This window comes from Theropithecus gelada, chromosome 6 (assembly GCF_003255815.1).
Source record: "Theropithecus gelada isolate Dixy chromosome 6, Tgel_1.0, whole genome shotgun sequence".
NCBI lineage: Eukaryota > Metazoa > Chordata > Mammalia > Primates > Cercopithecidae > Theropithecus > Theropithecus gelada.
In genome coordinates this window covers 29371489-29443577 of record NC_037673.1, presented here as the reverse complement: position 1 = coordinate 29443577, position 72089 = coordinate 29371489, and positions in this window count along the sequence as shown.

Here is a 72089-nt window from a genome sequence, read left to right as displayed (position 1 = left end):
GTTTTAATAGGGACAAATCTCTGCAGTTCTACCAAGAATAATATATTTGAGGGGTGTGAGTTGTGTGTGTGATGGTGATGGTGGTGTTTGTTTTGATTTGTTTTTATCTTTGTTATAGTGAACAGACTGTTGGGGTTTCCCCTTAATTGTTCTTCCAAAACATTAATACATTCCAAAATGAAATATATATATATATAAAATATGTGTTTAAATTTTATAAAATCCTAAGAAATTAAAATGAGGGTATATGTAGTTTACTTTGAAGCATAGATCAAAACTGTATTTCTTAACAACTTCCATAATTTTTCATACTTACTTGTAGGTTAAAAAAAAAGTCTTTTGTTCATGAGAATTTATAATAGCTTAGATTCAGGTCTACTATTTCCTGAAAGTATTAGTATTTTTTTGTTTTTGTTTTTTTCCATATCCAGTGATGTTGATAATGCCAAGATTCCATTGGTGATGACTAAGAAAAATAATATCGGTATATATTTGTAGTATAATATGATTGTGTGTTTTTTCTTCAGGAATGTCAAAACTATAATTTTCTCAATTGACTTTGGGTGCTTTGATTTACATAGGTCTTGGAGTTGGCTTAGGAGTCACAGAAGTATTATGGTGGCTCAAGATACGTTTTGTAAACCTGAAGATTTGAGATCACATAAGCCAAATCGAAACTTAATTGGCATTCATAACTTTTGGTTCCAGAGACTTCATGATCAACTATGAGTGACCAAACATTTCCCATGTAGACTATTTTGACCATGCTGACTCTGCTGACTCTTTGGTTACTGTATTCACTTTACCTCTAGAAATTAATTCTTACTAATGGATGTCTGCCACTGTAAGATCCTTCTATCCTCTGAAATAGGGAGAACATTTTAACTTCAGCAGTTTAAACTAGTGTCATAAACTATAGCATTCAAAATGAGATAGGATATGCTAAAGTAATATACAAACCAAAAATCCCAGTGACTAACCAAAAAAGTTTTTCTTACTCATTTTACATATCCAGTATAAGTCAGTAATAGAACCAGAGACACCCAGAGACCAAGGATGAATTTATCTGTCTGCACACATAGTTCGCAATGCCTGAGTGAGTTATGCTTTGGCCTTTAAACTTCCACTCATATTTAATTGAATAAGGATTTTGCTCAAGTGCCATTTGATGATGAGTTTCATGACCATGATCAACTTTAAGAGAACTTGGAAGTACAATCCTCTAGAGTTTCTGGAAATAGCAGAACTATAATATTTGAGAAAAATATTTTTTAATGTATAAAAAATTGGCAGGGTAGGCTAGCAAGCAAGAGATCTAGAAAAAGTTGATTTGCAGTCTCAAGACTAAAGGCAATCTGCAGGCAGAATTATTTCCTTCAGGGATCTCACTCTTTTAATATAATCAGCTGACTGGATGAGCCCTACCATATTTTGGAAAATAATCTGCTTTACTCAAAAATTACTGATTTTCATGTTAATCTCATCTAAAAAAATACTTTCAGAGCAATATTTAGACTGGTATTTGAATATATATCTCGGATGGCCTAGCCAAGTTGACACATTAAATTAAGCTTTGTAATACCATTTTAAATTTTTTTATACAATTTCAACATTTATTTCAGATTCAGGGGGTATGTGTGAATGCTGGTCACATAAGTATATCACATGATGCTGAGGTTTGGGATACAAATGATCCTGTCACCCAGATAGTGAACATGATACACAGCGGTTTATTTTTAAACCATTGCCTTCCTATTTTTCGACCCTTTCTGTTAGTCCCAAGTGTCTGTTGTTTTGCTATCCTTATTTCCATTCGTACCCAATGTTTATTCCCCACTTATAAGTGAGAACATTTGATATTCGGCTTTCTGTTCCTGTGTTAATTTGCTTAGGATCTTGGTCTCCAGCTGCATCCCTATTGCTGCACAGGACATTATTTTGTTATTTTTAATGGCTACATAGTATTTCACAGCATATAGGTACCACATTTTTTATTCAGTCCACCACTGATGCGTATGTAAGTTGATTCCATGTCCCTTCTATTGTGAATAGTGCTGGAATGAACATAAGAATGATGAGTGTATGTGACATTTTGGTGGAAAAACAATTATTTTGGTGGGCATATACCTAGTAATGGGATTGTCAGGTCAAATGGTAGTTCTGTTTTAACTTATCTGAGGAATCTCCAAACTGCTTTCCACAATGTCTGAACTAATTTACATTCTCATCAACAGTGTGTTTAGTATTTCCTTTTCTCTGCAGCCTTGACATCATCTACTGTTTTTTAAAAATTTTAAATGATAGCCATTCCGACTGGAGAGACATAATATTTGCATTTATCTGATGATTAGCAATAAAGAGCATTATTTCATGTATGTTGGCTGCTTGTATGTCTTCTTTTGAGAAGTGTGTGTTCATGTCTTCTGTCCATTTTTTAATGCAGTTATTTGTTTTTTGCTTGTGGAATTGTTGAAATTCTTTGTACATTCTGGATATTATACCTTTGTCAGATGTATAGTTTGCAAATATTTCCTTTTATTCTGTAGATTGTTTACTCTGTTGACGGTTTATTTTGCTGTGCAGTAGCTCTTTAGTTTAATTAGGTCACAATTGTGGTTTTTTTTCCAATTGCTTTAGAAGACATTGTCATATTTTTTTTTCCCAAGGCTACTGTCCAGAAACGTGTTTCCTGGGTTTTCTTCTAGGATTCTTACAGTTTGGGGTCTTACAAATTAAATTTTTAATCCATCTTGAGTTATATTCACATATGATAAAGAATAGGAATCCAGTTTCATTCTTCTGCATATGACTAGCCAGCTATCCCATCACCATTTATTGACTAGGGGGCTCTTTCTCCATTGCTTAATTTTGTTGTCTTGGCTGAAAATTAGATGGCTGTAGGTGTGCAGCTTTCGACAATAATATGCTGTCATGCTCTACATCTTTTATGGCTACTTCAACTTACAACATGTCGTAAATACATATATAATATTTACTTTAAGGGAAGTCAACAGTTTAGACAAATAGCATTGTAAAGGACTACAGAAGGGTAGAGAGTTTTCATATTTGTTTTATTCCATTATATGTTGTCAGTTTTTACCTCCTTTTGGTTCAGAATTCTTTAAAAGTATCTAATTAGCATAGGTATTTTCATTAGAAGTAAAAAAAAATGCCAACAGAATTAGGAGATGTAATTAATCTAACTTCAGAGCAACAGGGAACATAATGCAATTTGAATTCACTTTAATATATGCTACTCTTTTCTCCAATTTCTTACTCCTGGAAAACAATTCTGGTGTATGTGTTGGTGTTTGTGTGAGTGTGTGTGTGTTTAACATACCCTTTTGTTAATCATGTAATTAATTGTCTTTTAGATTACATTTTATTAACACATGCTGAAAGCACAACAGCAATGTCAAATAGAGTTATCTTTTCTTCTTTGTAATTTTGTTAAATTCTGCAATATTGATGCTAGATTTTAACATGGTTTGTGACTTATCACTTACCATAAATTAAGACGTGTTAAGCAATAAAAAATAAGCACACAGTGTTTTCCTTTACAAACTGCTAGCTTTTTCTGAATAGAGAAAAACATTTAAGCAATATATGACTAAAATTTAAAATACAATGAATTATTTTACTACTGTTACATATTTTTGAGGCTAAGCCTATTCTCAATAAATACATTTCTTCTTAATGTTATACCTTCAACTTACTGAATTCAAAAAAAAGGAAGAGTTTACATATTTAAGAGAAGTGAGAAACTCTGAAAATTATGAATAATTAAGTAAAACTACAGTAAAGTCTTATAATTATGTAGGTGTGCTATTTGAGCTTTTAGGATTAGCTTTATTTTCATAAGAAATATAAACTTTTCTCTGATGGCCAGTGATGATGAGCATTTTTTCATGTGTCTGTTGGCTGTATGAATGTCTTCTTTTGAAAAATGTCTGTTCATATCCTTTGCCCACTTTTTGATGGGGTTGTTTGTTTTTTTCTTGTAAATTTGTTTGTGTTCTTTGTAGGTTCTGGATATTAGCCCTTTGTCAGATGAGTAGATTGCAAAAATTTTCTCCCATTCTGTAGGTTGTCTGTTCACTCTGATGGTAGTTTCTTTTGCTGTGCAGAAGCTCTTTAGTTTAATGAGATCCCATTTGTCAATTTTGGCTTTTGCTGCCGTTGCTTTTGGTGTTTTAGACATGAAGTCTTTGCCCATGCCTATGTCCTGAATGGTACTACCTAGATACCATCTCACACCAGTTAGAATGGTAATCATTAAAAAGTCAGGAAACAACAGGTGCTGGAGAGGATGTGGAGAAATAGGAACACTTTTACACTGTTGGTGGGATTGTAAACTAGTTCAACCATTATGGAAAACAGTATGGCGATTCCTCAAGGATCTAGAACTAGATGTACCATATGACCCAGCCATCCCATTACTGGGTATATACCCAAAGGATTATAAATCATGCTGCCATAAAGACACATGCACACGTATGTTTATTGCAGCACTATTCACAATAGCAAAGACTTGGAATCAACCCAAATGTCCATCAGTGACAGACTGGATTAAGAAAATGTGGCACATATACACCATGGAATGCTATGCAGCCATAAAAAAGGATGAGTTTGTGTCCTTTGTAGGGACATGGATGCAGCTGGAAACCATCATTCTTAGCAAACTATCACAAGAACAGAAAACCAAACACCGCATGTTCTCACTCATAGGTGGGAACTGAACAATGAGATCACTTGGACTCGGGAAGGGGAACATCACATACCAGGACCTATCATGGGGAGGGGGGAGGGGGAAGGGATTGCATTGGGAGTTATACCTGATGTAAATGACGAGTTGATGGGTGCTGACGAGTTGATGGGTGCAGCACAGCAACATGGCACAAGTATACATATGTAACAAACCTGCACGTTATGCACATGTACCCTAGAACTTAAAGTATAATAATAAAAAATAATTTTAAAAAAATATATAAACTTTTCAGAATCATTGAATATTATTTTATTTATCTGTTTAAACCAATTTAAAAACGATATTTTGCTCTATGTAATATTATGATTAAATAATTCTTATGTAGACTTTCCTTCTGGGGAAATGGTGCTCTGGAAGAACCACTCTATCTCTCTTGTCGTATCTCTGCCTTGACTCTTGGAGCCCAAGCTAAAGCTGCACACACTCTCCAGAGAAGTGGTGCCTTGAAAGAGTTACTCCATATTCCCTTCCCAGTCACTGCTACGCTTTGCCCCTAGGGAGCTGAACTGAACTTGGATATGGCATCCTGATATGAGGCCTTTGCAGAACTGCTCCAAAACCTTCTCCCCATCATGCTGTACCCTGCCCAACTGTGCTGGAACTGAAATAACACCAGGCATCCCAGGAGAATGGTGCCTTAGAGGTGTTGTGCTTATGGCAGTCTGTGCCTGAGCAAAAGTGATACCCTGTCTCCCGGGAAAACAGTACCTAGGATGCTCAGAACAGTCATGCCTCACTGATGCCTAAGTTGAACCACTTCTCTGCCTCCCAGGAAAAGGTGTGTTGGCTGCCCAGAGCAGCCATGGACCCCAGAACCTAAGATAAAGTAGAGCCTTGCATATCAGGGAAATGCTGGTTGGGCCACCCAGAGAACAGTCACATCTTCTGGGCATGAGTCAAAAAGAAACATTGCCCACGAAGCAAATGGTGCCTTGCTAAGCTAAGTAGCTACACATCCCAGGACTGAGCTGACATAGTACCCTATATTTCAGAAAAACAGAGCAGTGGCTGAGCTGAGATACTCTGTCTGACAGCCCAAACTACTCTAGTACCATGCTTCTGTAAAGTGGGAATAGCCATCTAGAATCTGAGCTGAGTCACCCCTCTCTGTGGGGAGTGGAGTCATCACTGTACTGTTTCTTATCCCTCCCCTGCCCCCAGTGTCCAGACAGAAGCTGTGCTCCATTATTCTGGGATACTTTCTTCCAACGAATCTGACTTCACAGAGTCTGGGATACAACTCAACCCCACCATCCCAGGGTCTAGAGTCACCACTCTATGTGCCTTAACTCCTGGAACCTGAATTGCCACTGAGTCCATTGGCTCTGGTTCCTGAGTTGCATTCATACCCTGCACTACAGGCCCAAACCTCCAGAGCACCTCTTCTTTCCTGGAGTCAGACTAGTCCTGTGCCCTACACTCAAGGATCACAGCGACAACTCAGCCTCCCTGGGCCTGAGCTGCAAGAAGATTTCTCAGAGTCACAGATTCTGGCTCTGTGTGCAATGTACATCCACTCTACCACAGAAAGAAAACCTGCCCAAGAACCAAGTGACACAATAGGTTTGTGAGACTCTGAACCTAGGATCCTGATTCCACAGCTGCTCCAAGCACCTGTACATGGAACGACTGCAGCTACTTTTAGGTCATGTCAGACCTGACACCAAGAGGAATCTTTTCAGCTAAATCTCCCAATTGTGTAAAAAATTGTATAGGTTTCAAAAGTTCTTGCAATTTAAGACAATAGCAGCTTAGGTCCACTGCTGCAAACTTCTGCAACCTAGGCCACTTACATACCCACAGCTATTGCTGACACTTCACACAGCTGAAGAAACTTCATGGAGATTATGTCCCTGCATCTATCCAGAAGCAGTCACCACACCCATCCTAACGAGCCTCCTAAGATTCAAAAGCAGATGAAAGTAATTCTCTATAAAAGTCACCATAGAAAGTTTGGAAAAGGCAATTGTTTCACCAGAGGAACAGACATCAATGCAGAAATACAACAAACATTAAAAAATTAAAAAACAAAACACTACAAAAGCAACACAAGAACTCTATAGTTACATACCACAATGAAAAGGAAATATGAGTTGCCAATAACAAAACCCAAAGTAGACCAGGTGTGATGGCTCACACCTGTAATCTCAGCATTTTGGGAGGCTGAGATGGGAGGATCACTTGAGTCTAGGAGTTCAAAACCAGCCGAGGAAGAATAGAGAGACCCATTCTCTACAAAAATTTTTTTTAAATAGCTGCATGTGGTGGTTCACATTTGTTTTCCAAACTACTCAAGAATCTCAGGGAGGAGGATTGCTTGGGCCCAGGAGGTTGAGACTTCAGTGAGCTATGGTCACCCCACTTCACTGCAGCCTGTGTGAAAGAGAAAGACCCCATCTCAAAAAATAAAGAGTAATTCAAAATAATAATCTTATAGGAACTAAACAAAATGCAAGGAAATACGGACACTTAGTTCATCATAATCAGAAAACTAATTCACAACATGAATAAGAAATTTAACGAGGAAATAGATATTGTAAAAAACAAACAGGAAAATGGCAGCTAGAGAAGTCAAATAATAAAATGAAAAGAGAAGGAAAGCTTCAACAGCTGACTTGATGAAGCAAAAGGATTTCTGAACATTCAGATACAGGAAGCTCAAAAGTTCTTAAATAGATTAAATCCAAAAAATTCTTCTACAAGGAATACTATAGTTGAATTGTCAAAAGTCAAAGTCAAAGATGGATTTTTTAAAATCAAGATAAAAGCATCAAGTCACATATAGTAATTCCCATTAGGCTAACATCAGAATTATCAATATAAGTTTTTCAAGTCAGGCAAAAATGAGAAGCTATATTCAAAGCACTGAAGGAAAAAAAAAAATACTAGCCATGAATACTATACCGAGGACATCTATACTTCAGAAATGAAGGAGAATAAAGTCTTTCTCAGAGAAGCAAAAACAGGTAATTTATCCCCACTAGACCAGTCTTAGAAGAAATGCTCAAAGAAGTCTTAAATCTGGATGTGAGAAAATAAAAATCACCATCATAAAAACATACAAAACTATAAAACTCACTGGTAAAGCAGATACACAAAAAGAAAGAGAAAAGAATCAAACCTTATCAACATCTATACGTCAGATATGAGGGAGAATAAAATCTTTCTCAGACAAAAAAGAGGTAATTTATCCCCACTAGACCAGCCTTACAAGAAATGCTCAAAGAAGTCCTACATCTGGATGTGAGAAAATAAAAATCACCATCACAAAAAAACATAAAACTATGAAACTCATGGTAAAGCAGGTACACAAAGAGAAAGAGAAAAGAATCAAACCTTATCAATACAGAAAGCCACCAAGCCACAAAGAAAAATAAGACAGAAAGGGCCAAAGATATACAAGACAATAAGAAGATAATTAACAAAAGGACAAAAATAAATCCTAACTTATCAATAATAATCTTAAATGTAATTAAATTAAATATCCCACTTAAAATATACAGACTAGATAAACAGATAAATAAATAAAATGACCCAACTACATCAGTCTATGTAGTGCACATATATAGATTGAGTGAAATTACAGAAAAATTATTCCACAAAACAGAATCCAAGAATGAGCAGAATTAGTTAAACTTATCTAAGATAAAATAGACTTTAAGTAAAAGACAGTAAGAAGGGACAATGAAGGTCTTTATATAATCAAAAAGGGATTAATGCCTCAAGATGATATAACAATTATAAATATATATGCGCCTAAGAGCAGAACACCTAGGTACATAATCCAAATATTATTAAATATAAAGGGAGAGAGACTCCAATACAATAACAGTGGGAGACTTCAACCAACTTCGCACTCTCAGCATCGGACACATCATCCAGACAAAATTAACAAACATTAGACTTAAACTGCACTTTAGAACAAATGAACCTAAGAGCCAGTCATGAAACTTTTCATCCAACAGTTGCAGAATACATATTATTTTCATAAATACATGAAACATTTTCCACATGTTCAGCCATAAAACTAATTTTAACTGAGAAATGAAATTATACCGTGGCTTTTCTGATCACTATTGAATAAAGCCAGAAATAAATAACAAGAGAAACTTTTAAAAGTGTGTGAATTCATGAAAATTAAACATCACACTCCTGAATGATCAACAGCTCAAAGAAGAAATTAAAAAGAGAAGTTGAAAATTTCTTCAAACAAATAAAAATATAAAGTCAACATATCAAAAACCATGAGATACAGTAAAAGCAGCATTAATAGGGAAGTTTATAGCAATCTATGCCTACATCAAAAAAAGTCGAAAGATTTCAAATAAGCAAGCTAATGATATATCTCAATAAACTAGAAAAGCAAGAACAAACCAGCTGAAAAAAGTAGTAGAAGAAATAAATCATAAAAATTGGATCAAAAATTAAAGAAATGGAGACTGAAAACACAATACACATTATCAATTAAACAAAATGTTGTTTTTAAAAGATAAAGAAAATTAAGAAACCATTACCTAAACTAAATAAGAAAAAAAATATACCCTAATAAGCAATCAGAAACAAAAAGAGATGTTACAACTTATTTCATAGAGATAGGAAGACTTATTAGTCTATTATGACTAACTGTATACAAGCAAATTGGAAAATCTAGTAGAAATGAATACATTTCTAAGCACATACTATCCACTGAATTTCAACTAAGAAGAAATATGAAACCATAACATATCTATTATAAGTAACAAGATTGAATCAGTAATGCAAATGTTCCTATCAAGGAAAAACCCAGGACCCAACAGCTCAGCTCCTGAATTTTACCCAGCATCGAAAGAAGAACGCATATCAATTCTTCTCAAATTCTTCCAGAAAACTGAGAAGAAGGGAATTTTTCCAAACTTCTTCTACAAACCCAACCATGCTCGAACACTAAAACCAGATAAGGACTCAAATGCGCATATGCACACACAATCCATAACACAACTATCAGTCAATTTCTCAAATAAATATAAATGCAAAAATATTCAACAAAATATTAGCAAACAAGATCCAGCATCACAATAAAATTTACCACAATCAAGTGGGATTTATTCCATGGATACAAGAATGTTTATAAATACACAAATGAATAAAAGTATTGTGATTGGATATATCACATCAATGAAATGAGGGATAAATACCATATGATCATCTCAAAAGATTTAGAAAAATCATTGGATACAATTCAACATTTATTTGTGATAAACTCTCAAAATATAGATATAGAAGGTATATGCCTCAATACAATAAAAGTCATATAGGGCAAATACATAGCTAACTTTATGCAGAATGGGTAAAAGCTGAAAGCTTTTTCTCTAAGAACTGAAAAAAGACAAGTATGCCCACTCACACCAATCACTAAACAGTACTAGAAGTTCCAGTCAAAGCAATTAGGCAAGTTAAAGAAATAAAAGTAATTCAATTTGAAAAGGAGGAAGCTTATTTTTTTTTCTGTTTGTAAATGACATAATATTATATATAGAAAACCCTAAAAGGTCCACTGAAAAAACTTTTAAACTTACAAATTCAGTAAAGTTAAGAGACACAAAATCAGCATACAAAAATTATTAGGGCTGGGCGTGGTGGTTCACACCTGTAATCCCAGCACTTTGGGAGGCTGAGGTGGGCAGATCACAAGGTTAGAAATTCGAGACCAGTCTGGCCAACATAGTGAAACCTCATCTCTACTAAAAAATACAAAAATTAGTCAGGCATGGTGGTACGTGCCTGTAGACCCAGCTACTCGGGAGGCTGAGGCAGAAGTATGACTGGAAGCCAGGAGGTGGAGGCTGTAGTGAGCTGAGATCGCACCACTGCACTCCAGTTTGGGCAACAGAGTGAGACTCAATCTCAAACAAACAAACAAAAATCACTAATATTTCTTTAATGACAAATTTGCAGAAATAGAAATGAAAAGCAATCCCATTTATAATATGAACAGAAAATACAATACTTAGAAATAAGTTTAACTCAGTAGGTGAAAGATTTCTACAAGATATACTATAAAACACTGATTAAAGGAATTGAAGATCACACAAAAAAATTGAAAGATATCCCATATTTATACATTGGAAGAAGCAATGTAGTAAAACTGACCATACTACCTAAAGTAAAATACACATTCAGTGCAATCTCTATAGCAATGACAATCTTACAAAAAATAACAAAAACATTTCAAAATGTATATAAAACAACAAAAAAACCTGAATATCCAAAGCAATACTGAACAAAAAAACAAAGCTGAAAGCATCACACTACCTGACTTCAAAATATACTACAAAGCTATGGTAACCTAAGCAGCATGGTACTAGCATAAAAACAGGCACATAGACCAATAGAACAGAATAGAGAACCCAGAAATACGTGCGTATGTTTGCAGCCAATTGATTTTTGACAAAGGTACCAAGAATATTTATTTGAGAAAGCTCAGTATCTTCAATAAATGGTTCTGGAAAAATTGAATATCTATATGCAGAAGAATGAAACTACATCACTATCTCTCAGCATTTAAAAAGCCCAATATGGATTAAATTTTTGAATGTAAAACTCAAAACTGTGAAACCACTAGTAAGAAAACACAGGGGAAATGATTGAAAATACTAGTCTGGGCAAAGTTTTTATGAAGAATACCTCAAAAGTATAGACAACAAAATAAAAAATAGACAAATTATATCACGTCAAATTAAAAAGCTTTTTCAGACGGGCATGGTGGCTCATGCCTGTAACCCCAGCACTTTGGTAGGCCAAGGCGGGCAGATCACAAGGTCAGGAGATGGAGACCCATCCTGGCTAACCTAGTGAAACTCCTTCTCCACTAAAAGTGCAAAAAATTAGCCTGACATGGTGGCATGTGCCTGTAATCCCAGCTACTCAGGAGGCTGAGGCAGGAGAATCGCTTGATCCCGGGAAGCAGAGGTTGCAGTTAGCCGAGATTGCATCACTGCACTCCAGCCTAGACAACAGAGCAAGACTCCATCTCAAAAATAGACTTAAATAAAATAAAAATAAAAAGCTTTTCTACAGCAGAGTCAATAGCCAATAGAGTGAAGACAATTAGCAGATAGGGAGAAAATCTTTGCAAACTCTTCATCCGAAGAGGATTAATACCCAGAATATACAACAGTGTCAAACAACCCAACTGCAAAAAACAAATAACCTGATTTTTTTAAAGGAGAAAACTAGTTCAATAAATGTTTCTCAAATGACATACAAATATCCAACACATGTATGGAAAACTGCTCAACATCATTAATTAATAGGGAAATGAAAATCCAATACACAATGAGATTTTATTTCACAACAATTAGAGTGGCTATTATCAAGGAGTCAAAAAATAACAAATGTTGGAAAGGATGCAGAGAAAGGGAAACTCTTATTTGCTGTTGGTGGGAATCTAAATTAGTACAGCCATTATGATAAGCAGTATGAAAGTTCTTTAAGACACTAAAAATAGAGCTCTCATATGACCCAGCAATCCTTCATTTGGTTATATATCCAAAGGAAGTAAAACCAATGTGCCAAAAAGATACCTATACTTTCATGTTTATTACAGCACTATTGATAATAACCAAAATATAGAATCAAACTAGGTATCCATCAATAGATAAATGAATAAAGAAAATGTGGCATATACTCATACTGGAATACTATTCAGCCATATTAAAAATGAATTTCTGTCATTGTGACATCATTGATGAATTTGTAGAACATTATATGAAATAAAATAGACCATGCACAGAAAGACAAACACTGCTAATTTATTCCATAGATGGAAGCTAAATAAGTTGATCTCATAGAAGTAGAGAGTAGAACAGTGGTTACTAGATAGTGGGATGGGCATAGTTACTCAGAGTTTGGTGACGGAATACAAAATTATAATTAACTAGGAAGAATAAGTTTAAGTGTTCTGTGGCACTGTAGGTTGCCTTTAATCAGTAATTAATTACATATTTTCATATAGATAAAAGCAGATTTTGAATGTTCCCAGCATAAATAAATAATAAACATTTTAGGTGAAAGGAATGTTAATTGCTTTGATTTGGCCATCAAAAATTGTATACGTTTATCAATATTTTACATTGTGCCTAATAGATAAAATGTTTATGTGTCAATCAAAAATAATAAAAGCAGAAAAAGTAGATTTACTATTACATAACATACAACTCACAAAAATTTTTACATTATACCATGATAAAATAATTAACCAATTCTGTCAATGTGAAAAAATAGAAATCTAAACCTAATAGAGATTAACTGAAATTATCTATCAGTAGAAAAAAATATTATTGCATAACATCATGTTAAGATTATATAATTCATATGTAATTCTTGTGGATTTGCACAAATTAGTAATATTTCAAAATTAAAGTGTAGTAGGAATAATAATGACCTCCTTGTAAGATCTACATGTAAAAGCCTATATTTTGTGAATACTTTCACTTGTATGGCAAAGGTGATTAAGATTATAGATGAGTTTAAGTTTGATAATTCATTGACCTTGAAATACAGATATTATCCTGGATTTTTCAGTGGGCACTATATAATTATAAGGATCCTTAAAAGTGAAATTAGGGAGCAGAAGCAGAGACTCAAAGGAAAATTTGACAATGGAAAAAGCACAACAAAAATACCAGGGGTTAGGTCTAGGTCCTGTTGCTAACTGCACAGAAGGCCAATCACTGAGACAATGAGTATTGCCAGGGAAGAAGATCTTTATTTGTATGACATCCACAGGGAGACAGGGATTCAGTCTCAAATCTGTGTCCCTAATTTACTAAATTTGGAGGTTCATATAGCAGGGAAGAAATGTAGTTACCTGTGGATAGAAAGAAATTAGAGAGAGATAAGGAAAATAAGTTGTCTGTTTGGTGATCTGGTTAGTTTCAATTCCTTGATACTATCTGGAATGCCCAAGGGTCAGTTTTTCAAGAAAGTGACTCAGATAAGAAAAATACAGGTTTTAAGCTTTAGAACTAGAGAGGTCAAATTCTATGGTTTTTTTTGTTTGTTTGTTTGTTTGTTTTTAAACTGTACATATCAGTTCTACCGTGGAAATGGGTAGAGAGTGATGTAATATTGCTGGCTTTAAAAATAAAGGAGAGGAAGGGCTCTGGAACCTGTATAATACAAGCAGGCAGATTTTTTTTTTTTTTTTCAAAAACTCCTTAGAAAGAAATACAGCCCTGCAAACTCTGACTTTAGCCAATGAAAACCACATCAGATGTGTGATCTATAATGCTGTAAGGTAACACATTTTCATGTTTTTTAAACTGCTACATTTGTGAAAATTCACTATGGCAGTATTAGAAAACAAACGTGAATTTAAAGTAAATTTAAATTTTTAAACATATTGTAAAAAAGGCTTAAAGTGCATTCAAAACCTTTTCTTGCTATCTCCTTTATGAATGTAGGATGGAAAGAAAGAGGATAGTGGAAGAATCTTACTTGGGATTTCTGAAGCATCAGCTATCAAGATGTTCCAGGAATTCAAAGTTAGAAAATACACAAATGACTAAAATTTTGGTGACATGAAAGGTAAAAAGTACACAATCATAGTTTGAGAAACTGTTTTTCTATTAAAGAATATCTGTTATGCTGAGGAGTAGAAGAAGGAGACATTTCTCAGTCTTCCTAATCTCATAGGAAAAAAACTTACATTTCACAATCTAAATTATTCACAATCATTTAATATTGAGATGGACTGTATTATGGTTTGGTTCTGTTTCACCACCCAAATCTCATCTCAATTATAATCTCTACATGTTGAGAGAGGGACCTAGTGGAGGTGATTGGATCATTGGGTCAGATTTTCTCTTTGCTGTTCTTGTGATAGTGAGTGAGTTCTTTTGAGATCTTGTTTGATAGGTGTCTGGTGCTTCCGCCCCCGCTCCCCCCTCCTTTCCCCTGCTGTCATGTAAGTAAGATGTGCCTTGCTTCCCCTTTGCTTTATGCCATGACTGTAAGTTTCCTGAGGCCTCCCAAGCCATAGGAAACTGTGAGACAATTAAACCTGTGCTTTATAAATTACCCAGTCTCACATAGTATATTTACAACAATGTGAGATTGGATTAATACAAAAGAATTGGCACTAATGTGTCCAATTCTTGGTCTCACTGACTTCCAGAACGAAGCCGCGGACCCTCGCCCTGAGTATTACAGCTCTTAAAGATGGTGTGTTCGGAGTTTGTTCCTTCAGAAGTTCAGATGCGTCTTGAGCGTCTTCCTTTTGGTGGGTTCATGGTCTCATTGTCAGGCTTGAAGCTGCAGACTTTCGTGGTGAGTATTACAGCTCTTAAAGGCAGCGTGGACCCAAAAGGTGAGCAGCAGCAAAATTTATTGCAAAGAGTGAAAGAACAAAGTTTCCACGGTGTGGAAGGAGACCCAAGCTGGTTGGCGCTGGCTGGCTGGGCAGCCTGCTTTTATTCCCTTATCTGGCCCCATCCACATCCTGCTAATTGGTCCATTTTACAGAGAGTTGATTGGTCCACTTTACAGATAGATGCTTGGGTCCACTTTACAGAGAGCTGATTGGTCCATTTTGACAGAGTGCTGATTGGTGCATTTACAATCCTCAAGATAGACACATAGTCGCAAAGTGCTAGTTAGCTAGATACAGAGTTAACTAGATACAGAGTGCCAATTGGTGTATTTACAAACCTTGAGCTAGACACAGAGTACTGATTGGTGTATTTACAAACCCTGAGCTAGACACAGAGTGCTGATTGCTGCGTTTACACTCCTTGAGCTAGACACAGAGTCACAAAGTGCTAGTCCTCCAAGTCTCCACTAGGTTAGCTAGATACAGAGTACTGATTGGTGTATTTACTAACCCTGAGCTAGACACAGAGTACTGATTGGCGTATTTATAAACCCTGAGCTAGACACAGAGTGCTGCTTGGTGCACATACCATCCTCCAGCTAGATATAAAAGTTCTCCAAGTCCCCATCCAGTTCAGGAGCCCAGCTGGCTTCACCCAGTGGAACCTGCACCAGGGCTGCCTGTGGAGCTGCCCCTGAGGAGCTGCCCCGGAGTCCCCAGTCCCCAGTCCCCAGCCGGCCTGCACTCCTCAGCCCTTGGGCTGTCCATTGGACGATTGGACGGGCTGCCACGGAGCAGGGGGTGGCGCCCGTCGGGGAGGCTTAGGCCACAGGGGAGCCCACCGCAGAGGGGGAGCTCAGACATGGCAAGCTGCAGGTCGCAAGCCCTGCCCCGCCAGGAGACAGCTAAGGCCCCCTGAGAATTTTGAGTGCAGCAGCGCTGGCCAGCCGGCACTGCTGGGGGACCGGGTGCAACCTCCGCAGCTGCTGGCCTGAGTGCTAAGCCCCTCACTTCCCTGGGTAGGCGGCGCCGGCTAGTCACTCGGTGTGCCGGGGCCGCAGAGCCCACGCCGGTGCCTGCCCGAACTCCCACTGGCCCGCGAGCGCCCTGCGCAGCCCCAGTTCCGGCCCGTGCCTCTCCCTCCAGGGCTCCCGGCAAGCAGAGGGAGGTGGTGGGCTGAAGGGCTGTTTAAGCGCCGCCAGAGTGGACGCTGAGGCAGAGGAGGCGCTGAGAGTGAGGGCTGCTAGCACATTGTCACCTCTCACTGGGAGTGGGGCACTGCTATAAAGATAACCTGAAAATATGGAAGCAGCTTTGGAACTGGGTAACAGGCAGAGGTAAGAACAATTTTGAGGACTCAGAAGAAAACAGAAAAATGTGAGAAAGTTTGGAACTTCCTAAAGACTTGTTAATGGTTTTGATCAAAATATTGATAGTGATATAAACAATGAAGTCCAGGCTGAGGTTGTCTCAGATAGAGATGAGAAACTTGTTGGGAACTGTAGTAAAGGTCACTCATGCTATGCTTCAGCAAAGAGACTGGTGGCATTTTGCCCCTATCCTAGAGAACTGTGGAACCTTAAACTTGAGAGAGATGGTTTAGGGTATCTGGCTGAAGAAATTTCTAAGCAGCAAAGCATTTAATATGTGTCCTAGTTTATTCTGAAAATGTTCAGTTATATGCATTCTAAAAGAGATGCTCTGAAATTGGGATTTATGTTTAAAAAATAAGCAGAGCATAAAGGTTTAGAAAATTTGCAGCCTGACCATACAGTAGAAATGAAAAACCCATTTTCCAGTGAGGAATTCAAGCTGACTGCTGAAATTTCCCTAAGTAACAAGGAACTGAATGTTAATAGCCATAACAATGGGGAAAATGTCCCCAGGGCATGTCACAGACCTTCATGGTAGCCCCTCTCATCAGATGCCAGGAGCCCTAGGCGGGGAAAAATGGCTTTGTAGGCTGGGCCCAGGGCCCTATTGCTCTGTGCAGCATCAGGACAACTTATACAAACTTATACAACTTATACAAACTAGCGTCATACAACTTATACAAAAATTAATTCAAGTTGGATTAAAGACTTAAACATAAGACCTAAAACCATAAAAACCTAGAAGAAAACCTAGGCAATAACATTCAGGATATAGGTATGTGCAAAGCCTTCATGACTAAAACTCCAAAAGCAAGGCAACAAAAGCCAAAATAGACAAATGGGATCTAATTAAACTAAAGAGCTTCTGCACAGCAAAAGAAACTACCATCAAAGTGAACAGGCAACCCACAGAATGGGAGAAAATTTTTGCAATCTACCCATCTCACAAAGGGCTAATATCCAGAATCTACAAAAAACTTAAACAAATTTACAACAACAAAAGAAACAAACAATCCCATCGAAAAGTGGGCAAAAGATATGAACAGATATTTCTCAAAAGAAGACATTTATGTAGTCAAAAGTCACGTGAAAAAATCCCCATCATCAATGGTCATCAGAGAAGTGCAAATCAAAACCACAGTGATATACCATCTCATGCCAATTAGAATGACAATCATTAAAAAGTCAGGAAACAACAGATGCTGGAGAGGTTGTGGAGAAATAGGAACACTTTTACACTGGTGGTGAGAGTGTAAATTAGTTCAACTATCGTAGAAAGCAGTGTCATGATTCCTCAAGGATCTAGAACTAGAAATACCACCAGTGATCCCATTACTGGGTATATACTCAAAGGATTATAAATCATGCTACTATGAAGACACATGCACATGTATGTTTATTGTGGCACTATTCACAATAGCAAAGACGTGGAACCAATCCAGATGTCCATCAATTACAGACTGGATTAAGAAAATATGGCACATATACACCACGGATTACCATGCAGCCATAAAAAAGGATGAGTTCATGTCCTTTGCAGGGACATGGATAAAGCTGGAAACCATCATTCTCAGCAAATGATCACAAGGACAGAAAATCAAACACCACATGTTTTCACTCATAAGTAGAAATTGAACAATGAGTACCCTTGGACACAGGGCGGGGAACATCACACACCAGGGCCTCTTGGGAGGTGGGCTGGGGTGGTATAGAATTAGGAGAAAGACCTAATATAAATGGCAAGTTGATGGGAGCAGCAAACCAACATGGCACATGTATATGTATGTAACAAATCTGCGTGTCGTGCACATGTACCCTAGAACTTAAGAAAGAAAGACAGAAAGAAATAAGAATTATAAATGAAAAAAAAATCGGACTCACTATTCTTGTATCAGGTAAAACAGACTATAAACCAACAACAATTTAAAAAAATAATAAAAAGAAAAGATCAAGCAAAGCATTATATAATGAGAAAGGATTCAATTCAACAAGAAAGAGCTTCTGCACAGCAAAAGAAACTACCATCAGAGTGAACAGGCAACCTACAGAATGGGAGAAAATTTTTGCAATCTACTCATCTGACAAAGGGCTAATATCCAGAACCTATAAAGAACTAAATCAAATTTACAAGAAAAAAACAAACAACCTCATTAAAAAGTGGGCAAAGGATATGAACAGACACTTCTCAAAAGAAGACATTCATACAGCCAACAGACTCATGAAAAAATGCTCATCATCACTGGCCATCAGAGAAATGCAAATCAAAACCACAATGAGATACCATCTCACACCAGTTAGAATGGCAATCATTAAAAAATCAGGAAACAACAGGTGCTGGAGAGGATGTGGAGAAATAGGAACACTTTTACATTGTTGCTGGGACTCTAAACTAGTTCAACCATTGTGGAAGACAGTGTGGCGATTCCTCAAGGATCTAGAACTAGAAATACCATTTGACCCAGCCATCGCATTACTGGGTATATACCCAAAGGATTATAAGTCATGCTGCTATAAGGACACATGAACACGTATGTTTATTGCAGCACTATTCATAATAGCAAAGACTTGGAATCAACCCAAATGTCCATCAGTGACAGACTGGATTAAGAAAATGTGGCATATATACACCATGGGATACTATGCAGCCATAAAAAAAGATGAGTTTGTGTCCTTTGTAGGGACATGGATGCAGCTGGAAACCATCATTCTTAGCAAACTATCACAAGAACAGAAAACCAAATACCGCATGTTCTCACTCATAGGTGGGAATTGAACAATGAGATCACTTGGACACAGGAAGGGGAACATCACACACCGGGTCCTATTGTGGGGAGGGGGTAGGAGGGAGGGAAAGCATTAGGAGATATACCTATTGTAAATGTCGAGTTAATGGGTGCAGCACACCAACATAGCACATGTATACATCTGTAACAAACCTGCACATTATGCACATGTACCCTAGAACTTAAAGTATAATTAAAAAAAAAAAAGAAAGAAAGACAGAAAACCTGTCTTAAACATAAACATAGCCAACACTGGAGCACCTAGAGTTATACACCAATTACTACTAGACTTAAAAAGGAAAAAAAAGAAAAAATATATATATAGACAACCTAACAATGAAAGTGGGAGACTTCAACACCAGAGAGCATGAGATAGATCATCTAGGTAGAAAACTAACAAATTTTAGACTTAAATTTGGCACTTGACCAATTGGACCTACTAAACATCTGTACAATATTTCAGCCAACAATCACAGAACATATATAATTCTCATCTACACATGGTAAAAACTCTAAGATTAACCACATGTTTGGTCATAAAGCAAATCTCAGTAAATTTTTTAACAATTGAAATAATATCAAGCATCTTCTCAGACCACAGTGAAAAAAAAATAGAAATCAATATCAAGAAGAACTCTAAAAACAGACACATACATGGAAACTAAACAACTTGCTCCAAAATAATTTTTGGTAAACAACAACAGCAACAAAATATGATTGCATAAATTTAAACATTTTTTGAAACAAATGAAAATAATGACACAATAGAGCAAAACCTCTGGGATGTGCAAAATCAGTGTTAAGAGGAAAGTTTAGAGTGCTAAGCTATGTAAGGAAGATTAAAATATATCAAGCTACCAACCAAATTTTGCACCTAATAGAACTAGATAAACAATAACCAATTAAACCCTGTCTCTACTAAAAAATACAAAAAACTAGCCGGGCGAGGTGGCGGGCGCCTGTAGTCCCAGCTACTCGGGAGGTTGAGGCAGGAGAATGGCGCAAACCCGGGAGGCGGAGCTTGCAGTGAGCTGAGATCCGGCCACTGCACTCCAGCCTGGGCGACAGAGCGAGACTCCGTCTCAAGAAAAAAAAAAAAAAAAAAAAAATAATAATCAATTTCAGGGCAGAACTAGATAAAATTGAGAAAAAGAAAACCATTCATTGGATATCTGAAATGACAACATGGTTTTTTGAAAGGATAAACAAGATTAATAGACCATTAGCTAGATTAACAACAACAAAAAAAGAGAAAATCCAAATAAGTACAATCAGAAATGACAAAGGTGACATTAGAAATGACCTCATAAAAATACAAAAGATACTCAGAGACTATTATGTGCATCTCTGTGGGCACAAAGTAGAAAACCTAGAGGAAACAGGTAAATTCTAAGAAACATACACCCTCCCAAGATTAAAGGAGGAAGTAATAGAAACCTTGAACAGACCAAAAATGACTTACAAAATCAAATCATTAATAAGTATCTCCCAAGCGAAAGGAACACCAGACCAGATGGATTCACAGCCAAGTACTACTAGATGTACAAAGACATGCTAGTACCAAAAACACTGAAACTATTCCTAAGAAATTGAGGACGAAAGATTTCTTTCTAACCCATTACACTAAAGCAGTATTATCCTAATACCCAAATCTGGGAAAGACACAATAAAAAAGGAAAACTACAGGCCAATATCTCTGATGAGCATAGAAACAGAAATCCTCATAAAGTTCTAGTAAATTGAATCAAAAAGTTAATTGACCACAATCAAGTGGACTTTATTTCTGAGATGCAAGTATGATTCAACATACAAAAATAAACAAATATAAAAGTAAAATAAATTCACCACATTAATATAATTAAAACAAAACTGTGTCAGAATCTCATTGGGCTAGAAAAAGCATTTGATAAAATCCAACATTCCTTCATGATTAAAGAAACTCTCAACAAACAAGGCATCAAAGAAACATACCTCAAAATAAGAATCATCTATTACTCACATAAGTAATCGACAAACTCATGGCCAGCATCATATCGAATGGGCAATAGTTGGAAGCATTCTCCCAAAGAACTGGAACAAGATGAGGATGTCCATTCTTACCACTCCCATTCAACATAGTACTGGAAGTCCTAGCCAGTACAGTTAGGCAAGAGAAAGAAATAATGGGCTTCCAAATGGAAAAAAGAAAGTCAAATTACCTTTTCTCCCTGAAGATGAAACAGAAGAACCCTAGTGTAAAGTCTGTCTTGTATGCTCTGTTTGCACAGTTCTGACACTCCAAAAACGGTCGGTCAAACTTCCATTGTCTTTGTAATGTAAGTTTTATATTGCAATTGCTTAAGACACTCTTTCAGTAAAATGAGGTATTTATTTTTACTACCTTGACTTGCTACTCATTTGCTGAATTAAAATGAATGGCCAACCTGGGAACCTGAAGTAAAGCAAATTCATGTTGCTTTCATTCTGTTGACTTGATTCACTAGCAGAAAATACAAACTGGGGAATAAAATATAAGGAAGTGAAGAAAAAGCAGCAGGTATGGGACACACAATCACTGCCTAAATCTGCCAAAAGGGAATGAGAGTTGACAAGAAAAAATTAGCTTCCGGAAAGATTTTTCTTTTTGGTTTCTCATTGTTTGTTACTTAACTTTAGGAATGGCCAACTCCTAAGAAAATAAAAAGTAGGAAAACAAAATCTGGTGAGTCAAGTGAATTTGACAAAGCACTGGCTTTATTCTCTGTTCCTCACCAGCTCCGGAAATTAGCATGACACAAACAAAAGGTAAATCATTAGGAGTGTGGCTTCCTGAAGATTCATCCTATCTGATCTCTGCATACTCTTAAAAGAAAAGAGAAAGAAAGAAAAATAAATGTTCTACAACTGTTGAAAAAACCCAAACAGGGAATTTGGATTACTTTAAGCTTGATATAATTTTATGGTCTTACCCTTCAAAATCTTTCAGAAATTTAGAAAACTATCCATTTTTTTTTTCTGAAAATATCAGCTATGCATCAATAAACATTTTCAACCAGAAGAGATGCTGAATATTCCCTCAAATTTAATGAGTAGTTTAATCGGTCTTTCAGGATTGAGTCTTTCCTTGATTTCCAAGTGACATTGATATCTTTTTCAAGCAATGTTCTGAAGTTGGAGTTAGGATTAAGTACCTATATAGAAATTATTGACCATTATTAGATTTAAAATGTATACAACATGCAAATTTTACTTACAATGATTCAAAAATATACACTAATGAATTAGAAGTAAATGTATAACCATAAAGTCATACATTAAATGTTAGCTAAAATAACAAGATGAAAAAGCTTTACCTAGAGATATGTGTATGCATATGTATAAATTATTACTATTTTATATGATTCAAATTTAATTGTCTTCTTAGAATTATATCTATAAATTAAATTAAGTATGCTGTCATGTTATTGTATTAATATTACATTATCATATAAATTGTGTTGTAATAATAATCGTACATTTGCTGTGACCTTGAAATTCAGGTGTATTCATTTCTTAAAACATTTGTGAGCCTTGTAATAAAACACCAGGTTATTGAGTGGGCTAACTATAATTATACTTCCGGTAGCATAACTATAATTAAAATTTTTAACATGTAGTCCCCCAATGTCCCTGAAAAATAGATAATTGATGAGTGTAAGTACGGCAATATAATTAGTGAAAGGAATTTTTATACTTATAACTCAGTGTTTGAAATACAGCATAAAATGATCTTCATTTTGAACTTCACAGCTTTTACATAATAATTGGAAACATATTATATTGTAGGATAATAGTCATTTTCTGAATTCTTCCTAGTTTTTCATTACCGTTCTTGTATTATATTTGAGATATGAATTTAAAATGTCTTTGTTCCCATGAGGAAAAATATTTAGGTATTTAGAAAATTATACTTTATTTTATCACATCTAAGACATTTTCATTGTTTAGATACATGGATATGGAAAATAATGTTTAATTAAGTAATCAGAAAATATCACTTATTTGTTCCATTTCAAATTTCAAATTTCAAATTTCATTGTAAAGATCAGGCAGTGAGTTTAGGAATTGATCATTAGTTGTGCAAAATTTTGTCTTGCAGTTTTTTTCCAAAATTTTTGCACCATAAGTAAAATTTTATTTTGACAACAGGCTACTATACATCTGGTCTCTCTTGAAATGAATTTGTTTCAAAAGGTCGTAAGGTCTATTCAATTAGAAAATCAAGTATAACATGTTAATTAAGAACATGGACTCTGGGAGCCAGACTTCCTGGGTTTGAATCTTTCTTCCAAAGCATACAGGTAGTCTGGGATTATCTGACATTAATTTTCTCATCAATAAAATGGGGAAAACATATGTACATCATAGAGTTGATGGGAAGATTGAATGATTTCATATATAACCATAGTAAGCACTATATAAATGTTTATATTTATATTATGATTACTCTCTAAATAAGTGTGTGTAGATGATGACCGATAATAGTATAGAATGATTAGCAAAGTGTACAAAACTTTGCTTTCTTCAAATTTGCAAACAGAACCATTAAAGAAATGTGATTATCTAAATTTGTATTTGGCCTAACTAGACAGATGGTAAGATATTATTAGCATGCACTGGTGGATTTATCTAATGCTCTATAATAGAACGGCTTTGGAAAATGGAAACACTCACCATAATGACTTTTTCAAATCCTTTCCCTGCAAAGTTAGTTTTTCTACCATGTGAGGCATATCTCCTTTCTTGATACTTTTCTGCCTAGGTTTATGACTGGTCCATCTTTTATTTCTGTAAAAACTGCTCCCTCGTTTCTTTATTGATTTTTTATTTATTGTTCAATAAATGCACATATTCTTTCATATGCCTGTATTTCACCATTTCTTTATTGTGTCTATTCTAGCCAATAAATATAACAGCGGCTCCACAGATCTAAGTATTATCTCATGTGAATTATGACAAATTCTCTGCATCCAGCTCAGATTAGTTTTCTGAGCTACACTTTCACAAATCAAACTGCCTGTAAATATTACTGAGGAGTTTTTCCTTAAATTTTACATATTGTATTTCATATTATCAGGTCAGAATAATTTTGCAAATGATAAGTCAAATAAGTTCCTGATGATGTTAGACATTTTTTAATGATTAGAGTGGCTATGTTTAGCTACACAAAAAGTAACTGTAGGTAAATTTTTTAGGGAATTGGCGTATTAGGCAATGTAGTCAACACATAATTATGGTAACGTGGCTGGTCAGAAAACCGTATTGCCTAATGCAGTCACCAAGACTTCTGATTGTTTTGTTGATGAAGCGTTATAAAGCCTAGTATTAATGGAATTAAGATTGACCACCAAAAGGAGGAGCTTAATGCTGCAACATAACATTGGCATATTATTCTTTCTCATTCATAATTCAGCAAAGAGCACATAAGTTAACTGGTAAAAATTTATTATTCAATATTGAAAAATATTCCTATTCAATCACTAATTTGAAATATTTTATGAAAAGTAAATGGGTAAACCTATAGATGCTCTTCCTTGTGTGAAAAATGTAATATTTCATGAAGTAAAATTTTTCACTCTAGTGAGCTCATTAGAAAGATATTTTTACATTATGCACATGGCCATCATCACTTGTATTTAACCTACCTTCAGCAATTGGAGACTAGAACCTGAAGAAGTTTTTGATAGCTATGCAGATGCTGCCTACATTGAATTGTGTGTGTGTTTATGCATGTGGTGGGTTTTGAAAGAGAAAGATACAAAAAGCAGCCTCTCGGTGGCCTGAAGCTCATTTCACAGATAATGAATTTTGCAACTGAAGGAAAAGCAAGTAGCAAACTATTGACATTTAGGTTTGTAGGTTTGAGTTTAGGCATTTAGGTTTGAGAAAATACTTCGTTTCTGACCCATTGCTAGGTCCATGGTTAACATCCTTATAACAAAAGACAGACAAACAACAGTAAAGCACACACATTTATTTAATACACGTTTTACACTACATGGAGCCTTTAGAACTGAAAACGCAAAAGAAACAGGGAAGTCTATGTATTTCATGCTATATTTATTTTTAAAAGTAGATAATTGTGTAGAAGTTTGATTGGATAAAAAAAGCATGATTAGTGATTAACTTGGGGGACTTAGGTCTGTTTCTTCAGATTCTTCTCTGTTTTCTGATGTTTTTGATAAGAACATTCCTTTCATTCATGTGTAGGGTGGATACCTCTGAAATGAGGATCTTGTGAAGTGTTTTTCAGAAAGATCAGAAAAAGTCTTTCTAGGTTTTATGACCTGGCTCAGAGAGAAGGGTAAGGGGAAAATAAGAATGACATTCTTGATTCTGCTATTTTTTCAAATGCCACACACACACACACACACACACCTTTTTGTGTTGTGACATGGCATGAGTTACACCTAGGGGATCAGAGCTTTTAGGTAAGATAGTATATGGCTTGTTATGGTTTAAATATTTGTCCTTTCAAAAACTCATGTTGAAATTTAACCACTAAAGCAACAGAGTATTGGGAGGTAGGGCCTAATGGAATGTGTTTAGGTTATGAAGGCTCTGCTTTAATGAATAGATTAATGCCATTATAAAAAGGGCTTTCAAGAGTGGGCTCTCTGCTCTTCTCCCGTCTGCTATGTGATGACACACATAAAAAGGCCTTCACCATATGCCAGCACCTTGCTATAGGACTTCCCAACCTCCAGAACTATGAGAAAATTAATTTCTGTTCATTATAAATTACCCAATCTCAGGTATTCTGTTATGGCAGCACAAAATGAACTCAGACACTGATATAACCAATGATTTCTCAAATGTGACATAGCTTCTCCATAACCGTATGAAAATGACACTATTTTTTTCTGCGAGCATGTTTTTAAAACTTTTCTTTAAAGTATACATCCTCCAAGCTCATAGTTTTGATAGTACACCTTTCCAGTCTTTATAGAATATTGAATTCGTAGAACTTTTAGAAGGTCACATGAGACAAAATATAATGGTTTGCTTTATTCTACAGAATGAAACTGGGTGAAAAAATTCAGGACACTTTAGCTTCATATTTGAATTCTAATTTTCACTGTTACAATTCTATGAAATATGTGCTCATTACTGAACAATATTATTGCTCAAAAGACATCTTTGCATTTTAAGAGGAAACCTGTTATGCAAAGATGCCCAGACATTTCTACATAATTTATATCTGCATAAGAAGCAGTAGGTCACCTTTTTTGAATAGTGTCCACCAAACAAAATAACTTGGGAAAGTCTCTTGTAGGTTACATTAGTACTATCTGACCTACATACCTAAAAGTTACTGGTGTATTGAGCAGTGGTTAATAGGTAGCTTTAGAAAGCTTATTTAATTTTTCAATTTAAATGCCTAGATAATGCTGGGGGCAGTATAGATATATAAACAACTTGTTATTGGCCTCAAGAGGTGTTATTATTGCTTAGGATGAGCAATTATTAAAGATATCTCCCGGGGATGTGCGATGTGACAGCACTCACACTGACAATGTTTAGAAGCAGCCTGCCAGATGGTCAGAACCTGCAGTGGTGGAATGAATGAGGATAGTAGGAAGCGACCTGGAGCAAAACAGCTTTTGTGTACCAATCTGATGGCAGCAGCATTTGGAAATTTGAGAGACTCATTCCCCGGGTTTGAGAAAATGACATAAACTCTACAAATTTACATGAAAAATAGTTAAACACAAGGAGAAGTTAGACTAATTTCATGACTCAGTCTTTTCCTGTTAACATCTTCTATGGCCTAATATATTGGGCTGTTTTTACTTCATTATGACACACCATACAAGTTACAGTAACATTTTATATTTTCCTTTAAGAAGTGAATTGTTCATTGCCCTGGGCCAAAATAAGTTGGATATTGCTCTGGCCACAATTTTAGCTGTTCTTGAAGTCGCCCCTGTTATAGGAATATTTTGCTATCTTCACTGTCCCCCTGTGTCCTCTGCAGTATGCGGTGCTCAAGACCATTTATTTCACTGCCCAGCCAGCATGTCATTGGTGAATAAGTATATATGGAAGGCGGCGTGAGTTACTAATGAATGTTAGAAAAAAGGGAGACAACATTGTCTGTTGTGTTTATATAACTCATTTTAAGTGTTACGTTAGAGAAGCATGATGAGTGGTGGGCAAAGAGATATTTAAGAGAAACTCCATAGACCATTCGTTTGAGCAAACATGCAATTCAATTAAAATATAATATTTCTAATGTTTCAAATGTTAGGAATGCTCATGATAATATAAAAAAGAAGTTATAATTGTAGTAACATATCATAAACCTTAATTTCTAAATATATTGCAATATAATTTGAAAACAATAAAATGCCCCCATGGTTATATCATACTACCTTGATTACTCTTAATCAATTAAGATTACTCTTAACTATTTGATTTCAAGACATATAATGAAGTTTTTATGTAATCAAGCCTCATTATATATCTTGAAATCAAATAGTTAAGTGTCTGTAAACTTTTAAATTCTTTTTCCAAGTAGTTGTGACTATTCTAGGCCATTTGCATTTACATTAAATTATATAAGCTTTTGTCACCTTTACAAATTTATTGCTGAGATTTTGATCAGGATTACAATAAGTTATGAAGTCTTCCAACTTAAAAACTTGATCATTTATTTAATTTTCCTTAATTTCTAGCAATCATTCCTAAGTATTTTGTTTTTGATACTACTGTAAAGAATGTCTTTATTTTAATTTTATATTCCATTTTTTATCCCTGATATTTAAAAATGCATATTCCTTTTATATATAAATCTTGCATTTTGTGAATCTGCCAAAATCACTTATTTATGTTTTTAGATTTTTCTGTTTCTTAACATAGATACTTAGATGATTTGAAGATAGTTTTAGAGTGGGACATCTTTGCTTTGTTGCAAATCTTAGAAAGTATTCAGTCTTTTGCCATTAAATCTGATTCTAGCTCCAGAATTTTTATAAATGACTTTTATTAAATTGAGAAGTGTTTATTCTATTCCCAGTTGGATGATTTTTTTTTAATTATGAATAGATTTTGAATATTGCAAATACTTTCTTTGCACTATTGAGATGACCTTATGAGATACTTTTTCTTTATTGTTAATGTGCTAAGTAACATTGATTTTCAAATATTAAAATATACTATTACATCACTAGGTATATTTTCAACTATTTTTAAGTTTTATGTTATTTTTAGATATATTGTTATATATGAATGTTAGTATTGTGTTGAGGATTTTTTATCTGTAATCAAGAAAGACATTGGTCTGTAATTTTCTCTTTTTAATTTTTTTTTAAACTCTTTGCTCATTTATTACAATAGATCACCAGCAGCAACAGGATGCAAGGTGGTGTGGAAGACTAGTCACACTTACTCTTCAAGTAGATCTTGGGTGTCTGCCAGCCCTTGAGAACTCTGTTTGATCTGCCTTCAGCCACATGCACCTCAGGTTTCTCTGGAACCTAATCTGCTACTGTCTAAGGCATTCTTCCTGACCCTACTGCCCCAGGAACTAAGCCCTCTTGACCAGTTTGTGGTATTTGTGGTGGCTTATTGTCCCACCATGGATTTTCAGTACATTTTCACATTACATGTCTACAGGGTGCATCCTAGGCTCCCTCAGGCCTCCTGCTAGGCCTCTCCCTCCATTACCTGGCTAAGGGGACACTTGTAGAAAGGGGCTGGAGTCACAATCTCTGCAGTCCCAATATCCAGTCTGGACAGGAGATATCAAAGAGGTAAGCCAGCTCTCCAAGGGGCTGATAGTCATCTTCTTGGAGACCAGACCTTCCTCAAGCTCCAACTGGGCCGCCTTGCTAGAGACAGAAGCATCCCACCTGAACCTGTTGACTGAGTGCTCTAGCTGCCCAGCAGCCCTGAGACAAGCCAGGGAAGACTAATCAGTTGAAATGTCGGCACATCATGAGAATGGTCTATGGATTATGGTAGCCTCAGGCACTCAGGAGATCATTCTGCAACTCCTCTAGGGCACTTCTGTGTCTAGTATCATCTATATCAAATTTGGGTAACATGGATGTGCTGGTTTCAAAATTGAGTTGAGGAGTATTCCCTCTTTATTTAGCATTGATCTGGAAAGCCACTTTAATAAATTTTCTTTGTGAAAAGATTTATGCTTAAAAATTAAATTTCTCTAATAATATAAGGCTAATCAGATTTTCTGTTTGTCTGTTTTGGTACTTTTTTAAAAGTTACCAAAATTGTTTCCCAAATTTTATAAATGTTTGCGTTAAATATTTTATCACTTTATTAACTTGAAGTTGTTTGTAAATTTTTATGATTATACTTTTAATGTCTAAAGAATTATGTCTTCATTAATTTACCTGGCTAAGGGGACACTTGTAGAAATGGGCTGGAGTCCTAGTATCCAGTCTGGACAGGAGGTATCAAAGAGGTAAGCCAGCTCTCCAGGGGGCTGATAGTCATCTTCTTGGAGACCAGACTTTCCTCAAGCTCCAACTGCGCCGCCTCAAGCTACAACAGTAATGATGTCTCCATTCCTTCCTATTATTAGTAATCTGTGTGCATGTATATTTTTTCACTTTAATAGTTTTGAAGGCTTGTAATTTACTAACTTTACTAATCTTTTCAAATAACACTTTACTTTTTTTGTTTTTTCTTGTTCTTTTAGTCTTTGTCCTTTTATTTTTTAAATTTCATATATTACTTTTCATTATTACTTCTTTCCTTGTATTTACTATGGGTTAAATTGCACTTTATTTATTTATTTATTTATTTATTTATTTTTGAAATGGGAGTCTCGCTCTTTTGCCAGGCTGGAATGCAGTGGCATGATCTCAGCTCACAGCAACCTCCGACTCCCTGGTTCAAGCGATTCTCCTGCTTCAGCCTCCTGAGTAGCTGGGATTACAGGCACATGCCACCACACCCAGCAATTTTTTTTGTATTTTTAGTAAAGACAGGGTTTCACCATGTTGGCCAGGATGGTCTCCATCTCCTGACCTCGTGATCTGCCTGCCTTGGCCTCCCAAAGTGCTGGGATTACAGGTGTGAGCCACTGCGCCTGGCCTAAAATATCTTTTTAATGTAAAAACATGTATCATTGCTTTGAAACATTGTTGCTTTCCAATATAGAACTTTCATAAAAAGAATTGCTTTTAAGTAATGCTGTATCCCTATCACACAAATTCAGATAGGCTATATTTTTATTATTAAACTTGAAATGTTTTCTAATTTCTCTAAAGATTTTTTTGAAAATTTTTTATTTTTGATTCACTGTTTACATAGATATGTTGTTTAATTCTAAATAGTTGAGATTTACTAGATGTTAGTATGCATCTTAACTAACTAAATCTGTGATCAGAGGAGAGACTGAAGTTTAATAAGTTCTGTTACTTGGCCTAGAAACTGGTCTATCTTGGTGAATGGCAATTTGTATTAGAAAAAAAAAAAATGTGTATTCTGTCTGTAACTGTTATTTGTAGTGTTCTCTAAATGCCAGTTTGTCTAGTTTTATTGATAGTTTTCACGTGTTTTGTATTTTCTCTGAGATTCATTAATCATCAGTTTTATCAATTACTGAAACAACTGCTTTAAAAATCTTTAATCATTTTTTTGTTTTACCATTTTGTTTTCAGAAATTTTGAAGCACTCATTAAGTGCATAAATATTTATGATTGTGTTAAAAATAGGAGGAAAAGATCATGCACACATTACCCATAAGATGTTGTCTATGATTAAAAACACTTCCCAGATTCATTGAGCCTATTTGACCCAGGTAAGATGTGTGCAACAAGAAAAACTGTAGATAAATTAAATTTAGCAGAGTTTATTTGAGTAAAGAACAACTGATGAATAGGCAGCACTAAGAACCAGGAGAGTTTTAGAGAGCTGTACCCAACAAAATGGACAGGCAGCATTTACAGACAGAAAATGGCAATACCATCTAGAAACAGTTTGATTTACTACAGCTCAGCATTTGCATTTTATAGCTATTATCTGATTAGTTAGCAGCCTGTCACTGACCAAGACACCTATTTGTTACAAGAATATACTCTTATTTAGGTTGGAATTTGCTTGCATCTTAAATTAGGTTGAAGTTCACGACATAGGAAGGCAGCTTTAGGCTAGATTTAGTTTAATTTAACATGTGTAAAGTAATATTTGATAAAAAACTAGAGGCTTATGTATTTTGAAAGTCTTATATTAAAAAACATTTTCATATTCAGTGATGTGTTATTGCTTAATTAGTAAGATTGTCCTGCTAGTTGCAAAAAATGTTCTTTAAAACATCAAAAATATTCTAGCCTTTATGGTCGCTTAAAATTAGTAGAAATAAGTGTGCCTTGGGAAGTAACTTGCTGGAAACAATCAATTTCAACTCTGTCACTTTCTATGTGCATGACCTTGACCTTATTTATTTGTACCTTACATTTCTGATCTATGTACTTGGCTTGTGGAGAGAATTTAGTGAGTTCATTAATGTAAATATATTTTTTGGATGACAGCTACTTATTAAGATGCCAAGTGTTACCTAATAAAGTTCATCATTAGCTTTGTAAAGGTAATTATCAGTATTTTATGAATTATGTTCAAGCCAGATAGATAAATAGGGACAAATAAAGAATGTATTAGTTCTTAGGCCAGGCATGGTAGCTCACGCCTGTAATCCCAGCACTTTGGGAGGCCAGGATGGGTGGATCACTTGAGCCCAGGAGTGGAAAATCAGCCTGGGCAACATGTTAAATTCCCATATCTACACAAAGTACAAAAATTAGCTGGGCATAGTGACACACACCTGTAGTCCCAGCTACCCTAGAGGCTGAGGTGGGAGGATTGCTTGAGCCTGGGAGGTTGAGGCTGCAGTGAGCTGGGACTGTACCACTGCACTCCAGCCTGGGTGACGGAGCAAGGGTCTGTCTCAAAAAGAAATAAATAAAGAAAAAAAAAAGAATGTATTAGTATGTATTAGTTCATGAACTTTCTTTCCTCAACACTTGGTTTCTTAGCTAATAAACACATGGGGAAAATCCAATTGTTTTATTTATTTATAGGATAAACATTATTCATCAGTTGTAGTGACCTACTTAAATTCAGATGTCCACAAAAAAATATCGTACTACTTGTACTTTGGGGAAAATCTCATTTTTGTAAGCAATAGAAAATAAGTGAACTATAGGCTTAACTAAATTTTCGAGAGGATTATTTCTGTTACTTTCAAGTCTTTACTCCCAGATATAATGAAATTAGTTATCTTAAAGCCTTTTGAGAGCCATTTCTTTCTCTGCCAATTCTTGTGATTATGCTAATACCAATTTTTAAAAAAATAACAAAAAAAAGTAAACTGGAAAAAAGTTGACTTCTGAAGAGATTTTAAAAAATAGCAAAACTCCAAAGGCAGGTGAATCAAACTTTAAGAAACCCAACGTTTTCTTATTTTTTTCTATTTAAACAAATTATATAGTGAAATCATGTAAAGAACTTCAAGAAGATTGAATTTTAATATCTTCGCTCTTTGAGAATATTTACATAGACTGAATTCAAGCTTCTTCGTGCAGGTAGGATGACAACAGTGAGGAAAATATGCTCTTTGTTAGTATAGACCATGAAAAGTTTCTTCATGTCATTGTAAGATTATTGAAAAGTTCTTCCGGGAAAAATATGGTTGACGGAGTTACAACAATATAAAATACCACCTGTGTCCCTAATTGGAATGCTTCAATTTAAATAACCCTAAATATCAAAATTATACACAGTATTCTTTACCGAGGCTATGTTAATTACATAATAATGAGTAACATTAAGATGTCAAAACCATTTAGAATTACTGGGGTTAATTGCACATAAAAAAGGATCAAATATACTCATTATAGTTCACTAAAGCACAATTAGATACATGTTATTTTTTTCCCAACAATGTATGCCCACTTTCAGGGCCAACGCCTGGAGCCTGCCCCTGACCCCCACCCTTCCACCTCCCTCCACCCACAAGGCAGGTAGCATTTTTGAATTAGTTTATAAATGAATAACCGAATGTAGTAGGAGTCCTCATTTGCCCGAAAAATAGGGAAGTCAGAGGATCAGTGAGCAGAAACACATGAGAAATTACAGAATATACTGATGATAAAACGATTCATTTTGTGAAATAAAGAGGTGATTTTTAATTTCCTGCTATTAGGTTTTGTAATTCGTTGAGAAAAGCAGATCCATGGGAGCCCATGGAGACACTAAAGGCAATGGATGGCCCTTACTGAGCTGAGTAATGCTGAGATATAGTCCAGTTTATTTATAGTAGTATTTCTTGACCCTGTGCATGTGAGAGTCCCTGAGAAGCAATAAAAACGGTGCCCCTGCTCTATCCCTGGACATCTTAGTTATTTATTTTGAGGTGTTCCCAACTGTGAGAATTTGTCAAAGCACCTCAGATGATTTGCAAACGTAGCTACAGTAATAAATACAATTCAGCCAGACAAACAAAAAGATAATTTCTATCTAGATTGAGGGAATAGTAGAAACAAAATGCAACATAATAAACCATTATAACATAAGTATTGGAAGAACATGGTAGTAGGGGGAGTAGAGAGTATACAGAAATGAAGTTGAGAAAGAAGAACATGGAGAAAATTGTGTCAAACATTTAAAGGCTAGGATTTTACTATAGACAATAACAAGAAATGTTAAGAATTTCAGCAGAAAAAAATAGCAGACTCAGTTTTGGTTATTAGGTTGAACTTTCTCGTGGAGGTGTTGTGGTTGTATCTGAGGAGTTACATTAAATAAATACCTCATTTAAGATTATGACTCTATTATAAATAGGAGACAAAGATGACCTGAATTAAGAATAAGAATAAAGATGGTAAGAAAAAGATAAAAATATATTGATATGCAGGTATGTTTCTGTTAATTGAAATTGGCAAGTTAGATTTATTTACATGATTAGGCTTCTATCTGATGTGAATGAATCAGATATAAGAACACGTAAGAGTATGATTAACTGATGATATTCATACCAATGTTAACACTAATCACAATGTACTAATGCTTTATGTTTACCAAGCATTGTGATGCATGTTTTAAAATTTTAATTGCATTTATTTTTTCTTCAAATCGCGGGAGGCAGATTTCAGTGGTAAAATTGTAATATCTTACACTTACTGAGTAGTTACTTTGCTACAACTACTGTGAATAACTCTTAACACACATGGATTATTTTTTTCTTATTAGAGATGTTGAACATAGCATGTTATTATGTATATTTAAAATATGTGAAGTTTTTAATAAAGAAAATGAAGAAATGTTTGCCAAGTCTCAGATATAAGAAGTCATCAAGCCCCAGTCTCTGTTAATAAAAAGTGCAGGCCGTTAACCATGATCTTATTTATTTTAAAAAATTATCTCTTCTAGTTAGATAATGTAGGAGGAGAGAAATAGAGAAGGAAGGGGTTATGGCAGGTTTATTCATTTTCTAGTGTTAGAGAGCAAATTGATACAAACTTAATGGCTTAAAACAACACAAATGTATTGTTTGTGAGAGTATCACCTCTCAGTTTATATGGCTCAGAAATCTTGAAACCACGTGGCTGGATTGGATCTGATGTGGCCAAAAAGTTGTCCCCAGCTGAGCTCTTCTCTGAAGGATCTGAGGAAGACCCAGCCTCCAATCTCATTCTGTCTATTGACGTAATTCACTTCCATGTGGCTGCAGGTCCTAGGTCTCTGCTTCAATGCTGGTTGTCAGCTGGGTGGCCCTCTCTGCTCCTAGAGGCTTATGGACTCCTTTTCACGTTGTCTTTCAGTATTGAACGCCAGAAATATGTGCTGTGACCTTCTCATTATTTAGATCTCTTTGACTGCTGCTGCTGCATCTCTCTGACTGCCTTTTCTGCATTTCTTCTTCTGCCACCACCCAGAGAAATGTTTCTGCTCTATGGGCTCATTTTACTAGAAAGTGCCAAACCAGATAATGTATATGCTAAGATCAATTCAGATTAGACATTAATTATATCTGCAAAATCCCTTCACAGCAGTACCAAGGTTGGTGTATAACTGAATAATCACGTATTAGGCTGTTCTTGTTCTGCTTTAAAGAAATACTCAAAACTGGGTAATAGATAAGAAAATATATTTAGTTGGCCCATGATTCTGCAGGCAGTACAGATGCATGGGGCCATCTACTTCTGAGGAGACCTCAGGAAACTTCCAATCATGGCGGAAGGCAAAGGAAGAGCAGGCACATCAAGTGGCAAGAAAAGAGCAAGAGAGAGAGAGTAGCTGGTAGAGTTACCACATACTTGTAAATGACAGATCTCATGTGAACTCAGAAGGAGAGCTCAATTATCAACATGGAGACGGCCCAATCCATTGATGAGGGATCTGCTCCCATGTTCCAAACACCTCCTTCCAGACCCCACCTCTAACATTGGAGATTACAATTCAACATGAGATTTGGACATAAACAAATATTCAAACTGTATCAAGCCAGAAGATGGGAATGTTGGAGGGTGGGGACCATTTTTAGAATTGTGTCTACCAGAGGAAGACAAAATTATGCACACACATGCAAACACACATACATACACGGACACACACACCTTCACATAACTCCCTCAACAGAGTTAGAATTCATCAGTGTTTGGCCAGTGGTATAAACTATTGGTATAAATAATTTGTAAATGATGCCTCTCCAGATCCACAAGAGAGAAGATATGTGCCAGCTCTGGGAAAACTAACTACAGGTATGGGGAATAGGATTAGGAAAGAAAAAAAAAAAAAACAGAATCCAAATAAAAACAGGTGATCAAACAGAGAATGTTTATCTTCTCTCTGGAAACCAAAGTGGACAGCAAAAAGGTCAAAGAGATTTTCCGTGTCAAATGCTGAATAAGCAAACGGTGGATTTGGCCGTTAATTATTGTTAATTATCTTATGAAAAATACATGCATAATATTGCAAAGAATAGAAGTTATTGACGGAAAAATTTCTTTGAATAAACAAGTGGGAAGAGGTTCAAGACCAATACTGATCCTAATTTTCAAATGAGAGGCTGATTTAATGTCTATGCATCTCTCCCTTTTGAAATGTTTCTTTAACAAGTCTAAGAATCTGTCTATATCTATCTATCTATCTATCTATCTATCTATCTATCTATCATCTAACCATCCATCATTCTAAATATCTATCCATCTATCAAGCACTAGAAAATAGAAACAAGTCCTCTGAGTGTATTAAATATTTGGAAATAAATGAAAACAAAATAGTGAATAGGACTAAATATATGGGAAAAGAAGAAATTGTACTTTTCTACACCATAGAAAAATAGAAATATCTGTAGTACTTAATATCCAAACTCAAGGATAACACATATTTTAAAAGAAATAAAACATTAAAAAATGAGAGCAGTTATAAAAAATGCAACTTATTTTAAGAGACCACATGAAAGTTTTCCTTTTTATAAGTAAAACATAAAATTAGTAATAATCAATAATTTCAGACATAACTTGTACTTTACTTGAATTCTGACAGCGGCATTTTTAATATGCCTAAAAGAAAAAAAAGTATGCTCTTTTTGATTGGTTATTAAACAGATGATAATGGAAAATATTTAAAGACATAAGGGCAATTAACAAAAAATGTGTAGATGAAAAGAATTATGAAAACAACTGTGAGCTAAATTCTTTGTAAATAATAAACAGCATACAATGGATACACTTTATGTAAGATATTTAGTTCAACAACTTGTTGTGAAATAGATTATGTAACATTAAAATAGTAGTTGTTGGAAGCACTAGAAATAGAGTTGTAGCAGGTGACTATCCCCCAACTAATTTCACAAATAGTAGAGTAAAAAAAGGAAACAAAAAATTTTAGTTTTCGTATTGCGTTCTATGTTATTCTGCTATTCTATGAGAATATATACATGCATTAATTAAATTAATAGGAAAATAATCCAAAAAGAACAAAATTTGGGAGAAAGCATTAAATCATATGAATTCCATTTAGTTGCTGTATTAGTCTACACTCACGCCACTAATAAAGACGTAACTGAGACTCTGGAATTTATAAAGGAAAGAGGCTTAATTGCCTTGTAGTTCCACCTGGCTGGATAGGCCTCACAATCATGGCTGAAGGTGAGTCAGAAGCAAAGTCAAGTCTTACATTGTGGCAGGCAAAAGAGCTTGTGCAGGGGAACTCCCATTTATAAAAACAACAGATTTCATGAGACTTATTCACTATCACAAGAACAGTATGGGGGAAATGACCTCCATGATTCAGTTATCTTCACCTGGCCCTACCCTTGACTTGTGGAGATTGTTACAATTTAAGGTAAGATGTGGGTATGGACACAAAACCAAACCATATCAGTTGCCCTAAAATTTATTTGAAAGAATATTTTATTATTTTGTTATGCTATGATTAACAATGTAACAATTCCCCTGGTGGTAAACTAGAATTATCGTGTTCTTGTTAGAACATGGTTGCTTCAACTGTCTTTTTATGTTCACTGTGCTTGGAAGCATCCTGAAGCATCCCAATAATATCTGAATTCTGATACAATTTTTCCTCCCTAGTGGACATAGTAAAAGCAAATGTATTTTCTCATAATAACAGGAGTGAATAAACGTTGCTCTTAGATTGGTATGAGTACTGAAATGTTAGAGGAAATAACTATGGGTTAGGAGAAATTTTCTCTGTCTCCTAGTAGAAGTATCTACTCCTGGGAACCAGAATCTCCAGTCCAATACAGCCCACAGTTACAAGTATGGGACATACAAATCGTCCACATGATTCGTTGGAGATGATGACGGAAACAGTTACACCTCTCTTAGTCTTCAGTTCCCAAACTCAAGTATTCTAACTATTATGGTCTCAGAACCACATGATGCCCATCAGTTTAAAGTTTATGCCTCATCCTGAGGATCGCATTCAAATCTTTCTGAATGTCTTCACAACAACTTGGATGTGTTTTAAGCTTATTCCAATGTTCTTAGGTTATCAGCCTCTAGGTAATACCATTTATAATAGAAGTGTAGCATTCCATAGGCATATGCCATTGTCATGTCTCACTCACTTTTAGTCTGAAGTAATGTTAAGTAGTGTGTGTTAGGCAATTTCTGAGTCCTGAGTTAGTGGTATTGCCAGAAAAACTGTATTAGTCTTGATTGTCGACAGGTACAACATACTGCGGCAGGGTGGACGTGTCCCTGGTCCCATCTCTGTCACCATATGTCATCCGTTTCAAGCTTCTACTGTGCATCCATTTGGGTCATTTAGGACAGGAAATGGCTGACCTCTACTAAGCTGGACAGTCAATATGCATGCTTGTTTGTTTTCAGTAGCCTGTATGTCTGCGGTTATCACTTTTTGGAGAACATCAATGTGAAATTCAAATATTCAAAATATGCCAAATCCCCCATTTTTTCATTCTTCAAGTCTTGCTTTCTCCAGGTCCTTGCCTACCCAACCTGGATGTTAACCACTGCTCAGGAATCTGTATTAACTTATTTCAGGACAATTCTCACTCTGTCCATAGTAGATGGTCAAGCATGCTATTCAAAACTTTGCTTTCTGGGGGAATGTCTTTTGAACACTGCTTTTCATGTGCAGATCTGAGGCAGGCTATGGAGTAGGAGTCCACTCTCTGTCCTACGTCAACATATCAAGCCCATCATCTGTATTTTAGATCAATGATTTTTTTCCTCCACTGTCAGCTGGTCAGAGGGAAACTTCATGAGGTCATAGATACAAGCTAAGGGAGAGACATCAGTGCAGGAAATGTCTGTGAAATGGGCTCTAAACTATTCATATAATTTACTAATATCCAATATGCATTCTCCGTGTTCATCACAAATGTAGTATTTCTATTCTACAATGGTGCCATGGTTTAGATATGGTTTGTTTGTCCCCATGAAAAGTCGTGTTAGAATTTGATCCCTAATCTGAGAGTATTGGGAGGTCGAGCCTAGTGAGAGGTCTCTATGTTATGGGGGTGGATCTCTCATGAATGGCTTGGTGCCATTCTAGAGGTAGTGAGTCCTCACTGTGGTAAGACTGGATTAGATTTTGCGGGGATGAATTAGTTTCCACTACAGGGGGTTATGATGAAGCTTGGCTGCTCCTCAGTTTGCCTTCATCTTCACATGTGTCCACTTCCCCTTTGACCTTCTCCTCCATGTTATGACCTTGCATGTGGCCCTCACCAGGAGCCAAGTGGATGCCAGTATCATGTTTCTCATGCTTCCTAACCAGCAAAATTGTAAGCTAAACAAAACTTATTTTGGGTGAATTATTTAGCTTCAGGTATTTTGTTATGGCAACACACAATGCAATAAGACCAAGATACTGATAAAATTTTCTTTGTCTTTTTTCTTTGAAATAGGGTCTCACTCTATTCCTCAGGCTGGTGTGTAGTGGCACAATCATAGCTCACTGCAGCCTTGACCTCCCAGGCTCAAGTGATCCTCCTATATCAGCCTCTTGTAGACCTAGGACTACAGGTACATGCCACCATGCCCAGCTAATTTTTTTTAATCTGTTTTTTTGTATGAACATGGTCTCACTGTGTTGTCCAGGCTAATTTCTAACTCCTGCGCTTAAGTGATCCACCCACCTTGCCCTTCCAAAGTGTTGGGATTACAGGTGTAAGCTACCATGCCCAACCTGGTATAATTTACAATCAATCAGATGACCTGTTGGGCCTGACTATGCAGCTCATCAAGGGCAACTCTTTTCACATAATAATTTGCAGTTCTATTATCAAATGTAAGCAGGCCTCAAGCTGCAGTTTAAATAGTGTGTAATTCTCTATTTCAGATAGCATTATCTGCAATCTAGAATTAGATCTTGCTCCAGAAACCCTAGGTGACTAAAGTTGATGCTGGAAGTCTCCTATTAAGACTTGTGAGGAACTCCTGCACTGCATCCTATGTACCACTAGTACCTCTGGCGCCATGGGATCCGATGATTCCATTGAGACAACAGGCAGTACCAGGTTTACTGCAGCCTGAACATGCTGCATTTCTCTTTTCTTCTGGCCCCTATTTAACAATGAAAAATTATCAAGTTACTTTCTAAATGAGTCCAATCTGTATTCCAGAATGTTCAGTGTTCAATGGGCTCTTTATAAAACTTAAATAGACCGATTAAATGTTGTTCCTCATTTTTATAATAGAAGTTTCAAGATATGGTGACTTGACTTTGGCATACCAGCATGACCCAGACAACTAGAACCACTCCCACCCCTGAAAAATTAACCCAAAGTGATATCCCTCTGAGTTTCTGTAAGCTTCTCTCCCCAGTTTCTCATGTTCATGTATCTTCTGAGGGTACCTAGACTATTTGCCACTTATTACTTACCAAGTCTAATGCACATATCATCCATAGGGTGAACCAGCGTCATCCTCCGTGGAATGTCTACATGATAAATGTCCTTTGTACCACAGAGACTGAATATGTTCTTGGTGCACAGTCATAAATATGAACCACTTTTTATGGCAAGCGAATGTGAAATGTTCCTGCTGCTCCTCAATAGGAATTGAAAGGGATTTATTTGCAAATCAATAGTGGAATACTCTATGCTACAAGGTGCACTGAACTTTTCTGCTTAATCATACTACATGCAACAAAACAGCTGGTCTGAGGCTATGGTTTGGTTACATTGTGGTAGTCAACTTCTATGTATCAAAATTCATCTTGTTTTTTTTTTTCTGGAGCATAACTAATAAATTAAACTGAGATGTGATCAGGACCAACACTTCTGCATTAAGTCTTTGAATCTGGCACTAATCCCTGCCATTCTATTCAGAATGGAGTATTGCTTCAAACTTGTTATTAGCTGTAGTGAAAGGATTGGGGGACAGTTTCCAAGGGGCTTCCATTTGGTCTCCCCTAAACTAATGTGGCTAACTCTTGTGAACAGGAAATCAATATGAGAGTTCTTCAAGCTGCTAAGTATATCCTTCCTGATTATGGACTCAACCACTGAGGAATGACCATTCTACTGTGAGACAGAGTCAGGACAGTACTCCAGTTTCCCCTGGCCTGAATAATTCCCCTCTCTTACAGTGAGAAAATGGTGGTGTCTGGGTGCTCTTGTGTTAGTGTCAGTGCAGATCCTTCAACAGAGTGTGAAAAATTGGAGTAGTTTTTTGTGTGACAGCATACAATTCCTCTGGAATAGTTTTATGTCCCTTTGTGGCAGGATTAAGAAAATTGATGCTTAATATCCTTGCAGCAATGCTCGCAGGAGGTTGCTCCTCAAGAGAATATATACTTCCTTTCCATGTATGTGTTCTGAATCTGAGAACTGTTTTGTATCTGGAAATTGGGATAGTGCTTTATATACTCTAGATATTTTAGTTGTTGTTTCATAGGCCTAGCAATGTCCTCATTTATCTAGCCACTAGGAATATTGTTTATTCACCAAGACCAAGGCAATCCGTTGTCATTCTTATGTTAAGTATGTCCATCTTCCCTATAAACTTTACTAACTGCTACTTGGTCTCTGCTGTTTCTCACTGACACTAGGAAGCTTAGTTTCATCTCAACATTCCAACAAACATTAACTTCGGCACACACAGGACAGTCACCATTGAACATTACATTAACAATGACAGTTGACTAGGATATTCTATATCACCATAATGCAAAGAAAGTTTTCTGTGCCCTCCTGAGGAACTTAATGTCCTTACAGATTTTCTGATTCCAATAATAAATCCATTCTAATATTTATTTAAGTAAATTTTAGATTTATTTGAAATAAACTCAAATAATTCTAACAATTCATCAATTTTAGAGTCCGTATTTGGCAAGCTTCAAAGAGGCATCCCAGCAGCAAATTAAGACTGGATCCAGGTGTTAATACCAATACATTATATTTTAAGTTGATTATCAATAAACTTACTCAGCCTTATATTCTGCCCACTGAGGCCAGAATCCTCAAGATCCATCTAACTGTTTTCTCTAGGTCGTAGCCAGTGCTTACCGTCGAAGTCTCACAGATCGTTTTGTAAATAACCTCTTTCTTTCAATAGCAGAGCAAATTCAACCTCAGTGGTCCCTTGACCATAAATGTTTAACTCTAGTTATTAGTGTCATAGTAATATGTAAATATATGAGCAGATTTGCGGAAGAATTATTACCATTTTGCAGGGCACCTGTTTAAGCTGAGGTCATTCCATGATCTCTTGGCAACGAGAGGCTTCTATCTTCTAATAAAGAGTAGGAGAGAAATGCTTCCTAATCAGAGTTTAGTGCAATCGTGGAGTTCAAGGTTTTCAAAAATTTTCGTCCTGATTTTGCAATCTAAATTTTAAGTAATCCGACTCTCTCTCATGTTGATTTTATCACAGGAGACTTTCAGATGCTGAAATACAAGACTCTTTTGGTAACCCAATTACTAATATAATCAGTTCTTACAAGCTATAATAAATCAGGTCCCTTCAAACGCATGCATAGAGACGTTCTTGCTTTCAGGCCATGCTTTTGTAACCCAGGATCCCCAAGTTTTTGAGTATGCACTGTGAAAAAGTATCTACTTGTACCTATTGCACCTTGAGTTCTTGTTATTTCAAAAATTTCCAGCAAAGAGATCAACCCTGGAGAAAAAACAAAAGAAAAAAAAGTTGGATCCAGAGATGCCTGTGTTGGAGATGAACTTTGGTGAACTCTTCTCATTACTATACTAAAATCCTTGCCCAAGGAGGAGCTTATTTATCATTTTCTGTTGCCCAGGCTGCAATGCAGTGGTGTGATCTCGGTTCCCTGCAACCTCCGTCTCCCGGGTTCACGCCATTCTCCTGCCTCACCCTCCTGAGTAGCTGGGACTACAGGTGCCCACCACCACGCTGGCTATTTTTTTGTATTTTTAGTAGAGATGCGATTTCACCATGTTAGCCAGGAAGGTCTTGATCTCCTGACCTCGTGATCCGCCCGTCTCGGCCTCCCAAAGTGCTGGAATTACAGGTGTGAGCCACCACACCCTGCCTTATTTATCATTTTCTATACATGCAAATATGTAGACACATGATCAGCGACTACTTGCACTGCCTTTGCTCCACCTCCACATAGGATGACTGAGCCAATCAACCCAATAAAAGCCATGTTTTCATCACTGTTCTGGGAGGCACTGCTTTAGGAACTATTCCTCGTGCCCTCCTTACTAGCTTCAGATAATAACATTTTCATGTTAAATCTTCCTTTGTTGTGGTCATTGTACTGTCACCCACCAAGTGATAGATCCCATCTGTTATGTGGATAAAACCTTGAGTCGACAGTTCACTGGCATCAGAAAGTCATTTTTGTCCTTAATGGTTTCGATGCAAGTTAACAAAAGAAAGACAACTCTGTGATTCTTATCAGAACATTTTCCACATTTCCTTTTTTTTTTTTTTTTTTTTTTGAGATGGAGTCTCACTCTGTTGCCCAGGCTGGAGTGCAGTGGCATAATCTCGGCTCACTGCAACCTCCGCCTCCCGGGTTCAAGCAATTCTCCTGTCTCAGCCTCCTGAGTATCTGGGATTACAGGTGCCCGCCAGCACACCCAGCTAATTTTTTTATTTTTAGTAGAGACGGTGGTTCACCATGTTGGTCAGGCTGGTCTCAAACCCCTGACTTCGTGATCCACCCACCTCGGCCTCCCAAAGTGTGGGATTATAAGCGTGAACCACCGCACCTGGCCCCACATTTCTTAAATGCTTAAAATATTTATTAAGCCAGGTTATACCTTTCTATAAATATGTTGTCATGATTCACATGGTTTATAGATTCAGAGAGTGAAATATTTCAGCATGCAAGGCTATTCACTACTCCACATACTACCACCAATGGAGTCTTTATTTTCATCTGGCCAATAAGTGATCTGATCTCCAAATCCCATCCTCACAGTCCACTTCCTAACGCCTCTGTTGTTTCCAACTCTCTGGATTTGACTTTTCTCAGAAACAGATCTGAGACAAAGATTTAAGTGCAATTTGCTTATTTGAAACATGGTCCAATAAATGATAAGCAAGGTAATGAAAAAGTGACAATGGTAAGGGTAAAACAGAAAGCAGCAAAGTATGCATTAGTAAACCAGTTACCATTTGTGAACCTGGAAGTTAGTTTCTCCAGAGTAATCTGGTGACAGTATAATATATACCCTCAATTTATCCCAGCTGAGGAGGAAGAAGTATGTGGTATTTATCCACCAAATCTGTAACTGGATGAAGATCACTTCTGGGGCATTTACTGTGCAGGACTCTGACTTGCCCTGAACCTGGACCAAGTGTTCTCCTCAGGCCATAAAACATCTGTAGGTAAAAATAATAGCTATTTTCAATATACATCCATCGTCTTGTAAAGCATGGACCTGATACTGACAGATTGTGCCACCATCACCAATTCTAGGAATTTGTACCATAATAGCACACACAGATTGGTCAAGATTTAATGTTTTCTAGAGATAAGAAAATTGAGATAGAAATTAGAGATAAGGAAATTTATAAAAAGGAAAATAAAGTCCAGAATTTATTTTAAAATTTGGAGAGGGAAAGATCTAGTGACTAGATGTGTAGTGGGTGGGATAGAACATTACACATAGAGATCCACTGTTACACTTCAAGTCACGTAGAGAAATAATTTTGGGTTCTTAAGTCTATATATACTTCACACACCAACTTTATAAAAGTCTGCAAATAACATTAGGAAATTGATAGGAAAGGATAGCATTAGGAAATTGACTGTCTCCACAAACCAAGGTGCTTCTGATGTAGCAATATCTATGTCACTTATGAGACTGCCCAGGAAGCAGTACCCATTAGTCCCAGATTTATGTTTAGGAGCCAGAGGCAACTTTCTAAGACAGGTTTAAAGAATGGGATATTTTGGACAATGAACATATTTATTTTCTTATTTGTCCAGGTTTGTTTTTTGCATATTTTAATTGTTTTTGATTAGCTCTAAATCATCATCCTAGAAAGCATAAATTAAAAAAAGAGATCTCAGAGGCTGTAGTCAGTAGCCAGAATCTAGATTAATATATGAGAACTCTGTCATAGAAATGTATGAAATCACCTACAAAGATAGGGCCAAGTGGGTCAAAAGGCACACCGTTATTCTTTGAGTCTATATCCCCAGGTAAGAATTGATGTTGTAATGCCATCTATAGGTGTTCCATCAAATATGTAACGTATTTCTAAGTATTTCCAAGAGCAGGGAATCCAGCCATCATGAGAAGAATTTGATGTGTAGATCATATAGCCAAAACTATATGAAAATAGATGATGTAAAATTGAAAAAGAAATTGCACGATGTTAGAGTACCTTTAAAATGTTTATATAGATGGGGGATAAGATGGCTGACTAGACATAACCAGGAGAAACATCTCTCACTGATAGAAAGGGCACAAGAAAGCCGGGCACACTCTTAGAATATCTCTTGAGGGGAGGCAATGAAGTGGATGGAGCGAAGACACAGATGCTAGGCTAAAGAGGGAGGAAGCTGTGAAACTTGCACAGGGCTACCATGCAGCAGGACGTGGTTCCTGGCCCTGTATGTCTCCTGGGGAAGGGGTGAATTGAACAAGCAAGTAGTGGCCCACTCTCCCCTTGGGCTTCTGGAATCCACAAGGAGAATTGCCCAGAGAAATGGCAGAGCCAGAACTCCAGCTGGAGGAGAGCACAGAGGGTTCGGTGCAGGAGCATCTGTAGTGAATCATGACCATGATTACCTATTCCCCTAGGCTCGACTGGCTCCCATAGGAGACTTTAACCCTATGAGAATTGTTGGACTTAAGCTCTGCAGGGTGATTTTATCCATGCGATAGGGCCAGTGGACCCAACCACCCCTTAGTCTCCTGGCCTCTCCTGGGGATCCAGCCTGGCAGTTTCTGCTTGTAGTGCAACCCCCGATACTTCCTGCAGGCCTGTTTCATAGCTCCTGCACTGGCGGACTGTGCCTGACCAGTAGACCGCTCCAGCAGACAAGCCCTAGCTGACATACACTAGCCCACCTTCCCACATAATGCAACCTCCCCACAATGCAGCCTCCCCTGTGCCACTTTTCCCACACGTATTTGTCCATAGCCACCACTTGCATTGCTTTACCAGTGCATATGTGTGTGCAGGCAGACCTTGGCTTCCCTTCCCACCAGGGAGATGTACATGTGCACCCTGCTGTGCCACTGCAACCAGCGTGCATGTGAGTGCATTCTGACTCCCCTCCCCCACCACATCCCATTACTTCTGCCAGCATCTTTCTCCTGCACCAAAACTGCCATCAGACCAAAGAAGGCATAGAGAAAAGCTATCTTGCTCCCACCCTGATCAACCACCTTCACTCATGGGAACATGCACAGAGGGGGCAACCACAACCACCAGCATGAACTAGCACACAGTTACCAGAAAAGCAGGGAGTGTGTTCCCTCTAACTGTGCTGTCAATGCCAGCCACTGCTGTGAAGGGCTGTGTGAAGGCCAGCAGCCCCTCACCCACTGGGATCCTGCTGCAGCCTAGGAGCATGCACCCACAGTTCACTGCAGCTGTAGCTGCTACTGGCATGTGCAAATGAGGAAGATTTCTGCTGCCAGTAATCCACAAAGTACCTTGGGTGGCATCACCCATCAGAGTGTTGTGAGGAATAGTCTGGGAGCACATGGGCTCTTCAAGCAGAGCAGGTTCATTACATTGAGGAGCTATAGAACTAAGCAGGAGGGAAGTAGGGCAGGGGTGATACAAGTCTCCCAGAGTTAGAGCATGCACTGCAGGAGTCCTGAACTGAGGCTTGGTCCCTTAAAATCCTCCCTAAATGAAACCAGTCAACTAAACCCACCTTATACAACAATCAAATCCCTGAGGTCATCAAATAGGATCAAAAGAAATAAAAACCCATCCAAAGGACAGCAACTTCAAAGAGTGAAGGAAGATAAGCTCACAAAGATGATAAAGATAAAGCACAAGAACTCTGACAACTCAAAAAGCCAGAGTGTCTTCTTTTTCTCCAAATGAGAGCATTAGTTCTCCAGCAAGGGTTCTTAACTGGGCTAAGATTGCTGAAGTGACAGAAATAGGTTTCAGAATAGTAATAGAAATAGGAATGAAGACCATCAAAATTCAAGAGAATGTTGAAAACCAATCTAAGGAAACTAAGAATCGCAATAAAAAGATGCAGAAGTTGACAGACAGAATAGTCAGTATAGAAAACAACATAACTGACCTGATAAAGCTGAAAAACAAACTACAAAGGTTTTATAATGCAATTACAAGCATTAACAGCAGAACAGAACAATCTGTAGAAAAAATCTCGGTATTTGAAGAAGGAATAAAGAAAACCTCTGTGAAAAATGGAATTATGTAAAGAGACCAAGTCTGTGACTCATTGGCATCCATAAAAGAGATGGGAAAAATTGAAGAAACTTGGAAAACATATTTCTGGATATTATCCATGAGAACTTCCTCAACCTAGCTAGGGAAGCTGACATTAAAATTCAGGGAATGCTGAGAACCCCTGAAAAATACTTCACAAAAGATTATCCCCAAGATACATAATCATCAGATTCTTCAAGGTCAAAATAAAATAAAAAATGTTAAGGGCAGCTAGAAAGAACAGGTCACCTACAAAAGGAAGTCTATCAGACCAAAAGCAAACTTTTCAGCAGAAACTCTAAAAGCCAGAAGAGACTGGGGCCTTTTATTGAACTTAATTAAAGGAAAGAAATTTCAGCCAAGAATTTCATTTCTGGCCAAATTAAGCTTCATAACTGAAGGACAAATAAGATCTTGTTCAGACAAGAAAATGGAGAGTAAATGTTTTACCATCAAACTTGCCTTATAAGAGCTCCTGAAGGAAGCACTAAATATGAAAAGGAAAAACTGTTACCAGTTTCTACAAAAACACATTTAAGATATTCAGACCAGTCACACTATGAAGCAACCACACAAACAAGCCTGGATATGAACTATATACTGACAGGATGGCAGGATTAAATTCACAAATATCAATACTAACATTGAATATAAATAGGCTAAATACACCAATCAAAAGGCAAAAAGAATGGCAAGCTGCATAAAGAAGTAACATCTAATGATATGCTGCCTTCAAAAGACCCATCTCACCTGCAGTGAAACCCATAGGTTCAAAATAGAGGGACAGAAGAAAATCTAGCAAGCAAATGGAAAACAGAAAAAAGCAAGGGTTGCAATCTTAATTTCAGACAAAACAGACTTTAAACCAACAAAAATTTTAAAAAGCCAAAGGAGGGAAATACATAATGATAAAAAGTTCAATTCAACAAGGAGACCTAACTATCATATATATATGCACACAACACAGGAGCACTCAGATTTATAAAGCAAGTTCTTAGAGACCTTCAAAGAGACTTAGATTTCCATGCAGTAATAGTGGGAGACCTCAGCACTTCACTGACAGCATTAAACAGAACACTAAGTCAGAAAATTAACAAAGATACTTAAGATCTGAACTCAACAAGAAACCAAATGGACCTGATAGTCATCTCGAGAACTATATACCCAAAACCAGCAGAATATACATTTTTCTCATTAGCACATGGACTATACTCTAAAATCAATCACACAGTCAGACATAAAATAATCCTCAGCAAATGCAAAATAACTGAAATCATACCAACCACTCTCTTGGACCACAGCAAAAAAAAAAAAAAAAAAAAAATTGAAAATCAAGATTAGGAAAATCACTCAAAACTGTACAATTAACCTGTCCATGAAAGACTTTTGGGTAAATAATTAAATTAAAGGAGAAATCATGAAGTTCTCTGAAAGTAATAAAACCACAGGTAAAATATACCATAATCTCTGGGACACAGCTAAGGCACTCTTAAGAGGGAAATGTATAGTAACAAATGCTCACATCAAAAAATTAGAAAGATCTCAAATTAATAACCTAACATTACAAATAAAAAAACTAGAGACTCAAGGGCAAACAAATCCCCAAGCTATCAGAAGACAAGAGCTGAACTGTAGGAGATTGACAACAATAATATTAATTTTAAAAAAATCGAAAGATTGACAAAACAAGGAGATAATTTTTTGAAAAAAAGTGAGATAGATTGCTAGCTAAACTAATAAAGAAGTAAACAGAGAAGATAGAAATAAACATGATTAAAAATGACAAAAGGGGGCCAGGCATGGTGGCTCATGCCTGTAATTCTAGCACTTTGGGAGGCTGAGGTAGGTGGATCACGAAGTCAGAAGTTTGTGACCATCCTGGCTAACATGGTGAAACCCTGTCTATACTAAAAATACAAAAAATTAGCTGGGCTTGGTGGCGGGTGCCTGTAGTACCAGCTACTTGGGAGCTGAGTCAGGAGAACGGTGTGAACCTGGGAGGCGGAGCTTGCAGTGAACCAAGACTGCGCCACTGTACTCCAGCCTGGGCAACAGAGTGAGACTCCATCTCAAAAAAAAAAAAAAAAAAAAAAATGACAAAAGGGATATTACTCTTGATCCCTACAAAAAACCAAATAATCATCCAAGAATACTATGAACATTTCTATGCACACAGCTGGAAAATCTATAAATAAATAAATAAATTCCTGGACACATACCTCCTTCCAAGACTGAAGCAGGAAGAAGTTGAATCCTGAACAGACCAAAAATGAACTCCAAAATTGCATCAGTAATAAATAACCTACAAACCAAAAGAAGCCCAGGACCAAATGGATCCACATCCAAGTTCTACCAGATGTACAAAGAAGAGCTGGAACCATTCATACTGAAATTATTCCAAAAAAGTGAGGAGAAGGTATTCCTCCCCAACTCATCATCCTAATACAGAAACATGGCAGAGACACAGCAACAAAAAACTAAAATTTAGGGGAAAATATCCCTGATTAACATTGATGCAAAGAGTAATACAATTTTTTTCCTTATGTCATTTCTTTTCTATTGAAGCTTTCCAATTAAATTTTTAATATAATTTAGAGTTGATTTGAGTTATATCTATTCTAATTTTCTATTATGCTATTTTTATTTTATTGAAATTTCTTGGGTTAAAAACAAAAGAATAGCGTTACATCTAATATGATGGGATTTTATATAAACTAAATATTGCAGTGCTCACAGACAGAAAATTATAGGACATGTGTTTTTGCAATAAAAGTTATTTCTAGTGAGTGGTGTAGAAAAAAAACAAAGAAAATACAATAAACCAAACATTGAAAGGTGATCAACAGAGTCTGAAAGTCTGAAGGGTAGTTTGCAGGGAAACAGAGAAATAGGAAAATAGCTAAAAAGAGTCATGTTTTTTTTTTTTTTTTTCTTACTTTGCTTTTCCATTGATATAAACACACTTTGTTTATAAGATGGAAAAATATAGTTTGTTTATATCCTAAACATATGTGTATAGTAAAGAAATGAAACCATACATATAATAAAGATAGAATAAATACATGTGAAAAGTAAATGCGTAGAAATAGCCTTGTATTTTTCTGGTGATTTTAACAAATGTATTCAAATTAATATTGTATTATATTTTAATGTTGGTTTATCCTACCAACATATAAACTGAATTATGGCAAGATCCGTATATTTATCTCAAGCTTATATTTTCATAATTTGGTACAGTAGCCAATGCTTGCTGAAGAAACTTACATAAGTTTCGGAAGAAATGCTTGCTGAAGAATTTTACATAAGGTTTGTGAAGAAATGCTTGCTGAAGAAATTTGAGTAAGGTTTGTGAAGAAATGCTTGCTGAAGAAATTTGAGTAAGGTTTGTAAAGAAATGCTTGCTGAAGAAATTTGAGTAAGGTTTGTGAAGAAATGCAAAGGGTTAAGAGCCATAAAGTGGATGGATATGGATCTAGACAAAGAGGATACCCTTTTCCACTAAATCTGGCAATGTAGATGGGGAGAGTTCAAGTAATTAAGGATTGCGATTGGTCTACCCACCTGTGAAGCATTTCGAGCCTGATTGCACCGTTTTCCCTGAAACTTAAAAGGTAAGAATTCCATTGAGGGAGACTGTGAAGTTGCAAGAGTCATGCAATTTAGTGATGAAATTTAATTATTTTAAGCAGATATAAATAACAAACCATGTAAAGTTGAGCCCAACACAGAAACTTCTGTCAAAAGTAATATGTGCCATTCACATCAAATTGTGCCAATATTACAGGTATTACGAGTGGATTGCTCTTAGTTTACACAGGAATTATTTATTTGCTAAACATCAATGTCACACTGAATTGTTACAATGTACTCATATAACTGTCCTCCAGAATGGACTGGATGTTTCTCCAAAACAGAGGCCACTTTCTTGTCTATAAATCAGCAACCTCAAAAAATTAAAATTAGAACTACCATATTATTCACACATTTGGGTGTATATAAAAGTCTTACCATAAGAATCTCAATGAAAAATTTGCACTCCCATATTCACTGAAGCACGATTAACAAGAGCCAAGATTTGGAAACAACCTAAATGTCTACTGATGGATGAATAGATAAAGAAAATGTGGTATATACATGCAATGAAATATTATGCATCCTTGTACAAAGAAGAAGATCTTGCCATTTGTGACAACGTGGATGAACCTGGAGGACATTATGCTTAGTTCACTTAGTTACTTGATAAGCCAAGGAAAGAAGAAAAAATACTACATAATTCCATTTACATGAAGTATTTAAAATAGTCATAGTAACAGAGGAGAATGTGATCAGTAAGTGTTAGGAGGAGGAGGAAATAAGGAGTTGCTGTTCAATAGGTATAAAGTTTCTGTTATGCAGTGGAAATGATTTCTAGAGCTTTTCTGTAAAATGCTGTTCAAAGACACTTACAAATTGGTTAAAAGGGTAGATCTTACAGTAAGTATTCTTACCACAATATAAAAATGAAAAGAAGAAATAATACATATCTGTACAAAAAAATTCTGGGAAGTTACTGGAAAATCTATTAATAGTGGTCACCTCTGCAGACTCCAAGTGGGTGGCCAGGAGAAATTGAAAGTGAACTTCTATTGTGTGAAATTTTCCTTACTATCAGAGTTTTCCCCTTTGCAAATGCATAACTTTTATAACTTGTCTTTTTAAAATTTTTTTAGACAGAGTTTTGTTCTTGTTGTCCAGGCTGGAGTGCAATGATTCGTTTTTGGCTGGCTGCAACCTCTGCCTCCCAGGTTCAAGAGATTCTCCTGCCTCAGTCTCCTGAGTAGCTGGGATCACAGGCGCCTGCCACCATGCCCAGCTAATTTTTTTGTATTTTTAGTAGAGACGGGGTTTCACTGTGTTGGTCTCGAACTCCTGACCTCACGTGATCCACCTGCCTCGGACTTCCAAAGTGCTGGCATTACAGGCATGAGCCACCATGCTCAGCCTATAACTTGATTTTTACAGAAACTCAACAAACGATCATCTCAACTAAGGAATATTAAATAATATTTAAGACACAAACATAAAGGCTAAAATAAATAAATAAATAAACCTACCATAGTAACAAACACACACTCAGGAATTACCTACACAATAAACATTTTAAATCACTAAACCAAATAGACGGAAACACAAATAACACTGTAAAGTTTGATAGGTATTAGATGGTGTTCAAATGACCTCAGATATCTAAAGTAAGACGCAAGAGTATACCTCTTTCAGTTTTCCAATTAGTTATTTGTTTTAAACAATAGTGTAATGCATCAGTTCATTGTATAATTTATTGATATGGATTTCCTAGTGTCATCCTTGAGACACAGCCAAAAAAACTCAACAATAATATTATCCGTATGAAACAGGACCTCTAAACTGTCCTGTTTTGTTACAGCTTCTAATGAGCCAAAATAGTATAAGAATCTTGAAGATTAAGCATTTCTATAGTGCTTTACTTGACTGAAATTTGGGGTGCTACGCATAAAAAATGCATTGCTTTAGTGTATTATACTTGTGGACATTAAACATTATGTGTAAAGGTTGAGAATTTCTACCATAAAATACATAGATCATCTGTATGTAAATCTTGTATATGACACAAACTAGATGTTAGACCCTAAAAAAGATGTTCAGTTTCTCCATGTGTCAGTTTCTTCATTTAAAAAAATCTAAAATGCGAAGAATAAAACAATGTAGGGTCTTTAGAATAATGAAATTTACTTGATAAGCATTTAATAAATATTTGCTATTATTACTGTGATGGTTAATACTGTCAACTTGATTGGATTGAAAGATACAAAGTATTGACACTAGGTGTGTCTGTGGGGGTGTTACTACAGGAGATTAACATTTGAGTCAGTGAGCTGGGAAAGGCAGACCCACACTTAATCTGGGTGGGTACCATCTAATCAACTCCCAACGTGGCTACAATATAAGCAGGCAGAAGGATGTGAAAAGAGAGACTGGCCTAGCTTCCCAGTGGACATCTTTCTCCTGTGCTGGGTGATTCCTGCCCTCGAATATCAGACTCCAAGTTCTTCAGTTTTGGAAGTCAGACTGGCTCTCCTTGCTCCTCAGCCTGCAGACCTTGTGATCCTAAGAGTTAATACTTAATACGTTCATATATATATATATATATATATATATATATATATATATATATATATATCTGCATTCCATTAGTTCTGTCCCTCTAGAGACCCCTGACTAATACAATTACTATTAATGGAGGCTAAGTTATGTCAAGTTATCAACTTGATAAAATGTCCAACTTAATTGTTTAGAGCAAAAATGAGAGAAAGAGGTGTAAATGTATTGCAAATATCATTAATAAAATAAATGTTCAGCATGTTGTACAAAAATTATTAATTTAAGTACATGGGGTTATTGAAAAATAATATATTTTCTTCTTATGCATCTACTTGTAAAAATACTACATGATTTCATATGTGCTGACTGACATTAAGATAACTTTTTCTTCACTATGCATTTGAAAATGGTATCGTTTCATGAATTTCACTAAAAAATTATCAACTTAATGGTAACTTGACAGTATTATATAAAATCTATGGTTATAACTTAGATTGTGTCTTCAATGCTATTTTATGGTTTGAAAATCCAGGAAAACAGTATGATTAACTTTCTGAGGCTCCAGGAGTGGCAGAAGTTTGTCGGCTTCTTCTTACTTTTTAGCTTTCAGTACATCTCCATATGGCTAGGTTTTTCACTACCCTAGTGAAACTAGCCTCCAAGCAATATCAAGACCAATTTCTCTTGAGCAATTTCAAGAGAATAGCGCTTGTTTTTTTTCAGGTTATAGACTACCAACTCAAGTCCACATTTTTTAGCTGAGATATTTGTATCACTCCTTATGTTTGGCCCGCGGAATGATCTCAACTTAAGAAAATATGTTTATTTGGGAGACCATGTCTCCCAAATAAATCCAAATAAATATATTAGTCCTACAATAAATTGAATAGATTTTATGTTAGAATCATGTGGACAGACATACCACGGTTATTACTAACACTTTCTGCTTCTATATCTGGAATAGCAGCCAGTTTCTAAAATTATCCACCAAGCAATGTAGAAGAACCCTGACAGAAAGAGGTGTCAGTATTTGAGTTTTGATGCTTAGCATATTACAAATGTTCAATGCATACACTATGTAGAAAGGATTATTTAGAAGTTATATTACTAATTGATTTCCAAAGGCTATCATTATTTAGAAAATTTTACATCATTTTCTACTACATGAAATAACTATTTTACAAATTTTTCAGATAGCTCTAACAATATATGATATAGCCAAATCCATGGCACTTCTGCAGAATTATACTTCTCCACATGTTGATTCATTTTTTAATTTTTTTTTTTACCATTTAAAAATAGAAAATTGGGGAGGCTGAGACCGGCGGATCACGAGGTCAGGAAATCCAGACCATCCTGGCTAACCTGGTGAAACCCTGTCTCTACTAAAAAATACAAAAAAAAAAAAAAAGTAGCTGGGTGAGGTGGCGGGCGCCTGTAGTCCCAGCTACTCGGGAGGCTGCGGCAGGAGAATGGCGCGAACCCGGGAGGCGGAGCTTTCAGTGAGCTGAGATCTGGCCACTGCACTCCAGACTGGGCGACGAGCGAGACTCCGCCTCAAAAAAAAAAAAAAAAAAAATAGAAGATTGCCTTTGAAGTTTTCCTTAAAAGGGCTTTGAAATTTGTGTTGGCTAAAATTCCCTAATAATATTCACTTGGTATATGATAAACATATATTTTACAGGTTTCATCCACATACCTTATGACTAAATTATTATTCTTTTAAGATGGGGTCTTCCTCTGTCACCCAGGCTGGAGTACAGTGTCTCAAGAATAGATGATAGCTCACTACAGGTTTGAACTCCTGGGCTCAGCAGTCCTGCTGCCTTGGTTCCTGAGTAACTGGGACTATAGGCATGTGCCACCACGCCTAGCTAATTTTTTTTTTATTTTTATTTTTTCCAGAAATGGAGTTTTGATATGTTGCAAAGGCTGGTTTTGAACTCATGGCTTAAAGTGATCCTCTTGCCTCAGCCTCCCAAAGTTCTGGGATTATAGGCATTAGCCATCGCATCTAGCTTGAATTGAAATTTTTAAGAGAAGGGCCTATAGATCTGATGCTTAAGAAGTAAATTGAGGCTATTTTTATAATTATATCATTATTTAGGTATATGAAATACTAATTAAATTTGTTTTGCTTGTATTTGTTCATATTGAAAAACTTGGTTAAAGTTTATTGCAGAAAGAGCCTTGTATTACCTTGATAATATACTCGGATTTTATGTTTTTCATATATTATTTTCTTCTATAAGGTTTATTTCTGTGATGTAAGTTATCATAATGGGTAAACACTTTAATTACTTTTCATTATTTTTATTAGTTATTTCATAAAACTTCTACATATATACATTAGAGAATATCAAAGATAGCTTTCAATTTGGCATTTAAATTTACTCTTTTCTATCGCAAATCTTTCCCAATTCTGATACTAAAATACAACCAAATGTTAAGAATTGAAGTATTTTAGAATTATTTTTCTTTACATGTGCTATAGGTTGAATTGTGTCCGCCCAAAACAGAAATGTTGAAGTTCTAATTCCAGTACCTCAGAACGTGACTATGTAAAAACAGTGTCTTTACATAGTAAATCAAATTAAATTTTAAAAAATCAAATCAAATTAAAATTAAATCAAATTTAAAAAATTATGTCATTGGGATGGTTTCTGATTAAGAAGGCTTTAGCAGTTCTCAGTTTGGCTAAACTTTAGAGAAGTTTCTTCCTGACTCTAGGCCCCTGGAATCCCTTTCTTAGATTTACTTAGAAAACTTGTTACTGTAATTTTTTTCACCTATACTGTGGTATGTAAATCTTGTCTCAGCTTCTTGCCAGTTTTCTACCCCAGGAATGTCTTTCTCAAGGACCTGGGAACCATCTCTTTAGAATATAATTATCAAAAAGTATAACACCCCTATTTCCCAGTCTCTGTGGAAGTGAGGGACCGAACTTCAATAACACCAATTAGCAAATACAGATGGTCTAATTACTGTAACTAACCTTCCCTGTAATGTCTTCCAGTATTTTTCCACTAGCTCACCCCAGGGCCTGAAAACTCTTGCCATTTATTTCTGCGTGATTGAGTCCAATTTCTCCCCTATTCCCATAGTTTGACCTCTTTTGCAATAGTCTTTGAAAAAAGTCGACCTTATCCTCACCTGTTTAATTTGCTGGGTGCAATTTATATTTGACAACTTCAATCTAATATGGCCATTGTTCCTCATAAGGGGAAAATCTGGACATAGAAACAGACATGCATATAGGAAAATGTCACGTAAAGATGAAGGCAGAGGCCAGGCGCAGCGGCTCACACTTGTAATCCCAGCGCTTTGAGAGGCTGAGGCAGGCAGATCACGAGGTCAGGAGTTGGAGACCAGCCTGGCCAACATGGTGAAAACCTGTTTCTACTAAAAATACAAAAAGTTAGTCTGGTGGCCGGGCGCGGTGACTCACTCCTGTAATCCCAGCACTTTGGGAGGCCGAGGCCGGTGGATCACGAGATCAGGAGATTGAGACCATCCTGTTGAAACGCCGTCTCTACTAAAAAAAAAAAAAAAAAAAAAAAAATTAGCCAGGCATGGTGGCGGGCGCCTGTAGTTCCAGCTACTCGGAAAGCTGAGGCAGGAGAATCGTGAACCTGGGAGGTAGAGCTTGCAGTGAGGCGAGATCGAGCCACTGTACTCCAGCCTGGGTGACAGAACAAGACTTTGTCTCAAAAAAAAAAAAAAAAAAAAGATGAAAGCAGATATAAAAAGGAGGCAGCAGAAGCCAATGAGCATGAAAGATTCCCAGCAAACCACCAGAGGTATGAAAGAGGCATGGAATAGATCTTCCTTATGACCTTCAGAAGAAACTAACCCTGCAGACATCTCAATCTTGGACTTCTATTCCCAAGAATTGTGAAAAACACATCTATGGTACTTTGTTATGGCAGCTTTAGGAAACTAATGGGCCATATTACAGTGACAACATTCTTGAATTGTAATTGAGAAAGCTAGGCTTGAAGATCAACTCTCTTGCTTCCTAGGTTTGGGCCAGAGGAAGTTGGTAAGTCTTCACACCTTCATCAGAGTTAACATGGGAGACAATTTGGATTATAATAAGGCTAAACAAATGTTTTGTTATTTTATTTTAACTCTCAATCAGGAGCTAATACAATTTGGTATGGTTAAAACAGAAACTGGAAAAAGCAGTCTTTAAAAAGTACAACCAGAACTAAGCACTCAGCAGCAGGATCACCTAATACGCAGCGGAAACCTGGAATTTCAAAGCCATACTCTTCCGAGTTAACTACTTTATTAGGATTTTCTGTGGATACCTGATTGTGTTAAGCTTTACCCAATGTACAGAAGCTGTCTGTTTCCCCACAGCATCCACCTCCCATCTAGATTATTTCACTCCTAAGAAACACCATCTTAACCTCAGTATACATTTAAATACATTTTCTGTTTTCATCAAAAACACCTTACACAGGATACAATGTCAAATTTTCCCAAGTATTAATAGAAACACACTCTTCTTTCTTATTTTTAAGACAGCATAAGCAGAGTGACCTAGAAAATTTTCCCTTTCTACTTCAAGCATTAACTGTTCACCACCGGCATGAGCTTTTTAATACTACTTTATGTAACGTGGATGCTCATAGAGAAAATATATAAAAAATAGTCTAATACTTTTCAGAATACTATAACCTTTGAATAAAAGGAAGGTTTTTGTAACAACAAGTCAAAGATTTTACGATACTGTTGTGTTTTTCTGCCCCTTACAAAGGGCTAGGGGAAATTAAACAGGGATCCATTTAATTTCAGAGTGAATGCCAGTTTGACCAGGTTCCATGCAAGACAGTGAGCCATAATTGAAGTCAGTTACACTAATCATCAAACACGACACAAACAGTAATAAAAGCAATTGCCAACCAAATACAAGCAAACTTTAGAGAAGAAAAAATAATTACCTTTTAAGAATGACCAGTTCAGAAACAATGGTTAAAGGCTGTAAGATAAAAGGTGAATTGCTTGTTGTTAATTTTTCTACTTATGTATTTACCCCAGGGAAAACCTTTCTAAAAAGGTGAGTTAATTAAATATCACTTAAAAAATTTTGATGACAATTTTACTTTCTAGTCAGTAGTAGATCATATCAGTGTCTGCATTCCTAGGGTGAGTTAACTGAATGCTTTCAATAAAAATGCTAAACATTACCCACTGAACAAAAGAAAGCTATAGGAAGTTCATTGGACATGAGGTGTGTTCTTTTACTTACAAATTTTAATCTTCTTAATCTTAGGCTAATTACCAATGAACTCTTAAAATAATCGTATCATTCCTCTAGCATAGATCAAATTTAAGACTGTCAAAAGGCTGGGATGTAATCACCAAGCAGATTGATGGTGATGTGAGCAATTTCAGCTGCAGGAGATAGGGAGAAAACGATTCCTTTCCTCTTCCTCCTTTGGCAGTGGACTATCAACAAACACCTTATTATCTCTCTGATCTATTACTGTGAAAACAACTGGCTCCAGCTATTTTGATTTTTATTTATTTGCATATATTATTTGGCACATGAATTTTGCCAACGCCTTTATTGGACATTGCAGTACAAAGATGAATAGAAGATGAGTTAATCACAATCATGTAATTTGTAAAGGAGGAGTGATGACGGTTTGGGGTCAGTGGTCAACGGAACTCCAGTGATGACTGCCAAACAAATTAATATTAAAAACAGAATTTTGATAGAGGAATCTTATGAAAGCATGAAAACATCTAAATGGGAAATACATTAGTAACAGAGAAATGATGAGAATATAATCTAAACTTTTGGCAAAGGTGGTGGAAAAAATAAAGGCAGATTCAGAGTCTTGGAGACCAGGTGGACATGGAGGAAGAAAGTTATCAGTAAAGGATGTTCCTAGATTTCTAACTCAGTAGCTGGGTAAATAATGAAGAAATTAACCAATATTAAGACTACACAGTGCTCCCAAAACAGAGTAGAAGAGGATGCCATTTTCTTTTTTTTTTCTTTTTTGAGATGGAGTCTCGCTCTGTAGCCCAGGCTGGAGTGCAGTGGCCGGATCTCAGCTCACTGCAAGCTCCGCCTCCTGGGTTCACGCCATTCTCCTGCCTCAGCCTCCCGAGTAGCTGGGACTACAGGCGCCCGCCACCTCGCCCGGCTAGTTTTTTGTATTTTTTTAGTACAGACGGGGTTTCACCGTGTTAGCCAGGATGGTCTCGATCTCCTGACCTCGTGATCCACCCGTCTCGGCCTCCCAGAGTGCTGGGATTACAGGCTTGAGCCACCGCGCCCGGCCCGAGGATGCCATTTTCTTAGCATTAGAAATATTGAGTTTGTATAGTCGGTTGGATACATGAGATTAGTAATAATTGATCTTCAGCCTTAAATTTTTAAAAAGCCCTAGACATAAAGATAATGAGAGTAGTGAAATTTATAGAGTGGTAATAGAAGAGGACAAATTATAGGTTTTATTTTTTAAACTAACATGAGAAAACTCAAGAACTTACATCAGCCACTTGGGAGTTTTGACAGAAAACATAAGACAAATTTGGTTTTATCTCCACTTTTGTGAGCTGTTCAGCAGAATTGCAAGTAAACTCACACTACTTGTCATTTCTCTATAAATGATCTGATTCTTTTTTCATAAACACCTAATGCAGAGTATTGGTTTAATCGTTTGATGTTAGTTTTCTATTGCTGCTATAACAAATTACCACAAACTTAGTGGCTTAAAACAACACAAATTTGTTTTCTTATGGTTCTGTATGTTAGATGTTTTCCCAGGTTAAACCCAAGCTGTTGGAAAGGTCATGTTGTTTTCTCGCAGCTCCTGGGGAGTGCCTCCTTGCTCCCCACCCCCTCGATTTTCTGGCTTTCGGAGGCTGCCTACGTTCCTTAACTCTTAGTGCCCTCTTTCCTGGGCAGAGACACAGGTGACGGGTTGAGTCTTTCCTAATCGCGTTACTCTGACCTTTTCTTTCGCCTCACCTTCCACTTTAAAGGAACCTCATGATTACATTAGGTTCACTTGGGTAATTCAGGAAAATCTCCCTATTTTAAGGTCAGATGATTAGTAGTAACCTTAATTCTATATACAGTTTTAGTTGCTCTTTGCCATGTAATATAAACATATTTACCACTTCTGAAAACTGGGACATGAATATCTTTGGGGTACTATTCCTTGAGAGTATCTTGTCATTTCGATGAGATGAGTATTCTGTATATAAGTGCCCAACCTCTGATTTTGCTTTCATGTAATTCTCAAAGTTTAAGTAGGGTTTTAGCTCTGTGGCTTGTATGGCCACGCATTTCATAAGGGACAAGATTCCTCAGATTACAACTATGAGCACTAAATTCTCTCTGCTTCCATGAGCAGATGGTTTGTGCTTTTCTACCCATGATTGATGAGCTTTGAGCTTAACTAGTCCCACCTAGTTTAAGGAGTGCTATGTTGTTACTAAAACCTATAGCTGATTGTGCTGAATCATAGTTGTCGTCTATAGTGTTGGTTTGTCTTGATTATACAGCCTTTGCCATATAATGTTCCTGGTTCATGTCCCCAGACAGAAAAGAAATACAATGCTAGAGCTACCAAATAATTTACAGGCCAAATTATTGCAAGACCATTGCTTCAAGTTCATCTGGCTTTCCTTTCTCGTCTGTAAACATACCGTCTCTCTATACTGAAACTATCATCCACGATCAGTCCTGTTCCTGATCATGCAGCTTCAAGCTTCTCATTTATTTGTGGCTTCTCCCAAATTCAATTCCCACCCTGCAGTTTGGGTTCGAGGTAGTGGGAATATGAAAATGAGCCTCTCAAATTTTCAGTCTCTTTTCCTGATAATTTTTCTAGGTCAAAATTAGTCATTTTTCACGTTTTTCTCCTAGCTCTATCTGCCTTCCATCCTGTGTCAGCAAACACAATGGAAGAGTTATTTGAAGCATCTCTCCATATTATGTAAGACGTGTAGAAAAACACTGTATTAGGTAGGAAACTCTTCGATCTCAGGTGCTTCTTGTGTTTTTTGACCTGTAATGAACAGAAAAGGTATAATTTTTAACTAAAGATTGCAGATTATAAACTATTTTGTTAAGATCCAAAAACTTTCACTGTTTTGCATATGGATATCAAATAACTTCCTACCATTCCATTTCAAAGTGATTTGCTTTTTTTTTGAGGTGGCCCATGCTGGAGTGCAGTGGTGTGATCCCAGCTCATTGCAACCTCCCCTCCCTGGTTCACGTTCAAGTGATTCTCCCCCTCAGCCTCCAGAGTAGCTGGGATTACAGGTGCCCACCACCACGCCCAGCTAATTTTTGTATTTTTAGTAGAGACGGGGTTTTGCCATGTTGGCCAGGTTGTTCTCCAGCTCAAGTGATCCGCCCGCCTTGGCCTCCCAAAGTGCTGGGATTATAGGCATGAACCACTGTGCCTGGCCCAAAGTGATTCACTCTTTACCCTCTATTACTATTCTACTAACATATTTTTAATTTCAAGACATTTATACCTTCTGGAGGAAGCAAATGACTTCCTGAATTTATTAATATGCCACAACAAATTACTTATCATCATTCAATAACTATTTCCTGCAAGTATACTGATAAAATTGTACTGAAGAAAAATGGAAATCATATGTCTCTTTCATCTTTAAGAAGAGTTTAATGTTTGTAGTACAAGGTATATAATATAAAAGCATTATAAAAGGAAAAATAGATGTATTTTTATATGTATTCCTCTTAAATTTGGGATGAAATTACTTGCTGTATAATAAGCATAACACTTTCCATTGGTAAATATTAATCTTTTTGCCACCATTATGACTTCCTGCTACTTGGAGAAATGCCTTGGGGAGCTGGATCATCAGATCATTGTTTCTGAATCTAGCCCTTGAATTCTATTGATTTGCAAGTAAAGGACAAGTCACAGGCATCCCTCCTTATTACACTTTGGAAAAATAATAGTAGGCCTTTAGATGGAGTACACTGTATGATAATATCTTTTACCAACAAGAATAGAAGAAGTGTTCCCTATTTTAACCACAACTTTTAATATTTATTGTGTATTACGCCTCAACCTTTAGAAGAAGGAACTTTTTGTTTATTCATATAATAAATAAGAGGAGAGCAAAATCTATTTTTTTTTTTTGCTTTTTGTTTAATGTAAACCTGGAGTTATATAAATATTAATTTTCCAGACTTTAATGAGTATATATTTTGTTTTGAGTAATTTTAAATATTTGCATCTTTTCAATTATTTTTAGTGACACACTGAGTTAGAAGTGTTTGGACTACGTTTGAACAAATTAGATGACCTATGGAAAGATAAATAATGATAAAAAGAGCATATGTAAGTATAATAGAAAATGTACAAAAATAGAATATTAAATTTATAAAATAATGCTAAAATTGAAAATTTTCTTTCTTTTTTCTTTTTTTTTGGAGACAGAGTCTTGTTCTTTCACCCAGACTGGAGTGCAGTGGCGTGATCTCAGCTCACTGCAACCTCCACCTCCTGGGTTCAAGCAATTCTCCAGTCTCAGCCTCCCGAGTAGCTAGGATTACAGGTGTAAGCCACCATGCCTGGCTAACATGTTGGCCAAACTGGTCCCCAATTCCTGACTTCAAGTGATCCAGCTACCTCGGCCTCCTAAAACGCTGGGGTTACAGGGATGAACCATCGTGCCTGGCCAAAAAATTTTAATACTTTTTAAAACTCATGTTAAGAGGAAAAATTATCTGAATAATTTAATTTGGCATATGGTAAAGAAGTAGAAAATTTGTATGGACATTTAGCTACAGAGAAATTTAATCAGTAACTTTTGATTTTTTTTCCATAATATATAACTGTCTCAGATTACTTTAAAATAGATTTTTTACTAGACATTCATGGAAAGATAAGTCCAATCTCACACATATTGTTGCAGAGATTTGAAGAAACAAATAAAAAAAGTTAAGCTTCTCAACAACGAAAAAGGATAAAAACAAAATCAGTAGAGATAATGCAAGTATACATTTTAAAATATAATGTAATACTATGAAAGGAACTATTTGTTTTCTCCAGGAATTATTCTAGATGAATTCAACAACAGGATATGATTTACACATTAACAGATTAAAGAAAGGAAACTGTATGGTGGTGAAAAAAAAAACAAGGTCAAACATTTATACATCATTTCATGATTCAAGTCTTATTAAATTAGGAAAAAGGAGAAACGTTTTAGCCATATATTGAGAATCCACAAAAATATTACAAATAAGATGTCATATACTAGAAAAAATATTATTTACCCTATATCAAACATAGGTTAACGGTTATTATTGGAAAAACAAAACTTTATTCAAAATATTTAAAAGGCTTGTAAAATTTATAGAAATATTGTTTTGTAGGCAAGGAGACTAAATGTGGCAAATACAACTATACTCTCAAAACTGATCTGTATATTTAATCTAATTGAAATTACGATCCAAACAGAAATATGCTCATGCATATATAGTCATCTAATGTATGACAGTTTCCACATTCTTGGGAATAAGTAGACTAATAAATAAATGGGATCAGGAAAATAGTGATCATTATGTGAAAAAAAAAGTGCATAGCTGGGCTTGGTGGCTCATGCCTGTAATCCCAACACTTTGGGAGGATGGATTGCCTGAGGTCAGGAGTTCAAGACCAGCCTGGCCAACATAGTGAAACCCCGTCTCCACTAAAAATACAAATATTAGCCAGGCGTGGTGGCGCATGTCTATAATCCCAGCTACTCAGGAGGCTGAGGCAGGAGAATCTCTTGAACCCGGGAGGCAGAGGTTGCAGTGAACTGAGATTGCCCCACTCCACTCCAGCCTGGGCGACAGATACTCTGTCTCAAAAAAAAAAAAAAGGAAAACAAAAGTGCATAATTCTCTCACACTATAAACAATACTTGGTCTTAGATGTATGTACATTGATATAACTGTGAAAGGCAAATCTACATTTTTTAGAAGATGACATAAGATAATGACTTTATGGCCTTGGATAGGAAATAATTTTTTAAACAAGAATCACAAGTTATGAAAAGGAAGAAAATAATAGTTTAATTCAGTACATTTAAGAACTTCTGTTCATCTACAGGCAGCATGAATGATAAGACGAAGTAGAAGATGATGTTTTCCACAAATGAAACTCACAAAAGTATCCAGAGAACATACGCGATACATGAGTGAGTGTGTGTGTGTGTGTGTACGTGTGTGTCAGTAACAAGAAGACCACTACCAGGATTTTAAAATACATATGTGAACAGGGATTTCACAAAAGATGAAACATGAATAATGAAGGAATGTTAGAAAGCAGAGAAATGTGTATCGAAACTAGTCATCAACTTGGTAAACATTTCAAGGCTGGACAAAATCGACTACTGGAAAAGATAATGGTGCAAGAGAAACTTTCCTTAACTGCTTAGTAACTGCTTGTCTTACTGCAAATTGATGCAGCCACTTAGAAAATAATTTGACTTTACTCAATCCCACTGAAATATGCATATTTTATGACTCAGCAATCTCATTACTTGGTATTCACCCCATAGACCATCTTGTCCTTGTGCTTCAGTAGACAAGAACTCAGAAGTTTCCTAGCAGCACTGTCCATAATAGCAAAATAATGGAAATCACCCAAATCTCCATCAACAGTGGAACAGACTGCAGCTGCATTCATCTAATTGGACGGATCTCAAAAGTAAAAAGTTGACTAGAATAGCAAGCCCCAAAAGAATATATAATAAATGTATGTTTATAAATTGAAAATACAGGGCCGGGCAAGATGGCTCACACCTGTAATCCCAGTATTTTTGGAGGCCGAGGTAGGCGGATCACCTGAGGTCAGGAGTTCAAGACCAGCCTGACCAATATGATGAAACCCTGTCTCTACTAAAAATACAAAAATTAGCCAGGTGTGGCAGCATGCGCCTGTAATCCCAGCTACTCGGGAGACTGAAACAAGAGAATCGCTTGAACCTGGGAGGAGGAGTTTGCAGTGACACAAGATCACAGCACTGCACTCTATCCTGGGTGACAGAATGAGACTCTGTCTCAAAACAAACAAACAAACAAACAAACAAAAAAGAAACAAAAAGGAAAAGAAAATACAGGCAAAACTACATAACACACATATACAGTTTTATATAGTTTTAATATATGTAGACTTTAAAATATGGATGGTAAAACCCTAAAGAAAAGAGATTTAACATCACTTAATTCAGAATAATTGTTTACTATCGGGTGAATGAAGACCATCAGGGACAAAAAAGGACTTCTAAGATATTAAGCTGATATGTGAATATATTGTTTGCTTTATTGTTATTTAATTGTACATCTAAGTTATATGTAGCAGTGGTATATCTGTTTCACAATTTTTTAGAATGCCAAGCAAATTTGTCATTATTATTGTATTGGATGCACACACACTGGAGATATGGTAGCCCATTTAAAAGGCAGAGAGTCTAGAATTAAGGAAATGCAGTGCTGAATAGTTATTGCACTATTTTCAGGCTTCGTGACCTGGGCATTTTTAAAACGGAGATCAGATTACCCATTTGGTAGGGCTGCTGTGAGAACTAAATGAAATAATGAATGCACAATGCTGACAGAATGCTTGGCACACAGATGCTCGAATGGAAAATCAGCACGAAGAAAATGAACTCTCTTTCGCTGGCAGCAATTTCCACAGGATTGTGTGTGTGTTCACTGTGGCAACTACATTGTAGGAGGAATTGTCAAATTGTGAGTGATAAATGCAATGGAGTAACAATTTCCAATAAATAACATTGTAAGAAAGCAGAGTTTCATCCTACTCAGGCATGCATATACAAAGGGAGAGGGGAGGCTTGTGATAGAACTTGCTCTCTTCCCACTGAGACTCTTTCACCCTTAGATGATCTGTTATTGTATGCAGAACACAGTGGCAGATTTATCCCCACAATTCAGGTTGCTCAGTAATGGTTCAGGTGAAAGCATTTCAGTAATGCCATAAAGTGGGAACTCATAAATGACGGAGTCTATTATTGGGTGACAAGCTCCAGCCCAGTGACTTTGTTTGTGACTTTGTATAGACTCTGCAGAAATGCTTACACTGTTATGAGCTTCAGGAGGAAAAAAAAAAAAATGCAGTGAGAATACAGGTCAGCACATTTTGCCACCTAATACTATTTAAAAACACCTCATGTGGACTAGAGTAAGTCTAAAGTGTTTAAAATAACTGGCATGGGTGCAGAGTAATTACATACAGTGATGGAACCTCTAAGTGTGGAAAGACCTGGGTGTGTTTTACGGTTTCCTTAATTTTATCAAATTCACTGTTCTTTCCATATTCCGAATAAAGCCACTGAATTTTCATTCGGCTTTTATTTATACTATATTTTAAAAATGGTCATTGATTGTGTGCATCTCTATGAATACATGACTGGCCAAAAGAAAAATATGTGTCAATAACAAATACAGGGGACCAATATTCCTTTTAGATATTGAGGTGGGAGAGAAAAAATGAAGACAGCATTTTGTCTCATATAATTGTGCCTCTTGCTATAGAACCTTTAGGACTGAATCACAATAGGACCTGGTTACCCCATAATTTCCTATAATTTGATATTTTTTCTCTCTTTTAATACAAAAGAAACAATGATGCTGGTTTCTATCCAATTATTAATATTTACAGGGACGTTAGAATCTTCAGAAACACGTATACTTCAACTCTGTTCCTGTTAATATTCCATAGGATTTCTTTGTGATGTTAACATGAAATGATACGGATAATATTTGTTTCACATTTTCTGCAATATGCAGGCAAGGAGCTGCAGCACCACTAGAACTGAACTGCCACAAAAACATTTAAGATACAATGTTGCATTCTTGCCACAAATACATGATTATTTCAGTTTTTCTATCAAATGTTAATTAGTTTAGATAAAAGCAGAATTCAGAACCATGCATCAAAATATTGATGAATCATTAACAATCTGCCTAAATAACCCAGAAATAGTGCCTCACAATATAAGGGTGTTTCCATGTACATTTTTATATGTGTTGAATCATATTTAAATGATAAAAAGCATAAAATATGATGGCATAAAAAAACTCAAAAAACTATTTGTGGAAGATTTTGAAGGAAATAGGTAAAGATGAATTATTGCTGTCTCACATTTGTCATATTTGGATCTAAGCTTTTGAGTATATAACAAGATACAAAGATTTTGAGTTAGATATCTTAGTAAGTTAAAAATCCTAAAACTAAATTCAATTTGAAAATGATAAAAATAATAAATGTTTTGTATAGTTTCATATCTAGTGAAGAAATTGAATATGTTATTAAATAACTTTCCACAGGAAAACCTAATGCATTTATCTAGTGAATTATATAAAATATTCAGTGAAAAAAGTATGTGAATATTACACAGCTCTACCAAGATCAGAAAAAAAGAAGAAACGCCTGATAACTACAGGTTAATCCCTCTCTAAATCATGTGTGCATAATTCCTAAATATAATATTTTGAGCAATATATGTGAATAATAATGCACCATAAACACATTGGACTTAGTTCATAAATGGAAGAGCCCTTTGCAACTCAAAACATTATCAACATAACTTTATCATAGTGATTTAGTCAGAAAAAAAAAATATGTGAACAGAAAATTAAAAACCAATAAAAGCATTATATACATTTATTTTTCATTTCTATTAAAAAATACACATTACAGAAGAGAATTTCAATATCCTGAAAAGAATATTTGAAAGATCCAGCTAAAAAATTATACTAACATAAAAAAATTTTAAAAAAGCTTTGTCTCTGAACAAAGGCAACAGGAAGGTCCTATTGTGATTCAGCCCTAAAAGTTCTATAGCAAGAGGCACAATTATATGAGTCAAAATGCTGTATTAATTTTTCTCTCCCACCTCAATGATTAAAAGGAATATTGGTCACCTGTATTTGTTATTGACAAATATTTTTCTTTTGGCCAGTCATTTATTCATAGAGATGCACACTATCAATGACCATTTTAAAAAATAATATAAATAAAAGTCGAATGAAAATTCAGTGGCTTTATTCGAAATAAGGAAAGAACAGTTAATTTGGCAACAGGAAGCCTGTTTCTATTATCTCAACTAGACTTAATTTTAGAACTTATGGACAGTAAAATAAGGCAAAAATTGAAGTGAAAAATAAAAATAATATTTATTCATATAATTTATACTACAATTTATGTAATCTATATATCATTTTAATTACAAAATATGCTTATCAAATATTTCCTTATAAGGCTGAGGTGCAAAAAATTAATTGAATGTGTATATACCATAAACAATTAGAGAAAAATGGTATTAGCAGTGCATTGAGGAAAACCAACTATATGAATATTAAATGTAAACATATTCTGCACTAAAGACTATAAAGCTTATTACTATACATTTGAAAAGACCAAATAAATCAAGGACAGTATTATTTCCCTGAAATCAATGATTCAATATTGTTAAGTATTAAATGTGCTAAGATTGTTCGAAACATTCAGTACAATCAGAAATAAAATGACTCGGGTTATTTTTGTGGATATTGTCAAATATATCTTAAAACATAAACGGCAAACAAAGCAAAGGCAGTAACTTAAAAGAAATAAAAATTTGGGTAATTGTTCTAAAGGCTGTCACATGTATTGGAAAATAAATCAGGAAGACTTATTTTGAACTGAGGATAAGCAAGTAAAGCAATAGAACAGATTAGAATTTGACTAATCTGACTAATCTGATTAGAAACAGACACATACGTATATGAATATTTGATATTTGAAGGTACAGCCAAGCTGGTCTGTGAAATAAATAGTGCTGTGTCAATTACTCAAACATGCACACATATATAATTTTTGTATATATATTATAGGAGTGTGTATCATACAGAATAGTTAAGATATATATGTGTACATAATAATTAAGAGTGTGTAAAATTTAAGCCAGTAACTGGAAAATAATATTTGCAAAATATACAACTAACAAAAAATTATAGTCAGAAAAATATATACATTTCTGCAAATAAATAAGCAAAGACAGAGAATTCCACAAACAATGGGCCAAGTGCTTGATGAAGCGCTTCCGTAAGAAGCATATCTACATTGGCAATCAATGTACGAGAAGATTGCCATTAATCATGAGGAAATGCAAGTAATAGTTACCATGGGGAAAAAAATCAAAAGGAGAAAACACCACACACCTACCAGTTTGTTGAAGTAAATAGGACTGATTGTAGTTCATTTATTGCTGATGGAGGTAGAATGTGACAGGTAAAAATAAAAATTTGACATTATCTATTGTAAATACCCAGCACTAGAGTTCCACTCAACTGTATGTAGTAAACATAAATGCATACTTGTGTTCATCAAGGACAGAAAAATGCATATAGCAGCATTATTTATATTTGCTTTAAAACCAGAAACAAGCCAAAGGCCCATCAATTATATAATGAAAAAATCAATTGTGATATATTTATAAACAGGGAACTATAAATCAATGTAAATGAGTGAACTGTTGCTACAAGCAACATCCTCAATGACTCTCATCAATATAAGTTTGGGCTGTGGTATAGAAGACGTGCTCACGCACACTCACACATACACACACATACACTCACACACAAGTACATAAACAAGCAATCTCACTTCTCCATATATCATATATATATGATAATATAATCATCATATATTAACTACAACCAAAACACACACACACACATACACACACACACTCTGTTCTATGCTGTTAACATATGGATAAGTCAGGAGAAGGACAGGCATTTTGAAGTACTGTTTCATGACCTGTGTCAGAGTTATTTAAGCGTCCAAGTTTCACTATGTAAAAATTAATTGAACACACTTATAATGTGTGTATTTTATACATATGCCACATCTTTAGTTAAAAATATGTTTAAATAATGGCATATGGAAGAATTATACATTCTTCATGGATACTTCTTTCAATTTAGAATGATTTTATAAATTCCCAATAGATAAAGATATAGATTACCAAGAATATCTGCACACTTGGAAGGCAATGTCGTAAGGACAGACTGTATCTTGGAATATCTATGGTTTGTCTAGTGGAGTTTGTGTGAAATCTTTTTCACACGGACAAGCCATTCAGATAGTCTTTAAAATTCAATTTGAGCTGGAAATTTCCAAAGCAAATCTTAAAATATGAAATTGTCATTTGATGTTAATAATATATTTATCTTACTATGTTAATAATATAAGATTACAAACATGCATGAAAGTGCATTAAATGACAGCACCGTTCATGCAGATTTATCAGGTATCAGTATTTTATAATAGCTATCATAAATGTCTTTTTTATTCAGAAATAAAAATAGAAGATACCAAAGCCTTGTGCCACAATCCTTCTCTTTATTTCTACAAAAATTTAAAAAATTATATATATAAATACATATACATATATATATATATAAAATATATATCAGTGTTCTAAAATGGGTATTATCTTACTTTGCTAACTCAGCATTCATTTCTGGAGTTGTTCACTTTGATTTATGTATCTCTCATTATTCTACTGTATAATAAATCATAATGTATTAATATATTCCCTTACTAATGAACAGTAAGTTTATTTTCACTTTTTAAATCTAGAGCTATGTGTCACGTATACAACTTCAAAAATCATCAGATACCTAAGAAAAGTGATGGGTAATGCTGGGAAAGGAGAAAAATTCTTTGATCTCTTAAAATATCAAATAATACAGTTATATATATATATATATATATATATACACACACACACACACACACACACGTATATATGTCACCTAAATTGTAGATATCAGAAATCAGAATTCTGTGATATGAATATTTAGTATTTTTTAATCATGATAAATTATACTTCCTTCTACCTTATGATAATGGATTTTAAGATCGATGCTGTTACTCTATATTTTCCCTTTAATTCATATCTTGCTTATTTTACATGTATCTGAGAATACATTGGGCCTGCTAAATCTTTACTATCATTCACCATCTTATGTTTTAAGATAATTTTTCAATAAAATAAAAATTCTTCGTTGCACCTAGAAAGGAGCAGGGTTTTAAAAGCTATCAATGATTACTCTAATACCTAATATAATAATATAGTATAGTAAAAATTAAAATACTTGAATGAAAAATGTAAAATTAATAGTTTTGCTTTCATTGTTTTTATTCCAGTGTCTATTTTAGGGTGTTTTTACTCTAATTGTGTTTTTATTCAAAACCAAATGAGGTTTAGATAATTCCATTGATACATTACATATGAAATTTCTTGTTAAATTGGAGATAGCAT